This window comes from Diadema antillarum, unplaced genomic scaffold (genome assembly GCF_040938485.1).
Source record: "Diadema antillarum isolate AM-2024a unplaced genomic scaffold, OU_Dant_1.0 scf00000180, whole genome shotgun sequence".
Classification (NCBI taxonomy): domain Eukaryota; kingdom Metazoa; phylum Echinodermata; class Echinoidea; order Diadematoida; family Diadematidae; genus Diadema; species Diadema antillarum.
Genome location: NW_027271069.1, coordinates 1,724,957 through 1,785,221, shown reverse-complemented (window position 1 = coordinate 1,785,221; position 60,265 = coordinate 1,724,957). Strand labels below are relative to the sequence as shown.

Genomic DNA, 60,265 nt, shown 5'->3' with positions numbered 1-60,265 from the left:
TGGAAAAAGGGACCACCTCACTTCCTGTTGTCAAATCTCTGAAATGAAAACAATGCCCCAAAGTTTTCAATGTTAACCCAGATGAACATGGTAGATGAATTTTACCACGGTTTTTTTTTTTTCGGAGTGAAAGTGTTTGAGTATAGGCCTATGATGTCGAGGGAGACTCTGAGATATGTACAGTGCTGCCTTATTCTGAAAGCAGTGTTATAACAACTTCACACTGCTTGTCTTTAATCTTCAGCATTTGAAGATTCAGGATTGCTCTCGGTAACCAGACCAGCTGTGTTAGGACTCTGAATGATGGCCTCCTTAATGGTGGCTATAAATTAACTCCACTAGAGGTCTTTTTAACATATATATTATGTGGTGACATTACATTCACTTCACGTAGGAAGTTTGCAGATGATCTTGCCTTTACGTCCTTGGATGACATGAGCCGAGTACTGACCCATCTCAAGACAATAGTGGAGAACCTCATCTTCTGGAGACTTTGCCCCAACCTTTATTAGATTATCAACAGATCCATGCCTTCCATCTTAGTAACCATCTTGCCAACGCCATGTTCAAGGCAGCCCTCTGTGGCAAGCCTTCCAAGCATAGGCTAAGGAAGTCCACCCTCCTTCACTGGCACTCGTTCACTCTCCCTCACACTAGAAGGAAAGGATGGCAAGTGTCACCAGTGCCGTCAACGCATACCTTGACCTTCCAAACACGGTAGCATGGGGGGGGGGGGGGCATTTCATGAAGCATTTTGTCTGACAAATTTGTCTGACAAATTTGCTCTCTGCCAATCAGATGCAAGGATTTAATAGCTTATAACAGTTTGTAAAAAAGAAAAGATCTGACAAAACACTTCATGAAATGCCCCCTTGAACAACCTGCCATCAATGCGCCTGAAATCCCACAAGCCTATAGATTTCCCTACTGTAACTTGAAAGCTTTGACCCCAAAACAGGTTGGTGCAGATGCTGGTCTGATGTCATCCCTGATACCAACCAAGTTACCTACAACATTATCTCTGGCCTGGCAACAAAGCCACAGGGCTTCAACGGGTGGTGATCAAGCAAGTCTTCATGTCTTCATCCTGTTTCTATGGCAAATAATCGCCCTATGACCCCTGAGGAAGTGCTGAACATCACCAGATGTGGTTGTAATTAAAACAATTGCAGGACTAATATGCATATTTAGCCTGAGAATTCTGCAAACTTGGGGCTGATGTTGCCTGCTGCTAAACATACAATTAAATTAAGGGTTCTTTAAAGACAATAAAAATGACAGTTTTAGTTTTAAGACAAGACTGAATGAGATCATGATGTCAAAGTGTATACATGTATTATCAACACTGTGAACTGTGAGAGGGAACTGTGTGAGAACTGAAAGAGGTATCTCACATTGCTCCTTGATTGATGTTAAATGAACAGTTTGTACGGTATTACATTAGGACAGTTTCGTTTATGCCTTCAACAGTTTTTGTTGTTTTAATTCAAGAAGAAAATCAGGTTTCCTCGATAATATCAAGGCGGCACTTCTAAATTAAATCATATCAAAGTGATGGAGGTTATGATCCATTTCGAACTCGCCTCAGAACTGCTCCCTCCCCCCCCCCCAACTCCTTGCTGGAAAAAAAAAAATCTACAATGTAAAGGGTTTTTAGTTGTGCCATTAATGTCCGATGTGTTTTTGTCTGCAACCATGTATCTCTGCACTTACTGTATAGGATTTTTCTGTACTTTGTTAATATGGTTTTAGGGGAATGCATATTACAAGCTTTGCTTTCTGGCTTCCCCTCCATTGTCAACATTATTTGATAAATACCATGTATCTAGGCTCCTTGATATATTGTGTTAGTATTACATATTTATATTCCACCGGCATGTAGAATATGATGGTATATTCATTCCTTGCGAGACGTTAGTGAACTTATATTGTTGAGACTCTTGTTGAGACAAAATGAAATATATAACAAATTGTGTTCAACATCGTAAGGTTTATAAATATTAAATGCTCATAATGTAGGCCCCCTATATATTGTAAGTGACACCCAAAATATTGCACATACAACACTTTATGATAGCGTAGGTACGGGACTGGAAATACAGTAAATTTGTTCTATATTTCCATGCATATGTTTTGCCATTCATATAGTACATAAGCATAGGAATGGCGGCCATTTTGAATAAAAAATGAGCTTTAAATGCTAAATGAACCTATATGAAATGAAAATTCGCTTGCAAATGCAGATGGAGTAACTCTAGGAACAATAATGTACAAAGTTTGGTGGAATAATTGGTCATATAATGCACATTATTGTGTTTATCACGGCCGAATTAGCATATCTGGCGGCCATTTTGGATTTTTGCATTTTGCCGAAAATGCTCAAGGTTACGCGAGTGGCATCAATCGGATTTGGAATCAGCACCCTCGAATTGACAAGAAACCATCAAAAAACATTGTATATATCAAAAAACAAGGTTGGGTGCCTTCTAGCCTGGACTATATGTAATTATGATATTTTAGGGGCAGGGATAATCAAGCATTGGTTCAACTTGACTGGCTTAAGTCGTCATGCTCTGTTTCGAATTTACCAAAATGAATTCTTTAATGAATCAAAGTATAATCATCAGTAGGCCCTACAGGTAAAATACTGTTTTTGTTGTTTTTTCTTCTTCCTTTCTCTCGTCGTGGCAAAAACCGATTACTTAATCTAAGACAAGAGAGGGCGCTGCAACATATTGCATGTTTCAGTCAATGAGACCGTTTAGACCCCCCAGTTCAGTCACGTTCTGCACTCTTTACAACATTCGAAACTGAGACATGGAAAATGCCGTCTGATTAGAATCAATAATTATATTGTCAAGCTTTGACCATCAATCTACTTGTCGACGTGTGAAGGAAAATGATATGACTCGCGATTTCATACGGAGGTTCCGAGTTCAAGGGTTAGTCCTACCGAGTACTCATTAAAATTTAATACTTCTTTGGACGGAATTTTCAGGTGCACGTCACAAGTTCACCACCGACGAATCATACTAGGGCTACTACAGCCCACCCGTGCGTTCGGTAATATTGGCAAATAAGGTCCATGAGTTCGACACTAGGCAAACAAGGCCAACGAGTCCGACGCTAGGTACACAAATTCCACACTAGAAGCTATAAATAAATAAATAAATAGATAAATAAATAAATGGATAAATAAATAAATGAATAAATAAATAAATAAATGAATAAATAAATAAATAGATAAATAAAGAAATAGATAAATAGATAAACAATAATGAGACCGACCCACTTTAATCAACTTGAGATATTCGAGGCTGACGATGCTGGAAAAAGACTAAGAAAATAAACCAAATGAATAAAATATGGAAATTATTTTCATATTGTTTTTTTTTACGCAAATAGTGCTCTATCATTGAAAAACCCTCTTTGATGATGTCCTTTACTTTGAAAGAGAAAACAAAATCACACCCTGTCTAAACATTTTATACTGTTCACATCAGTCACTTAAATGGCAAATTCTTTCGGTATGACTGCACAAAATACTGTAGTCCTACATTAAATAACTGTGCTTAGTGTCTTTAGAATTTTTCCAATTATGACGTCTTTGTTTATTAAGATATTGACCTGTGACCTTCTCAGAATATCAAATAAAACATCCCTTGTGCCATATCGATATCAACTTATTTGAAAGTTTGAATAAAAGATCTAATGTGGGCATTACAGAGAATTTATTCATGGTTGTACCATAAAGCTCGTATACTAGTTTTATGGTCAAGCGCGCCGGAACACTTCTGTTTTTTTTTTTTTTTTTTGCTTTTTTTTTTTTTGGGGGGGGGGCCAAATCTCGACGGGGGCACATGAATTATGTGACGATGTGAGATCCTCGGCACGGGAGCGAAGCAAGCGAGCGAGGGGGGGGGGGTGGGGTGGAAAGTGGGATCCCCCCCCCCCCCCCACTGTATTGGGAGCTTTTGTGAAACAGAGTACAAAAGTCGCGTTTATAGAGCATTTACAAGCAAATTTCTAGGGAATTAACATATTGAAAAAATCAGTTGGAAGGACTATGATCATAACATACGGGAGTACATGATAATGTAATGGTGTGAGATCCTCGGCGAGGGAGCGAAGCGACCGAGCGGGGGGAGGGGACGCCCCCTCCCACGGTAGGGACTTCTTGTAAAAACAGAGTATAAAGGTCGCGTTTAAAGAGCATTTATAAGCAAATTTCTAGGGAATTAACAATATTGAAAAAAAATCAGTTGGAAGGACTATGATTATAACATACGGGAGTACATAATAATGTGATGGTGTGAGATCCTCGGCGAGGGAGCGAAGCGACCGAGCGGGGGAGGATGTGGGAGGGGGAATACCCCCTCCCACGGTCCGCAGGGACTTTTTGTATAAACAGAGTATAAAAGTCGTTTTTATAGAGCATTTTAAATTAAATTTCTGAGGAATTAAACATAGTAAAAGAAATCACTGCGAAGGACTATGATAACAACTTATGAAAACTTTTCATTTTACTAAGTACGGGCAGAACGAGCGAGCCACTTTCGCTTTGCCATTTATATGAAATGTACTCATTAAAAGCTTAAACGTGATCGCATCGTTCGAACAATAAAAAAAAATATTCTTATCAAAAGCAAAGAAGAACATGAAAAATGTAAGGTTTACTAAAAGGATGGTTCAGCGGGCACACTTGAGGACACGAGGCTACCATCTATACACTAAATTTACTCATAAGTAACGTGTTGTTACTATTAGTGTATAGATACAATAATGTATGTTGTTAGTGTATTATAATTTTCGCCCCGTTAGGGGCGAAAATTTTGCATTTTCAGTTATGAAATTACAGCATTTAGACAAGGAATATGCCTTTATTGTTCATTTTGGTCTTTAAATAAGTGATTAATTATTTCTTACGGGGGGCACTGGGGGGGGGGGGGGGCAAAAACTCGTTTTGCCTTTTGGCCCCCCCCCCCAAAAAAAAAAAATGTTGGGGGGGGGGGGGCAAGTGCCACCCCCCCACTTCCGGCGCCCTTGTTTATGGTTGTTTACTGATTTATTGATCAGCTGCAAATTAGTGAATAGAAAGACCAGGATTCGATGACAAGCAAGAAAAAAAAAAATCATTTTAACACCTATAAGCATAACATTATGTTTCTTGAGGAATATTTGATTTGTTTATAACATGGTTTGATTTTATGTCAGTATTGTCTGGGGAAAATTATCATTATCATAATATTACAGCCCCATTTTTTCCTGCAAACACAACAATACAATTGATTAGGGAGTAGGCCTATGATGATAGAAGGAAATGGATAAAAGTTTCAAGCAGCGCGGCATGTCACGAGGGCCTTCACCACACGCTCGAGATCGTGACGGTATTACCTCGCTCGAGTTCGTGGTCCTCAAAATCGCGATCGAGCTAATCCTGACAATATTAAGGAAGCACTAATCGCTAAGGACTGCGTGGACTCTTATTGAACCTTACTTTCTAGGCGTTTCCAAATGGGATATCAAAAATTGTTTATGAAAACCAACGCCAGGACCTTGACGCATAATGCATGCTTGCATGGATATCAAAAAGTGTTTATGAAAATAATGCCAGGACCTTGAGGCATAATGTATGCTTGACCTTTGCATTATTTGATTATCATCTCTCTTCCAGATAATTTTGCGGTAATACAACCAATAAATCATGTTGGCTCTGCATGTATGATAACCATGGGAAGAGGTGTGTTTGTGTGTGTATGTGTGTGTGTGTGTGTGTTTGTGTGTGTGTGCGTGTGTGTGTAGAGAGAGGGGGGGGGGGGTGGCGTGCTCCGTTAAGGAAGATAAATACTGCAGAGTCAAGACATTGTTTGAATTATTGCTCTTTGAATAAGACATTTCCGCTTGTGGTGGCAGAGAAAAAGATGTTTTGAGATATCATATCAGCGTTTTCTAGAGAATCGTTTTCCACTCTAATTGAGCACATATCAGAAAAAACTACAAGAATTTCAATCTGAACGGATTTTGCGGACACATGTCTCATGATTTCCAGAATTCTGTTTCTTCAGTCTGTCTATGAAATTCGGAGCGTTCCAAACGGACTGCCAATTAACAGTTATTAATCGTTTCATGAATTTCACGGGTTAAAAAATTTAGACGCATAATTGAAGAAAATCACAGACCCCACCCAAAATTCGAAAAAAAAAATGACTTTATAAATCTTTTGTCACATTTGCCAAAATATGTTCTCAATAAGATCAGCACGTTGATTAAGTAATATCTTCTCAGAATTAAAAAAAAACACACATAGGTTTTAGATAATAACGCATGTAATAAGCATGTCTAAAATCGGTATTGTGCAGACGTAATACTGAGTAACACATTGATCAAAAGTGTTTAACTACAATGATGTGTATAATATGAATATGCGTAGTTTGAAACGCAGATAGACGCTATACTTAAAGGCATAATTTACCATTTGCAGATGAAACAAAAATCTATTAGTGCTTTAAAATAGTTCTAAAATGCGAGTTAGGGATAGAAAAAAAAAACCACTGTAAAAAAACTGAATTCGTACAATCGATGATAAGTATTGCTAAATACACAAAATGTGAACAATAGTTTTAATAAGAATGCTTCCAGATTATAAACCGTCTCCATCAGTTACGGTTTATTGAGAAAAATACTGATATCTCCTTATATTTGAGGCTTTATTGCGAACAGTTTATAGTATAAGATGTTTTGTGATAAAACAGACCTACACATATGTATCAAGTGTGATATCTTGAACATTTTTGATATCACTGCTCCCAAAGGTAAACTGGATCTTTAACCTCTTTAGAGCACGGACAGCACCAAATAGAGGAAAACAGAATTTTCAATGATGTTTTGAATATACATTGTATACTAATAATCTATGATCACATGCATATTATTTAGGTTACTTTCTTTGTTTTTCAGAAGACCAGATCTTAAAAAACAACCGTAAATTGAGAAAAATGAAAATGCCTGTTATAGCACTGAAACTTTTCATATGATTATAATTAGAAACATTATACGTAAGTGTGTAACCTTACGAGATTCATGGCAACATGCCATTTTAAAACATTTTAAAGTAAGTCCATCATGGTTGACTTAAATATGAATCTAAATCACGGGCACATTAATATATTTTCTTAACCTAATGGCTGTCAAAATCCTTAATTCCTCTTGTTTTCAACACTCATCGATTATACAACATACGATTAATAACGAAATGCAACTTGTTCAGTCCTGCAGGGATCCACGCCCATAGGTAATTATAACTGCATATTGACAGTATGCTGTTCAGTAACTCTTAACATTCTTAAGAAGTTAATAATGATCATGTAAAAATTAACGGTATAAATGATTAACCCAGGTAGATAGTACCAAGTTTTTAGGACTCCACATTGATAGCAATTCAAACGAATTTTTCCACTAAAACAAAGTTAGACAATTTGGGCATTTTAATGTACAAATTCTCCTCCAATAACGTTACTAATGTTTTTCTACACATGTTCAAAAGAAACTATTCTGTATATATTTATACTATACCCGCAAAGGTAAGGTACTTGAACTTTTTTATTTGTGATAAAAACCTAATTGTTTGTACAGGGCCAAAATACTGGAACGGTCTCCCTGTAGAATTTGTAGGTTGTTTGTCATCATCATCCTTTAATGTAAGTTAAAGCAGCATCTATTTTGAAAGATACACCATGCAAGCTCATTGAAATTCTGTTCTATCTTGTGCATGGATGCTTATGCTGTCCTATTTGTTTGTTGTCATACAAAATCAAACTTGAGCCTATAGCTCTTCGCGTTCTCAAATTCCACAACACCATGTTCTTCTTCCATGCAACTCCAAAGACTTCGGGGCGCGGCAACAGCAGCTGAGCTGGCACTGTTGTCTTAGGTCATTGCAACTGGCTGGTAGATCACTTTGTTGTTGTTTTTTTTTATTTGTCTGTAGTCTATATTTTTTCATTCCCCAATCCTTCTACTATCTTTACTGATGACCCAAATGTATAGTTTTCTGAATGTTTGAACTAGATACACTATCCTTCCAACAGTGCTATAATAACAACCGTTGCCTTAATCTGACAGAAGCGTGTGGTTTAACGGTCTTGTTCTCCTACTGAGAAGAATTTGTTATATTTCCTCGAGTATCACTGCCTTTTCTTCTCTTTTCTTTTGCTACCTAAGTTGTATTCTCGCAAATAGACAACAATTAGAGACGAGTAAAAACATACAGGAAACAATGCATGTACAGGATTTTGTAATATCATTACTATTAAACAATTACATTCGCAAAGGCTGTAAACTTCATCTTATTTGCAGACCGGGACGACACCAACGTTTTTTATTCCCACAAGGATATTGTAACACTGGTTGATACATTAAATATGGAATTAAGTAATATTTCGAAATGGTTTAGAAGTAACAAGCTTTCATTGAATATTGATAAAAACATGTTTCATACATTTTCACACGCTCCAATCCCAACCAACCCTTCCTCAAAGTATTTCTGTTGATGATAATAAACATTGCTGAGAACCATTCAACCAAGTTCCTAGGAGTGACCCTTGATAGCAATCTAACTTGGAATATTCATGTCCAGAATATTACAACAGCAATATCTAAAACAATTGGTGTTTTAAGGAGAATAAAATACTAAATTAATGATCAAACTTTTATCATGTTATGTAATACCTTATTTCTACCATAATGTACTGCAATATTGTATGGAGCAACTGTAGCAAAACCAAATTGAACACAATTTTTCTTCTCCAGAAAGAGGCTCTTCGTACTCACACATTAAAATTATTTGGCTCACACTGATCCCATATTTTATCGCCTAAAAACTCTAAAGGCCCATGATATACATTTGCTCCTAACTGCCATATTTACGTGTAAACATAACTATTCGAAATTTATTACCATTTTTCCATAATGCCCTGATTTACTAATGACCATATTCACTCATCCGTCGTTCCATGATTTCATAAGTAATCCAAAGCTTTTACTTGCTCAAAAGTCGGTTAGATATCACGGTCCGGATACATGGAACACTCTTCCTGAGGAGTTGAAACAGTGTGCCTCCTTGTTTTCATTCAAAGCAAACTTAAAGAAGCATATTTTATGACGGTATACTTCAAATACGAATTAAGCACGAATAATTTATATGACTCATGTTGGTCTCCCGATAGCAACATCGCATGTCGTTACCTCTTCCAAACCAATTCTATTATTCTACTCTCTCTAAAAAAAAATCGAGTGAAAATATTCACTCTTGAAGGATGTTCATTTTCACTAATTTTGGAGTGACCTCAGGGATCGCTCGAAGATTTTGGAGTGATCCCTGAGGTCACTCTAAAACGAGTGAAAATGAACATTTTCACTCAAAATTCACTCCAGTTTCACTCTAAATTTACTCTTTTTTTGTATTCACTCCTTCAAGAGTGAATATTTTCACTCGATTTTTTTTAGAGAGTAAATTCCAGCCTATCTGCCCCTGTGCACTTTCAAGCACTTGCACGCACATTCACCACCATCACACATCAAAGGTTATTTTCTCCTGCATGCTATCTTCGCAGCAGAATTTGTATTGTTACGAATCTGTACGTCCCTACTTTTTCCTCGGGCCGGCCATCTTCAAGCAATATTTACAATGTCGGCCCTCTGCATTATCGCTTCTTAAATATAACATTGTTATTGTCATCCCTGCTGCATGGACATGCATACTGTGATATTATATCATTAATTTCCTTTATTTATCGTTGTTTATGCAAGTCAAACGACTCACTTAAATATACTTTGTATGTTTCCCATCTTCATGATTATGTAGTTTAGGTATGTTGATTTGCAGAAAATAAAGTATCTATCAAACAAAAAAACAAAACAAAAAACAAAAAAGTCTCGTGAATATAAATGTTTCATATACTGCAGCGTGGTATGTAAATTAAGTACTCATTGACAGAAACCAACGAAATTTGTTGTTTTGAACATGTGTATCATTTTGTACACATATGATAACTATGCAAACACGGAAATTCAGTATACACGTTGCACAAGCCATGTAGCAAAGAGATATGAATTGAAGTGATAGATTTGCGCCAGCCCGACAACATCCTTTTTGTGAAATATGGCAAGTGGTTTCACCGAGAGTAATTACACGATGGTGTCAAGTAATCGCCCCAGCAAGTACCCCTATCAAGATCGAGGACCTTCTTCTAGGACTGGTCCCGCCAAGCCGCCTCCAGTCACCGCTCACTGATCTAAAGAACGTCGATGAGACTGTCGTAATAGTCTAGTAGGAGAAAGGGGTTCCCATGCACCCCAAACATATATTTTTTTAATCTACTTCATCTAGACCAGTTTTGTGCGTAGATTTCAAAAATGCAATGTTAACAGGTCAAAGCGTGTCCCATAGTGGTCAAAAATCCGTTTCCATGGTAACGCATGGTAAAAATGTCAGTATCTCATAAAAATACCTGTAACCTTTGATAAAATTGTTCAATTATCATGGCTTTGGTATCAAATTAAAGAAAATTAAATTATCTATATGATGATACCAATTGTGTAGGGGGTTATACCAACCTTCATCTTAATTTTGAGGCCAGAATACAATTTTTTCACATTTTTTAGCAAAAATGCAATTTTACCATAAAACTTATCTATCTCTAAATCACATCAAAACATACTCAATTTGTTTGAATATTCTTCAAAATTATACTAAATATGTATGCAATACAATGTGAAAATTTCATAGATATTGCTCAAATAATAAGAAAGTTACAGCCATCCAAAGTTGACATTCAAGCATGTCAAGAATGTGCAGATGGGAGTGTGATGTACGCCCTCTATTGTTGAATAATCTCATTTATACATTTAAGCCATCATAATTTGGTTCCAAAAGCATGAGAATGAAGTTGGGTGTGATAAAGTGGGTCATCTAGACCAGTTTTGTGGGTAGAATTAAAAAAAAAATGCATTAACAGTTCAAAGAGTGTCCAATGGTGGCAAAAAAAAAAAATCTGTTACCAAGGCAACGCATGATGGAAATGTCAGAATCTCCTTAAAATGTAATATTTGATACAATTGTTCACTTATCATGATTTAAATGTCAAATTTAAATGAAGAGTATTAAATTCTTTGAATGATATACCAATCATCACACGGAATTTATACTAATCTTCATATCAATTTTGAGGTCAGGGTAGTAGTTTTTGCAGCACGCTGCTGGGGGGGGGGGGGGAGTAGAAAAAAAAAATCATTGGTTCACATAGGAGTACAGTACAGTACTAGTATACTATTCGGGTATACGGTGCACGTTTTCGATCGAGGGCAATCGAATAGCTTGAATCGAACAATAGGATTTCGTAATACAGGGGCCCTGTTTAAAATTGATTATACACTATTAGTTGATTTCAACTGTAAGTCTATAGGTCAGGGAATTGAGGCTGAAATTTGGGGTCAACTGGCAACTATCGTATAACAAACAAATCTTGTATTTGAAAGTATACATGTATGTCTTAACAAACTTACCAGTAAAATTTACCCAGAAGTTCTGCTTCGGAACATGCCGAAATGACATCATCAACATGGCCACCCCACAAACCAGATAAATGAATGGGAATTTTAGGATACCTCAAGTGTTCATTATACAACTGACATTAAAGGGTGTGTACAGTTCTGGTCGGGGTGAACATTTAGCTTTTAACGTTTGGCGAGATATTCAGAAACCATTCTATAAGATGTCAAAGAGCATGCAGTTCTAAGGGGTATCAAAAGTTTATTAGATGAAAATAGGTTTTGAAATGGCTGAGATATCCAAAGACAAGGTGAAACAAAGAGATCCTAATAAAGTTGTGGCATGTCGCCTTTTATTATTAGCACTTTTTTTTGTGGATATCTCAGCCATTTGAAAACCAATTTTCATCAAATAAACGTTGAATCCTTCTTACAATTCCATGCTCTTTTATATTTCATTAGAGGCTTTTCATTACCTCACTTAGAAGTTCAAAACATGAATCCCTACCTCAACCAGTACTGTACAGTCCCTTTAATCATGAGATAAGTTTCTAGTGTATGTATTTATTTCCTGCCTTTCTTCAAACAAAATTGGGCACATTTGTGACCTCTTTTTCAAAAAATCTGAGCCCAAATTAGGTCATTTCTATGGAAACTTTATGCTAAAAACAATGTTTTTCTCAAACAAAAAAAAAATGCAACACCTTCTCAACGTTTAACACCAATTTAAAGTTACATAAGTATGCAAATTCATAGCTATTTAATTGACTGGAGTTGAGACCTAACCTGTTAGAGACCATAGCTACCATGGTTACACTAAAACTTGCCTGTATATAGCCATTATAACACAGCTGTCCAGAAATCACAATTTTCATTATTAGTGGTGTATTATATTATATATTCAATCCCAGTAGCTGGATTTTTTGTTTTTTTTTTGTTTTGCATTTGGCACAAGCTGACATTTCGTTCAAGTCAATTAGGTACAGAACATAGATTAAGTCAATTTCTCATAAAATGAGACCCTCTACCTCCGCCCCCAATCCCAATAAAAATGGTTAGTTCATGCCTTTTCCTTTCTTGCAGTCCTGTAGGGTGTTTCAACAAACTTTTCATTGGTTTCAGTTTCACTTCACTGGTTTCAGTCTCGCTATCTCACTTTTCTGATTGGTATGTTTCAGTCACGAGGACTTGCTAAGTGAAACTGAAAACGCTAAGTGGCACTGATCTCACTGAAATCAATGTTGGTGAAACGGGTCCTGCATGAACTTCTGTACGATACCAGAGCAAGCTCATTATACTCGATGGACTACTACAACAAATACTGTACTTCTGAAAGAAATGACGCACTGTTAACAGACACCGGATACACATTTTGTCGTAGATCACATTAGTCCTGTCAAAATAGGGTTTCACCCAACACTATATGCAACAGTAGGAATTCCACTGCAGTGCTATACTTGTTATGGGCTCCTAAACACCATACTAAAAGTCCCAAGAAATCCAGTGGGGCAAAGTGGCTAAATTTCCATAATATGCAAATTAGCTCCCATTATGATAAAAATACAGTAATTCCATGAAAACTAGGTTTCTAGTTTTCAGATTGGAACACCGAAAGTGTTGAAACTTATGTTTACAATGTCACTAGTGCGATGCAAACATTAGTCTGGGCCTCATTTGCATAATATGCAAAGGGTTCCGAGCCAACGGAATATTCTGATGCATCAAAGTGCCCGATATGAGCATATCAAGAGTGTTCAAATATGATATTTCAGTTTCTCTTCACCAAAAACAAACTTTACAGCATTAGTAAACTAGCATGAATTATTATTATAAGATTCTGAGAGTTTGTTATCAGACAGATAATGATAGCTTATCCATTAATATTACGTAGAATCAAAGTACGAAATTAAACAAGTGTCAACATCTATAATTTGTCTACGCTAATTTTGTAATGAATGAACTCTATTTGGAGGTTGGTTTGTTCGAATCTTGATGATTAAGCTCTTGCATCCTTGAGGGTTTTGAGATATTGAAGATGGCACAGTCAAAGGAAACCCTGTGGGTAGTGCCCAAAGTTACATTGTACCCCAGTCGAGCATATTATCCCACGACCATTAATTTACAAAACATGCATCAACCAACACGATTTCCGTTGTTCTAAGCATACACGATTTTATTCTAAAGTCGTTTCGCCGTCTAGCAAAGACTTTGTTATTTCCATGAAATACAATTGGCATTGACAGCGGAGACAGTTTTCTACAATGTGTACATGTTTAAAAAGTGGTGCACAGTCAAAGTGGCTCGCATGCAGGGAGGTACCCGAATTTATCCCTATACCCTCACGGCCCGGTACAAAACATATACACACGTGACTACAGCTGTTTGAAGCGAAAAAAAAACACCCTCTGTGCATAACGTCCTATTCATTTCATTTCCATTAAAATTCAGTGGAAGTTCTCGAAGAATTGTTGTTCTACAATATCTTAGTATAAGGTGAAAATGGTTCACATACGAAGACAACCACGTGGAGGGTGCCCAAAATTACCCCACCCAAAGACAGTCTATTATAGACATGCAATAATCATGTACCAGCGCTAATACATGAATATGTTCTATACATGCCTTTAAACAGTCCTTCTGGTCCTCTAGCCCAGAAAATTTTATTTAATGAAATTTGATGGAGTCAACAGACGATGTATTGCTCTGTAATTTTTACTTACACTGACATAGTTAAAGTGGTTATCATTCGAAGGGAGCCTACAATATGGGAAGTGCACACATTAATTGCCTCTATACATGACCTTTGTAATGCAAATATCAACGCAATTATAGTATATACAGTCGTTCCAAAAGTGCATGTCTCAAAAAAAGGTCGTTCCTTGAGTTTTAGGACTATCACTTGAGTTTTGTGATTATGTATAATCATCGTTTGGTGCTACAATCATTGTACATTCTTCTCATTCAACATAATTTTACGCACCTCATTTTCTGTTACAAAGAAAGTGATGTCTATCTGTTCTTGTCGAAAAATGAAATAGAAATTGAATTGAATTCTATTGAATTGGATTCCTACCATATCAAGACACCTTTTTTTCTATAAAAACTGTCGGGGTAGAGATAAAATAACAACATTGATCCATATATCATGCAGTCCAAAGGGTTCACTTGCAGAGACCACCTTGTGGGAGGTGCTCAAACTAATCCTAAAGGCAATGAAAAACATGCAGTATACACTGTACAACCGCGAAAAATGTTCCATGGTTACATGCCTCTGAAAAGCTCTTCCGCCTGTGTAGCACATACGCTTTCGTAAAATGCAATTAAGGTGATATAGGAGACGTTGCTTTACAATATCTATTTTGTCAAGCCCTTGGGAAGTGCCCAGATCACCCCTGCCCTGACCGTCGTGGTCCCAAAACAGATTAACAAAACATACATTATATGTCACAGTAAACTCACTTGTAAGTTGTACATGCATGTAAAGTCGTTGCCGAGTGGTAAATAAAGACACTTTACTTTTCATGATTTTTAAATGGTATAGAGACACTGCTTTACAATCACCATAGTCAAAGGGGTGCACATTCAAAGGCAACCGAGTGGGATTTGTTCAAAACCATCCAACCCCCAGGGCAATATAGGAAACATGCACCAGCATATAGCACAAATATGTTTCAATTTACCAGCATTCACATTGTCGTTACGGTTGTACAGCAATTGCCCTTTTGTTTGTATGAAATGCAATATAATTACAAAAAGTAAAAATGCTCTACATTAACTTTATTGTTAAAAGGGTCAACATTCAAAAGCAATCCCCTGGGAAGTGTCCAAAATAAACACCGCCGCTCAAGCCCCGTAATTACATCACACGTATACTATGAACGCAAATACCGACGTTCTTTCGTGCATGGTTTTAGAAGTAGTTCCAGCAATACAGCTACACACTTTTATATCAATAAATGTCGTGGAAATGATAGGAGAAGCATTGCTTCAAAATATCTATTTAGTGAGAGGATGTACAGTAAATGCCAATCCTGTTGGATGTGCCCCACTTCCTCCCCCCCCCCCCCCCCGATCCGCCACCTTCAGTGCAGAGGCATGAAAATATACCTCATGAAATATTGCAAATTTAGATAAAATTTGGGTGCTTCTGTTTACTTTTAGTTTTCACCATCAATTCATTACATAGAACTAGACTCTAACATTACAGATCTATTGTAATGAATACAAAATTATGTGGAGTCTACAGAACTAAGGTCTACACCAAAACTAGTACTATGTTACAGACAGTATCATTCCATCAAACTAATCTTGTAATCTGTTACTTTCACACTCAGCAAAGTAACTATACAAATAACAATCTATTCATAGATGTTCTCTTTAAATATTACTAAATTCAACTCAATTCAACACAGCACATCAACAAGTTCTGATTTCATGTCATACCTAAATCCTAACACATTTTTAAACATGTGAGACTGAAGTTCACTGAACATAATCTTGTAGTGGAAAAGCTTCAATAGATGAAGTTTTTTTGGTACTTTGCTTTCAGGCAAAAATAAATGTATGTTGCAGAATGGTTTTAAAAACAATAATATGACACAAAATGCAATCAGATACAAGGGTCAGAGGTTTGATTTATGGCAGATTTCTTTGACTGATCCCGGTCTGATCCAAACAATAAAGCTTCTCACCAAAACTTCTGTCCTATCACAAGCAAGCTTGCTTATTTCTCCACAATAGAGGGCGCGCATCATCATCCATCTGGAAATTCTTGACCAATTCTTGACAGGTGTCAATGTCAACTTTGGATGGCCGTAACGTTCTTGTTATTTGAGCAATATCTACGAATTTTTAACATTTTATTACATACATATTTGGTATAATTTTGAAGAATATTCAAACAAATTGAATATTTTTTGGTATGATTTAGAGATAGATTACTATTATGGTAAAAATGCATTTTTGCTAAAAAATGTGAAAAAATTGAATTCTGGCCTCAAAATTAATATGAAGATTGGTATAACCCCCTACATAATCGGTATCATCAAATAGATAATTTAATTTTCTTTAATTTGATACCAAAGTCATAATAATTGAACAGTTTTATCAAAGGTCACATGTATTTTTATGAGATACTGACATTTTCACCATGCGTTACCATGGAAACGGATTTTTGACCACTATGGGACACGCTTTGACCTGTTAACATTGCATTTGTGAAATCTACGCACAAAATTGGTCTAGATGAAGTAGATTAAAAAAATATATGTTTGGGGTGCATGGGAACCCCCCTTTCCGACTGCACTATAAAGCAAAGCGTTTCAAAGTGCTGTTTAAATCGTGCTTAACTTGGCTTTAAAGTGAAATAAATAAGAGTCAGTCACTCAAACGACAAGAATAAATGAACCAATGTTCATATATTTTCCATCGATAGATAAAAACAAAGAGTTCAAAGCCTTTACAATATAAGAATACGAAAATAAAATGATACCGACATTATATCATGGGGATACCAAAATAACGAGATATAGGAATGTAGTACTTCAATAGAGAGACTGTTTATAGTCGGTGTGATTTGGCAATTTCAATTAACGAAAGAAAAATTTTGCTGTTTGTTCTTTTAGAGTAACGATGATTTCTTTAACGTAATAAAAATGCTGTGTATACTACCTTCATAAAGGATCCACAAGTTATTAATAAAGTCTGGAATGTCTGAACATAACCCTTGTACAGACAGAATATTACGTTAATTATCCAAGCTGAAAATAATGTGTGGTAAATATACGAAGGTGAGCGTTCATGCGCGATGCACATGATAGCTCTTTTTTATGGTTACATTATCAGCTCTGTCACACGCACAATGGTTCATTTTGTTTTAAGATTTGATTATCAGAAAACAACGTTGCTTATCTTAGGCGTTGAACACGAAGCGATGTTCATGTGAACCGCATGTGATGATGGAATTTAAGAGCGACGTTGCATTGTGGTATATAGTACCGTGCACTCCGATAAATCTAAATGGGCGTAAACATGGTGATTAAGGACGATTTAGGGGACTCTACCTTTTAATAGTAGAGCGATAGCGTTTCCTTGGCAACCCTGATAACAAATTGTCAGCGGTGATGATAAATTTATGATTGACGTTTGCTTCACAAACATTAATCACACATTACCTGTACCTATGATTATAGGATCCCTCTTAATAGGGGGATAAGAGGAATATCTTGGAAATGAGGGATGTAAGATGAAGAGTTTATTTATTCTTATTTTGTTCTCAGCAGTTCATCAACAAACCTTCATAGTGGATCAAGACTCCCGTCAATTCCCGCCAAGTGCTCTTGTCCTTGGACAAGACGTTTTTACCCACAATGTCCCTCTCGACCGAGTTGTGAAAACGGGTACCTGGCAACGCTATAATAGGGTAATGATAATGGCCATGATATGATGGAGGGCCCTCTGGTAGAAGAGTGGCAACACTGAAGAGGCTACCCTTGAAAAAGAAGACATTATCTTTATATCCAAAATGGTGTTCATCTCCATGTCAAATGTATTTTTTTAATCATTATTTCCAAAATGATGTTTATCTCCTTGTTAAAATCGTGACATATCAATTTATCAGCAGTGGGTTAAGAGAAAAGGGCGGGGCTATTGAGTGCATAGCATCAAAATATCGTAATCTGAGTAACAATTTATTTCTATTTAACTTATAACTTTTTATTTCTTTCAAATAACTTTTATTCATGTTTCAGACGGCAAAGATAACATCAAAATTTTCATTTACATACATTAATTAGAGAGAAATTCATACATAATCAAATAAATCATTTGGAAGATTAAGCAAAGGTCTGCCACAACGTGTTTCGTTTACGTCAAGTCTTTTCCGTAATTCTGATAGAAACATATAATCGCAATCTACGTTCTCCATTATCAACACCTTTGTTATTACGCAGTACTATCAATTTATGAATACACCACAAAGCTATATTCATAAAATTATCTACTTCCTCTTCTTCATTGCTCTTTAAGAAAAATGCAACATTAATGTCAACGAAACATGAAAAACTTTCTGAATTAACCAAGAATTTAACTTACAACCTCGTTAAAACTCTTCTTTCGATTTTATGCTATTCCCTGATTTTCTTCGCCTTTTATGGGGAAAATGATGATAGCATTTGATTTTTGAATAAAATGTTTTCGAATACAATTGAAGTCCGATTTTGCGGCTGTAAGGGAAAAAAAAAGGATTTCATTTTGTTGAGACCGTTGTAATGGGTGTTGTGATAATCCAAGTGCCATGCAAGCTTTAAATGAAAGTGAAGCATTGGCTTAGTGTAGCAACTGAATGGGGATGTTTCACAAGTGTTTTTCTTTTCCCAAAACATTCTTTTCCTGTGACTTGGCGTAGCGACGGAGATGAAAAGGAATAGAAGGTTGATATCATTATGCTCTAGATCCTGACATAGATATTGTCCATCACATCATTAGGGATGAATAAAAAAAAAAGAGCGCTATACCAGCGACCTAAAAAAACAAAGTCATCCTAATTTCATGGTATTATTGCAGTAGTAATAACAGCTATGTAGACGCTTTATAGTTAAGATAAATCACGATATGTTTATAACTTCGATGAATTTCAGGATTTGAAGATGCCTTGCAGCTATTCGTAGATGCAATGACTCATGAACAAACTACTTTAAAAGAATAATATCTATGTCATTATTTGTATGTCTGCACACAAGAAACAAGTCCTTTATATTGTTGGTTTTGTTGGTTTGTTTAGGATCGGCTTTCTGCACTTTCTAGATGTAATACTATTATGTTATAACAAAGCGTTTGCAACATTACCAGGGGAAAAGAATAAATCACATGACATTACGTACTCACTTCAGACCAGATATAGGCCTATATGAACTCGATTCTGAAAGAAAATGAAATCAGATTGATTATATGACAGCTTTAAAGTAGACCTGGGCTTAAAAAGGTGGACCGGGATATTCTGTATAGGGTGCACCTCACGAGACCGAGACCCACCAGTTATACAGCCCATAACTTCGACACTAAGCAAACAAGGCCCATGAGACCAACACAGCAAGCCCCGTGTTGTATCTGTTGAACTTGTGGGCTGTTTTCTATTTTTTTTTTGATGTCGAACTCATGGGCTGTATGACTCGTGGGCTGTACAATTCATGGGCGTTTTTTCAATGCCGAACTCGTGATATGTATGACCCGTGGGTGTCGGTATCGCATGACCCCGTTATAACTTGGCTTTGGGTCTTACATATATGGGAGTGATTATCATAAAGTGGAATATATGGGAGGTATTTCAAGACAGGCGTTCGGCGTGGTAAAACAAGACATAAAACTTACATATCAATGCCTTTTAATAACATTGTTATTGTTACTGTCATGATAGCTATCATGATGCTGAAATTTACCATCACTTTTGCTGTATTACCTCTTTACCATAGTAGGCCTATAATATATCCAATGTTATCTGCCTTATACATGCTATCAAGCCTTGGCATGGTCTAAGGTGATGAATTGAACAGCGCATTTGTTGGGTCCCGTGTCAAGGTTCCGCGAGAGAATCCCGATGCATTTTTAGAAGGTTCCCTTTAGATTTTTTTTCTATTCTATGTGGTTTGTATAGGGTTTATTTCTTTTTGTTCTTTTTTACTCTAATTACAGACGCAACTAATGGGATTTCAGCCACTGTAGCGATAGGAGATCTCTCCGGGACAGGTTGGCGTATCATTCTTACCCAGAGCGATGTGACCCGAGCTGCTTCAAGCCACATGGAGTCTGGAATATGACACTGTATAAAGCTCGGAGTTGATTCCTTACTTTGTATAATATGTTTATAAATGATCGCATTAGTTATGGCCCTTTACTTCAGTTTCGATTGTTCGGTGAGCATTCTCTTTGCGATCTACATTAAAAAGAAAATATTATTTCCTTTTTCAAATGTATTTCGCGAAGAGAAGCAAGTACTGAGGTTGTACCTATTGTCGCATCTCTTGGAAAAAACAAACAAACCAAAAACAAACAACTGCGACTAATGCCTGAAATAATCTTATCTCCTCAATCATACAAAATGCCTAAAAGGGGCAGATCTCACTAAACTATCTCTGAAAGATGGGTATATCGACGGGAACATTTACAAGCACTAATAGCGTATGATAACTCGGCAATTATTTGAACGAAGGTCACTGAAACGGGTTCAGAGAACTAGGTTCTGTCTATCTCTAATCTTTCTTATTGGTCAAATATAGAGACTTGATTCGAGACGAACTTTATATCAGATGTTTATAGTCCAGGCATGGATATCTTACACACATGTCTGTATATTTCATGTATTCAAGTCCTATAACATAACTACATTTGTGTCTAAAATTCACTTATGCTACGTAGTGAGCCTACGTGTATAATGTACGGTGTGACTCTTCATATTCGGTTGTGTTTTCACCCTCTGACCTCCTGCTGTCGACAGAGTGCTCTCAAGTGAATGCCGAGCAAAATATTGGTAATGATTCTAAAAACTGAAGGTTTCGTGATTTTTTCTTCAATTAAAAGTAAAGTTTTGTAAAGTTCATTATTTCCAAATAATAGTGTCTATGTCATATTTAAATTCAGATGGTACAAAAACAATTAAAAGAGACATGTGCCAAACAGGAGAGGCAAGGTGTGCGATAATTACTGCTATTATGGCAAAGTTAGTAGTAGCTATACGTTCACGATACTCATGACTAACGTTGCTACCAACCACATTTTGACAGCTCCTTGACGTGTAGGCCTACGCTATGATGTGTCGAAATTGCTCTCCTCCGGATGATTTTTAGATTTTTACATTTGAACAACTATAAATTAGGTCTACTGAGTACAGAGTTTCAGAATTTGTGATAATTGGGGTGAAGAATAAGAATATTTTCAAAATTTAGAACAAATTGCAATGAACAAGGATGATGGCATGGCAGAGTCACCATAAGAATGCATCAGTTGGGGCTCAAGGAAGCAGAACAAAAGAAGAAGACATGCAGAGTTTATACACATAAGCAGGTGAACTCGCTGGCAAGCGGTATTGTAATGGGATTACACTGCTAAATTTCTGAAATATGTGAACCTCCTATGTCATCATCCTTGTTCAGTGTAACTTGTTTAAGGTTTTTCAAAGTATTGTTTTTCAGCTCAAGAACCACATTCCACCAATCTATACATGGAGTTGTCGATTTATGTACTACATGATGTGAAATTATGAAAATCGTCTGGAATGTCCCTTTAAAGGTCATCTTCAAAAGAGGTTTTGTATACTCAAAATGAGTGCAGAATGGATTTAACGTGAATATTATATGGAGAAAATGCCAGGCAGCAGAATGTATATCCATGACCATGTCACGTGGTGAACATCTGGTCTGTTCCCTCCGCCAGTCTGTGAATAAAGGTAAGTGAACTGACTTTGGACTTTGCGCCCATTGCGCGACCAAACGCGGTTTTACCGGTAAATATAAAGCATGAAGTCCAAAAAATGTCTATAGATAGACACAGTCCTGCGTTCACACCCCTTCTTTGGAAGAATACAGGTGTCACTGAGTAAGAGTTGTTCACCCATTACCAACTGAACCGTCCGAAACCGGAAAGTCCGTTTTTTTTGATAGTTTTTTGCTTTACTATCTTTGTTTTCATATACAATATTCTAATTACGTAATTTGAAAGAGGTCAGACATACAACTCTCTTGGTAAAGTCTTAATAGGTTTTCAAATAAGCATAAGTTATAATAGACAAAAATAAACATGCAGTGATCTATTTTGCATAATTAGAAAGTTGTCGAAATGAGAGTAATATTGCTGTACCTTCCGGGGAACAACAGGCCATTATGTACGGAATCTTCAGTTGCTAAAGGATTAAAGATTCAAGAGCTTCCACAAATCCGGCCGTGGTATAGTAAGGCACAAAATTAATGTAACACCTATTTTTTATCTTGTCTTTGTTCTATTTTGTACATAAAATCTGGTTGAAAAAAACAGATCACACTATATGCAATGGTGTGTATACATTTCTGCCATTAAAATCTTGCCTACTATGATAATTAAGCAGACTCAACTAGCGATATGTTGCTACCTTCTGTTTCCTTTCGATTGCAGTATAGCTTTTTCCATTTATTTGTAAATTCATTGATATTCAATCATTGTTCACAATCATTCCTATATACATATATAAACTATTATGTATATATATATATATATATATATATATATACATAATAGTTTTGTTTGAGACCTATGTTCCAGTTTCTAACCTTTTTTTTTTTTGATGATATGAGAAACCTCTTATGAAATGTGGAAGAGCATGTAATTCCGAGAGGAATTCAACGTTTTTTTGATGAAAATTTGTTTTGAAATGGTTGAGAAACCCAAAACAGAGCTATCCTAATAAAATGTGGGACCCATCTTTTATTACAATTGCTTTGTTTTTCTTTGTTTTTGAATGTCTCAGTCATTCCAAAATCAATTTTCATCTAATAGACTTTGAATTACTTATAGAATGGTATGCTCTGTACTGTTTTACAAGTGATTTCATGCTATCTCGCACAAGTTAAAAGCCCAATCCTCATCTCCACCAATACTATACCATCCTTGGAAAACAATACTACAAAAGAAGCTAAATCAAAAGAAACAAAATAAGACATTCCTGTTAACTCTTTTTAAAGTTTGGCTGTTCTTTTGTCACAACTAGATTTCAATTTCAATTTAAAGTAAATCTACGAAGGTCATGATGTAAAAAGAACACGATGTTATGTAAAGAACAAAAGGAGTTACCTCAGTTGATAACTCAATTCTTACAGATAAGAAAATACACTAGCTTTGGGTTCTGCCAAATGCAAAGGCAAGACATCTAGTCACATGTAAACTAGATTTGTTCACATGTACTCAGCCCCGACTGATCTTACAGAATTCTGTTGTTTGTGTTTTTGCTTCGTTCTTTCTTATTCTGCCCAAGTGTATACACCATCATCAGACTGCCGACATATCGGTATATATACGCAACTGTGTGTCTTTCTTATCGTCTGTGTATACAGCAAATAATAAATCCCGAACTGACCACGTGAACATATAGCTCGCGCTTCTTTCTATCGTTCTATTTCTCTCACGCTTGTCGCGTCAAGGATTGACACGGTTATCAATAAACCCAAGTCTAATGGTGTATGTATAGTCAGGACTGTTCCATTTGTAAGAAGGGGAAATGTTTTAAGAAAAGTTACAGGAACATTTTAATTTACCTTTATCGGTAGGCTATCTGTTGGAAGAAGATATGAAAGCATTAAATCTGGAGTATTATTCAATAATCAATTCAAACATGCCAAAAATGATAAATGTAGAGAGCGAGACAGAGAGAGAGAGAGAGAGAGAGAGAGAGAGAGAGAAGTCTTTATTTGTGTGTGATTTATACTTAATTACATGCTGCAGCCTCAACACAAATGAGTATAACGTGTATGATCTTTCCCTGTGGAGTTACAACATGCACAATGTGTTATATAATTGTTCGCTTTATTATTTTTGAAACATTTTACATATTTCTAACAACATCTTGAATTGTTCCCTTCTAAAATTGTTTGTTGGGCGTTAAAATGTCAATTTTTTAGTCATGATTTCAATATCATCTTTGCCATGGCCATATATGCAGAGCAGTACGCTAATTTTTTTTTCTATGTTGAAGAAAAACCATCTTTGAATTAAAAAGACCCGTAGTGACCCAAAATAAGATCCAAAAGAAGATATATGCAAATTTATTTTGTCTCTTTATTTTGTGTGTCGTCCTGTATTGCGCGTTTATTGTACAAAAACTTTTTTTGTCTCTCCACGAACTACTTTGAATCATGAATATAAGTGCCGGCCTAATGAAGGTAAACACAGCATCTTTAATTTATTTATATATCTTATTACCGGCTCACTTTTATAATTTTCATGTTTGTTACTGTATAATCGATTAATAATTGATAATGATTTGATATGATGTTGGTCTGATAAAAGATCATCATGTTGGCAGGGGATAAGCAACATGAAGCTATGTAAACTGTATTTTAAATGTTATAAGCATTCAAGTAATTCAACTGTGACTAGAATGTTAAGAATACACAAAATCCCCCTTAGCATACGCTAACAAAGAAATATCACAAGTTCAGTATAGGTCTGCATTTAGAGTATGAATTCATGTTATGTTGACCTCTGAAAATGTCTAAGATAATCAAATTACGTTATTATAGATATGTTGAGATAATGCAGTAACAACATGATTATCTTCTCAAGTTCAGAAAACTTATTTGCAATTTGCACTATCGGAAGTAAGCCGGTGAACGTGACACCATATCCAACAATTTCAAGGCGCCTAACTCTGGGGCTGTTCGGTGCTCCGCAGACGTTAGCTTTCGGCTGCTGAATATATGTTTTTGCCAATGTCTCATGCTCACCTATAGAATAATTCTACTGTCCCTCTGTGAAAATTTGTGCAATACCATCGAACAATTTGCAAAATACTGTATACTGTAATAGATATTTCAATCTGTTATTGTCCATCAAGGGAGGTTTGAAGCAAGTTTTTTTTTCTTTCTGCCATGTCTGCAGTGTTCATCAATGTTCATGGAGTGTAAATCGTTTTAGTCTTATCATGTGTCGCTCCTCTACGAGCTGAAAGTTGAGGTCATCATCCCTGCTGAGAGACTTGAACAGAATCTTATCAGAGCGTACTAACACATTTTGCAAAATACTTCAATAACATCGAGCAAATGGATATAGAAAAAGTAAGACATTTTATATTTAACACTTTCTTATCCAGAACTCACGCCATGAAAATCATGGGTTATGGATAAACTGTCTGCTTTAAACATTGAGGTTACACAGGTTCATAGTACTTGTATTCCTCATTTTATGATACTCATTAATTGTAAAAATCCATATCACATAATTATCGATGAAAATCTTAGTCATCCTTTTGATTATGCTGTAAAGTTGTATACAATATTTTGATGATTAACTCACCTCTTGAAGTGCGATGAGGTCGGTATATATATCCGTAATTGCAAATGAAATATGAAGAGACAAACAAATTCAGACTAGATACAGCAGTGTACAAAATACATGCACTTGTAATATAGGCCTATAACCATTCAAACAAGAAAAAAGATCGCTTTTTTGTTTCCTTTTGTGTTGCAGGCAACCAAAATATCAAATTAAAAGATGTCAGTGTGTCTTAAATAGACAAAAAACAACAACAAACAAACAAAAAGGAAGTGTAGAAGTATGATATATATTCGTACTAAAATTTTAAAACTTGAAAATTTGGTAGCCCGATGAGGAAAAACTTTTGACCGTAAACAGAAGGATATAAAACAATTTATTTTGAATCTAAGTTGCCAAATCGGTCCCCCAAAAGATAATCTTAAAAAAAAAATGATGCCAGGCCACCGCAGACCACAGGGCCACCGGAAGATGCTAGTGCCGAGCCGTGTACATGTCATCGACACGACCTATTTTCACAGATAGGAGACCTGACCTGTTCTTTAGAAATGTGACTCTCATTCTAACATGTTTCAGATTTCTCGTCTTTGAGTTTCTGTCTTTTTGACGTCACGCTGCCCCCTTTTAATGCTCTCCTCCTCTTTTTTTCTTATTAAGTTTGGAACTCACGTGTCAATATTGGTGACGTCTCAGTCGCGGATCCAGGGAGGACCGCACCGGGCTCACGCCCCCCTTTATTTTTTATTGATACAAAAGAAATGAAAAGAAAAAAGATGGGTGAGGGGTGCCTGTGCCCCCCTTTAATTTTGTAAGCGCGGCCCCTCTTTACGGAATACCGTCCTGGATCAGCCCCTGCCGGGCTGCATGGATCTCCTGAATGTCCTTACTTCTCAACCTGCAGCTAACAGAAACGCTAAACAGTGTTAACTGCGATGAGAGACTTGAAATATTTAAGGAAATCCGCACCACATAAACCTCAAGGTGTCACTCGATTTAACAATCATGAGGTGACTTCGTAGTTTTATATCGCTCATCAGACATAACATACAGTCCACGGCCTGAATTATTGTGCCAGAGACTACAGACTGCGTGTACAATGCTAATTATACGGTTTACTTAATAGTCAGTCGGCACGCAAAACACAAAATGGGTAATAACTGCCACTGGGTGTGGCAATATAAATGTACCCTTCGGCTACACCCAGTGCATGGAGCCCGACTTCTCTCATTGAATTAAAGAGTATTGCAAATTCAAGCTTAGAAGTATTTTTCTGTGAAAGTTATTATCCCATGTATTCTATTTCATTTAGGCTTGTTTTCATTTGGGGGCCTTGAACGGAGGAAGATAAATGATGTTCATAGTGGTGTTTATCTTTAGTTTTGAACGTTGCATCAAAATTGCATTAAAATTGCATTTAAAACCTCTGTCAACGATCAACATGCACTTTGACACAGGCGGGAACTAGATAAACTTCAGTGTTAATCAGCCAGGTACAAACGCAATTTCATGAATTTGTACCTGTTCTTGTGTGTACCCGTGAAAAAGAGATATGTATCCCCATAAACGAGAAGTCGTGATTATTTGGCACATTTTATTTATACTTTGGTGTTTGGCTGTACGTCAGTTATCACTAACAATGTCAGCATTACTCGTCATCATGCATCAAAATTTACAGAGTCTTACTGCGTCAAATTCCAAGGTGAATCTGGTTCACCCCATTATGGCAATGGAACATTCCAATTTGGTCCCCCTTAGATGTGTATTCTCCAGACCATGCATGACGGTATCTTAAGTTGTCTAACAAGATAAGACGTATTTAAAGAAGAACACATCACGATTTGCCCATAATAGATTATCACCTCCCCACACCGGAACATCCAACGCGAGCGGCGCCAAAAGCGCGAACTCTACACGAACAAACGCGGAAGAACCACCTTTTTTTTCCTTTTCAGCTTGGAATACAATTCCAACGGTGAGTTTCACACGTTCGTTCATGTTCTTGTATTGCTTTGTCCGTGTATTGTGTTATTTGGCGAATGACATTGTACTACCACTATAAACTTAGACTGATCTCCAAATAGAAAAAGAAGAGGATGACTGTAATCCCATACGCAAGGTACACGAAGGGATCGATCCTTTTGAAAGATATTGTTCTCGTTTCTGTTGCTGGTGGAGGTTGAATCAGGAAGACCGTGAAAGCAACTCTCTAGGTACACATCAAGTCCAGACCAATTTATATGTGATTAACCTCAAGTTATGAACGAGTCTCTGGTATTATTAGTTACGACAAAAAGTCGTCTCGAAGCTATAGACCAATTATTTACGCCCTAATCAGTATTTAATGTTTAATAACTACATGTAACTGTTGTCATTTATTTCGTCAGGATACTATTCTTTAATCGCATCGAGTAGAATACCTTCCAATGTGATGTCACCAAGTGTGACTGTTTATGTGTGATAGAGCAATAGGGAAGCACGGTTTCGTCCATTACGTTGTCGTCTTCAGGAGTAGTAAATTCGAGTGATATTCACAATGATCATTGCAAGTGACCCCTTTCAGATTAAAAAAACAAAAAATTTCAATCTGCCCTCTAACTAGATGGAATCTAATATAATTGTGGAACCTCAATATTCTAATGACGAACTGTCAGTGTTTGCAGAAACATTCAAGTAACAAGAGCACCAAATAATTTAATGTAAACCAATGTTTTTTCTTCAGATTTTTTTGTTGACTTACTTTTTAATCATTTTTCTGCCATCACAAGATCCTGTGTAACACTGGGTGATTTCGTTGTAGGTTATGCAGGTACCGGCATGGTCTTTGTTCATTAAATCTGAACAGTTTAATCAGCTCATTAACTCAATTTAGCAATTTCTATCATTTAAATTCCATTCCATTTTGAGGTTTTTTTTTATTTTTCCTGCATGTTTTCATTAAAATATTTTCAGACTTTAACATTTTAGATATACGTAAGTAAGTTATACTAAGTACAGAGTTTCAGAATATTATCAATAGTGACTGGGAAGAGGAATAATGATGTTTTCAACATTTATAACAAATTGCAATGAACAAGGATGATGACATGGCAGCCTGCCACCGTAAGAACTCATGAGTTTGGAAAACAGAGGAAACAGAAAAAACAGGAGAAGGCATGCATACATTCTACACAGGTGAACTTGAATAAAGGAGACCTCCGGATGATTTTCAGATTTTTACATTTGAACAACTATAAATTAGTTATACTGAAGACAGAGTTTCAGAATTTGTGATAATTGGGATGAAGAATAAGAATATTTTCAAAATTTAGAACAAATTGCAATGAACAAGGATGATGACATGGCAGAGTCACAATAAGAATGCATGAGTTGGGGCTCAAGGGAGCAGAACAAAAGAAGAAGGCATGCATAGATAATACACAGGTGAACTCACAAGCAAGCGGTATTGACATGGAATTACACTAACTACATTTCTGAAATATGTAAACCTCCTATGTCATCATCCTTGTTCAGTGTAATTTGTTTAAGGTTTTTCAAAGTATTGTTTCTCTGCTCAAGAACCACAATAAATTCCACAAATCTATAGATGGAGTTGTTGATTATGTACTACATGATGTGAAATTATGAAAATCGTCTGGAATGTCTTTTAAGCAAGTGGTATTGTAATTGGATTACACTGCTACATTTCTGAAATATACTCTGCAAAAAAAGAAAGTAAACATTTTTTCCACGTTCGTATTTTTCGTAGCAGATTTTGATAAAAATCATCGTGTCATATTAGACACGTGCCACACGTACTAAAGGTTATTTAATTGGCTATCAACATGTTAGGTCTATACAGGGGGAAATTTTACGCATGAGTGAAAACATTCGTTTTTGTCTTCCAAGACACAAAAGTAAGAACTGTAGAAATTGATATATTAAAATTAATATGTAAATGCCCTCCAACATAACAAGGATAACAAAAGACCGATTTAATGCAATGAGATAAATGAATGAAATAGCAGAAATAAGTTTTCATTCTATTGTTTCTCGTTATGTTTGCAAACAAAACATAGTTGGGAAACTGAAGGGTAACTCAAAGTTAAATAATGACATGCGGAAGAAGCCGCAAAGGGGATCAAATGGACAGAATTTCTTTATTTCCTTCTCAAATTAAGGAATTTAAGAATTCATTAGTCAAATTCAAGAACCAAATATTTCAAATGTTCTTCATTTGGAATAACATTTCAAGTTTTTACCATGTTTGGTACCATTGATTCGTCTCTTATGTCTTTTGAATATGAATTTAACATCAGATTCTGCATTTTCCTCCATTATTTTTTGCTTTTCTATCTTTTAAGGACAGAGACATTATAGAGATCGTAGGTTGATTTTGCAAATTTATTTGCATTTCTTATTGTGTTGAATATATGTCTTGTTTCTTTGTTATATGAGAGAGCACATACGCTTGAATAACAACTTGTCTATTTTTGAAATTTTTACGTTTGTGCCTTGGAAGTGAAAAATGAATGTGTTCACTCATTTGTAAAGTTTCCCTTTTTATTCACCTACTAGGTTGATCACCAATTTAATTATCTTAAACATGGTATATCAAGCATTGATATTAGCCAAATAATCTATGAGAAAGGTGAACTTCCATGAAAAAGCGTTTACTGTCTTTTTTTTTTGCTGAGTGTATGTGAGGCTCCTATATCGTCAACACTGTTCAGTGTAATTTGTTTAAGATTTTCAAATTATCGGTTTCTCTGCTCAAGGGCCACAATAACTTCCACATGTCTATACATGGACCTGTGTATTGCATGATGTGAAATTATGAAAATCGTCTGGAATGCCCTTTTAACAAATTTTTGTGATATAATTACAACTATGCCTTGTATGGGTCATGCAGTTACCTTGATGAAAACGAAATATTAATTAATCTCAATGGACTATGATCATGAGTGGTTACATGAACACAAATTAGTAGAATTTGTCAAGCATCAAGGGCTTCTCAAACATCATTTTCATGTATTCTCGTACGCATAATACTCACTCTCCTAAATATAACCTTCTTTGAATTACGTCGATATACAGACCAACCATGTCGAACTACTACGCAGGCGATCCCACAGTCATGTGGATCGTGGTGCTCGCTTTCATCATCTCCTTTATCCTGGCCATGGGCCTGGGAGCCAACGACGTCGCCAACTCGTTCGGTACGTCCGTTGGCGCCAAGGTGCTCACCCTGTACAAGGCCTGCATCATTGCCGCCATTTTCGAGACCGGCGGCGCCATACTGCTGGGCTACCGGGTATCGGACACTATACGGAAAGGTCTGTTTAATCCCGAGCTGTACTACGGACGAGAAGAGCTGCTTATGGTGGGGAACCTTTGTGCTCTGGCAGGTAAGAGTTCCATCCTTCAGTAGACTTTGCGCACCTGAGCCTTGGAATAGTCCATCCATGCAAAGTTATCAATTAAGGAGGCAATAACCATTGTAGAAGTCGTTTAAAAACCCATTTTTTCCAAATATTGAAATATTGGCATGTCATGTCTTGCTGATATCCCACTGCTCGTCTTTCTTTACTAATCTTTCTATCTTTTCAACTCTCGCTGTTACAATAAATGCGCATAACTTTACACAGTTATTTGGAGTGCACGTCGAGGGACTGACATCAACAAATCATACATCCCATTCATTATACAACCTAAAATCCATAGACACTTTTAAAGTGAACAAGGCCCAGGAGCTCGATACCAAATAAAATAGGCCCACATGGAGCTATACGGTCCACCAGTGCGACACGAGACCAATGAGTCCAACACCACTGACAAACAAGGCCCACGAGTCCGACACTGGAAATATGCCTAAGAGACAAACATTACACCAAGGAATTTTGATATACATATTGTACACAGTGTCGGTCTCGTGGGCCTATTTTGTCTCGTGTTGGATGCGTGGGTCGTGTATGCCTATTAAATGTCGGAGCGTGAGCCTTATTTGCCTGCTGTCAAGTTCATGGGCCTTATTTGCCTAGTGTCGAACTGGTGGACCTTTTTTACGTAGTCTCGAGCTTTATACGTTGGAAGACTCCGCTATTTGCTTTGTGAGAGATGTTATCAGTGATTGAATATTTGAATACTGGCTGTAATTGTACTTTCCAAAATTGAATCAATAATAACAACGATAATGAGTCATTGTTCATTTATATAAAATAAAAATCCAGCAGCTCGAAGGTTGACACGGTTATTTTACAGCGCACTCACAGTGTTCACAACTAAAATCAAAGTATACCTAACACTTTCAATAGCATGATAAGTGTGGAAATGAAATACAGCGCAAAATCATAAAGGATACACGTCAGACCTAAGCTTTAATCCTGAAATATGTAAGTATCGCGCAACAGGAAATAATAATAATAATAATAATAATAATAATAATAATAATAGTAATATTAATAATAATAATAATGATGATAATAATGATGATAACAATAATAGCAGTAATAATGATACTACATTCATAAGGCGCTTTACCTTATGCTGGTGTTTGTAAGCGCAGTCTCTAAATGAGATTTAGAATTGTTATGTACAATGCAACGAAAGTGGAGAAAAACGGCATGGTAGTGTTAGAGTAAGGGTCGGGGAAACAGGTCCAATGAACAAACGCACGGAAATTGAAAGCAAAACCATTATCTTTCCTTCTATCTTAGCTCTATACGAAAAAGTCACCTCTACCATTTTCTTTCCGATGTGTATTATGCATACACGGGGGCTGCACGCAATTCAAACCACCCATGTGCTGTAGCCCCACTGTATATTATTCTTTGCTGTATTGCTGATACGTTTTGCTGTACATGTGTAAAGGCAATTGGAGAAATAATGATTGGTGATAACTCATGTTGATGTAAATGTATGGCACGAACAATGTATGTATATACATGGTCATATACAATGATAAAACAGGTCTGGAACCAAAAATCAAATCAAATTGATATAGTATCGATCAAACATTATAGGCAGGATTATAGATGATAAGCAAAATGTTTCTTTTTTCCTTGGTCTACTTACAAAGCGTGTAAATAGGGACAAATGTCTGTTTAGATGTGTGGTATAGAATATAGTTCACTTTTTAATACTATTATCATTATCATCTCTATCATTTATACTAATTCGCATTATTATCATTTCAATCATTATCATAGTCACATATCGCTTCTCTCTATCCATCTCACATAACTGTTGAACATTCTTGTCACTTATCTCGGATCTCTCTTCATGGGATTTTTCTTTTGATGCCATTTTCTGTTATTGTTATAAGTTGACTGTAGGTTTGTGAAAGTTCTTTTCTTTTCCAAAGTAATGACGACTGTCAAAGAACGAGTTCGGAAGAAATTTCTGTTGGTCCCGACAGAATAGTCGAGTTACTGCATGCACCATCAGCGAATCTAAATCGAGCAACTTTCATTAACCCTTGTGCCACGTTTATTTCCTGATCATTGGTTCACTGGTACATTAAGAGTTAAAGGGCCATAAACATGCACTCCCACTCCTCCAATATCATTTCATTTGTAGGGAGCCTATACCTCAGTGACGTCACGGCGAGATACCTGCTGGGAGCTGACTACTGATCTCCCAAAGTCAGCGCGTGCCGTATACGGCACTACCGAAAGTGAGCGCGCAGACCGCATGGGAGCGCGTGCACACGAACAGTGTGCCGCAGCGCTGGCGTGAACACAAGCAGAGCAATGTGGATGAGCAGCATATCCGCTGTTAACTTTCGTTGGTGAGCTAGCTATCTAGCCTGGGTTGGGGCAGGCGGTGCTCGTAGACGGCCAAGTGCGCACCGTGTATTGCCATCTCTCTCTCTCTCTCCCCCTTTTTTTGTCTTCATCGCTGTTTTTGATTGTTTGTTTGTCTGTTTGTTTGTTTGTTTTTTGCTAGAGGCATGAGAGAAAGTGAGGCGTGAGAAAACGAATAATGGGAGGGTGAGAGTTAGTCGGGTCGATGAGAATAAGACTCGTTGTGTATGCTGCCTAAACAAAACCATGCTAGTTGAATTAAAAAAGAAGATATTAATGTTTGTCAAAATGTGACCCTGCATCATAAAACGAACACAAGTCGCCAGACATCAAATTTGAGTTAAGATCATATTCTGAAAGAGTAGACTTTAAGCTTTAGAATGATATATTATACAAATCAAATAGACTCTCCTGACATTTCTATAATGCCTAATATTTGGGGAAAAAACACACACTCAGGAAAAGTGTGAACTGAGAAAAGAGGCTCTGAAGTACAGTGTCTATTCAAGTGCTGTGCGATGAATGGGATAAAAAACAGGTTGTAAACCACTGAAGTAACGACAATGACGGGATTATTGGATTAAAATTAAATTAAGTGTACCTTATTAACACATTCTGTCCATGATTGGTGCCAACATTTAAAGTAGTAGCATTATTCTTTCAAAAGTTATGAGAGTTGAAAGTGAAGAGTGTGTACAAGGTTTTTAAGAAATGAAAAAGGGACTCTAAAGAAACACCTAATTACATTTTCCTACCAAAAAAAAAAAATGTTTGAGATCAACTGCTATGGAACACACTTTCCTGCTCGTTCTATGATTCCAAATTTTAGCATAATGTAGAAGAAGACTTGCTCTTCAGAAAATGTGAAAAAGTCAAGACCCGCTTTAGGCTGACCCATTTCACCTTTTTCCAGTTCTCACACAAAATCAGTGTGTGCGACTTTTTGTTCGTTTTGTGATGCGCGGTCACAAATATAGGTACCAGTAAAGTTGTACACCACAAATCTTTTCGTGTGTAAATAATATTACGAAATCATCAGTAGGCCATCTCGGCTGCAGTTATTTTTGATCTGTCTATATAAAAATTGTCTTTTAGAAGTATCTTTGCGAGTCACTCTCCCGCCTTTCTTGTTGTTGTTCGATGTTGTTCCTCTAAGAGGGCAGGAAAAAAAAAAACTGATTGAAGTAGACCTGTCACGTCCTGATACATTCTTTGTTTCTGCTTTACGTTGGGCTGACCAGGGTCCTGCATTTGGCTTTTTACCGCCACGGCCCTCTCCGTACCTGTGTCTGCCACACACAGCATTGTGGGCGCATCGCTTGGCTTCCACATGGTCATATTTGGCGGCGAAGGAGTGGGATGGGACGTTGTCATTACAATTGGTAAGTACCTTTTCTTCATATTTTTTTTTTACTATTCTTTCATTTGATAGTGTGTGTGTGTGTGTGTGTGTGAGTGTGTGTGTATGATAAAATGCCCTGCATTTCGTTGGTAATGTCAAAGATACATACTAATGGTGTGTATATTTATGCATATGTGTGTGTGTTAAGGGTGTGCACGTGGGTGTTGGCATGGTTGAGGAGGGGAGATAGAAAGATATGCATTCGTGTGTATTTCCGTAAGAGTGGAGATTGAATATTACGTTAGTGCACGAAAATAGTTAACAGGTGTTAAAGAAAGATGTTCTTGATTCATCATCAAATACAATCAGTGTGTCACAAACGTGTGTTTTATGGTACGCTTAGTGGATGAATGTGATTAGGTTAAATGCGGCGAGATTAAGTTGCAAGGACTGAATCCGACGTTTACAATAGACGAAAATATAGTAATAGTCTCAAAGATCTAAGATTCAAAATCGACCAGATTGCAATCGAGTGTACGTTAACAGTAATTCTCTTCTGTCAAATTTCATCAAAGTTTTCAAAGTATATCAGTGGCCCATTGTATACCTTTTCTTTCTTTTTGATAATAGTTGGTCTGACATACCATCGGCTCCATTATTCCATAAAGATAATGATATACGTTTTCACAGGGTGTTATGCTATTGGTGACAGTCTAGGCTTGATATAAGATAGAGACTACCAGAAACTTCAATGCGGAAAGAAAAAAAAAACATCCAAATGACAGAAAAGCGGTCACCTTGTGTCCAGGGAAGTTGAGGGTGACAAGATTATCCTTCAACGATTAATTAAACTTGGCTATAGTCCGAGAGCAATGCTTACCACCCACCCACCCACTAAACACTTATTTTGCTCCAGATCTGTCATTGAACGTGACGCAGTGGCTGTTCACCTCAAACGACGTGTCTGTATACGAAGTTATTATCTCTATAATATGATTGCGTTAGGCAAGAGCAAATACGCCTCGGGCGAGAGCTAAACGAGTCCAAGACACTTGACCTGCAGGGAACTTTGGAGAACGGGCATTTCTAACTCGTTGGTAGCTGATAAGAACAACCTCATGTCTGTCACATGCTCAGCAAGAGCTTACCTTATGGTTGCTGCGAGCGTTGAGGCCAGTAAGAGAGAACATTTTTTTTTCTTTTTCTTTTTCTTTTGTGTCATGAGCTAATGTGCAATCTTATCTGCTTCAGGTGATGAAATTCAACGTAGTGAATTCTGGGTCTGAGACAAATTGTGATTTACTGCTTGTGACTTGCTCTCACTCTAATTTTGGAACGGTCTAATGAGACATAATGTGTGTTCATGTGTGTATGTGTGTGTGTGTGTGTGTGTGTGTGTGTGTGTGTGGGTGGGTGTACATGTGTGTGTATGTGTGTGTGTGTGTGTTTGTGTGTTTGTATCCGAAAGAAAACTGCAAAGAAAATAGGCGTCAGGATCTCGACTTATCGTTTAATACATAGTTTCAAATCTTTGGCGATGTCTTAAATTTCGGAAAAAGCGAGGAAATCTCAGAAATCAGGCAAAGTTATCATTTTTTTTTTTCAGGAGCAAGCGAGCTTGGATGTTCATATATAATGAATATAATTTATATAATTACATGTATATAACATTTATGTTACATGTAATATTGTGCACCAAGTAGAATCTTTACGGTGTACATCAATTCGAAGCAAATGATGGCAGGTACTTGATAATTCCAGATAATACATGCAATATAGGTAAATAAAAGATAAGTTAATTATTCGCAAATCACATCAACATCAGGCTAAATATGTGTCGGTAGTAAATTGATGCGACAGTTTGACCATATTTCATTAGGTCTTTGAGTGCCTTAACTACCCCCCCCCCAAAAAAAAAAATCGTATTTAACAATTAAAAAGTTGCAATTGCAAACAATTTCCTAGACATGAATTATGTCGTGAACTTGTCGAAGGAGTCATTTTGATGTATGAATTTATTGTCTCCTCTCATTTTCCTCTCAGTGGTTTCCTGGTTTGTGTCCCCATTATTCTCTGGCATTGTCTCGTCGTGTGTCTATGGTGTTTTGTACCTAACCGTTTTGAAGCCGGTGAGTTTCTGTCGTTGAAAATAAAGAAAATAGATAAGCTGATCTAAACTAAGGCTAAATGGCAGCGGTTTGTTGGTGACTACGGTAAAAAATGTTCATTGCTCGAAATAGAATTTTCTTTAAAAAATAACAACCCGCAAAGGGATATTGATAGATAAAATATGGCTGCATGGTGTTTATAGACTTTGTGTATTAATACCTCACATGTCCTGCGTCTCTTTTGTCATACCGGAAGAAGAAGATGATAGTCTTATTGACCAGGCGTAACGTCGAATTGGTCCCAGCACACGATGCCGCCCAAATGTTCTCAGTTTGAGCTTACTCTAATAATCTGCCCATGTCCTTTCGTAAACGTAACACAATTTCAAGTTCTGTTGGTACAAAAATGATTTATGGCGACATAAATCATTGATTAGCTTGACATGCAGTAAAACATATGATATAAAAACTGATAAGGCATGTGTAATATATTGTCACTGCTATAACAGGAAGACCCGATGAAGGTTGGCGTGTACACAACACCGTTTTGGTACTTTGCTGTCATCTTCGTCAACTTCTTCTCCATCTTCTTTGGATCATCGTTACGTAAGTTCCTGCCTATCAAATATTCTTGTATTCACAAATCTTTACCTGAAATTTGATTAAATTGTTGAAAAGATGAGGTTTATTGTTACTAAAATTGGCAGCCCAGAGGCTGAAGTACATTCAGTTCACAAAGTATATGTATATAGTGAAAAATCACAGTGCTTTACAAATAATAAGGTTTTTACAATAAACATATTGAGGACTGTACATAAAATCATAATCAATTTAAATCAACAAAAACATACATGTACAGTACAACAACAGAAGAAAACTACTCAATACTAGCACTTTTCTTTACAACTTTGGATTCTAAATATAAAAAAAAAACTTAATATGAGCCCAAAAATGCATATACAGGGGCTTAACAAGGAGGAGACGTTATTGCACAGTAAAATATAACTTTTTATCAACCATTCAGCTAAAATTACCAAAATTTTGCAAAAAAAATCAATAAGATTAGACTGCATTGCAAAAGTTGACTCACATGATGCTACAGCAAGTACCGAGACATCTTTCACCGTGACATAATGACGATGGTGCAACATCTCAGTGCCTTCAAAATCATATGCCACACACGCACACGCACACACACACCCACACACACCCACACACACACCAACACACACACACAAACACACACACATGCGGACAGATTTTGCAATGCAGTCTAATAACGTTTGTCTACATGACAACCACCAGGCTGGTAGTACGTTGTGTAGGAATTGCACAGATGAAGGCTCACAATAAATCTCTACTGCAGTTACTAAAGCTTAGTGACGTAGGTGACGTGATGTTCTTATTGTTTTGTCTCCCTAATTCCTCATTCCTTCTACCACTGATATTACAAAACTATAATAAATCCATCATCTACGTACATGTACACCAAAGGAATAAATGCTTGTACAAGCAATGCTTTTGATTAATCTTTTCGTGTTGAATAAAAATATATTTCGGTCTCGTATCACGCTTTATGACGATTCATCAATATTTTCGATATCTTTTATTTTGCTGATTTTGTTCAAAGTTTTCTTTCGTCGCGCAAATAAGTTGATGGTAATAACTTTGTTATCAAATGGGATGGAAGACACTCATAAAAAAGGCACACTTACAATCCGTTCCACATTAGACAACTTTTTTTTTCTCTCTCTCCACAACCGTACAACGCCAACTTTCTTTTAATAACCACAATATGTCATCCAATATGAACTTAGGCTTCAACGTCCCTCGTAGAATGTAGAGTGTTCGCATCTGTATCAAAATGATCTAAACATGGAAAGAGCAATCCGATACTAATTGTGCTGTGTCCATGATACACGGCCGCCCTCACCACGTTTTCAAAGTTGGGGGGAGGCAGTTTATATTATTATATTATTATTATTTATTATTATATTATTATTATATTAGCTGATAAGCAAAAAGAAAATAAAAATTAAAAGACCTTCAGCGAAACTTCTGGTACCACTTCCGGGTTTTATCAGTTAACAACCCCCTCCCCCCCCCCCCCTCCCCCAAAAGGAAAAGCCTTCAACGAAATTTTCTGATTCCACTTCCGGGTTTCTTCAGCTGACAAACAAACAAACAAAACCAGAAAGGCCTTACCAGCGCTCCCCCTTAAGAAGAAGAAAAGAAAAGAAAAAACTTTGGTACAACTTACAACTTGCAATCGGCTTAACCACATGCTATATTTTGTTTCGGGTGCCCAAAATTTGGAGCCCCAAAGTGGTTACGTTATTGTTCAAAAAAAAAGTGGGGAGGGGGCAAGCCCCCTTGCCCCCTCCCCCTTGTTTTGCCGCCCCTGTAACGTAATGACGCACTTCTTTTCTTTTTTTTTCACTCTCTCTCTTCTCAGTCTTTGGTTTCGACCAGCTGTGGGTCGTTTTTGTGATAGCCATTGGTGGCGGGCTTATCATGGCTGGCTTCGGGTACTTCTTCGTGGTCCCATACACTCAGAGGAAAATCTACGGTGAGTACGCCTGCTTAACCTTTACTGTGAAAGGGGGTTATACATTTTTGGCACTCATCCAAATAATTATTAGATTGCAAGCTGATTATTCCAGAGCATGCATTAGTCACATTGTGAGTCTTTAACTGAAGGAGGAATTTCATCAAAATGTTATTTTGCTTTGCATAAAAACAGAAGTTCAGAAAAGTTAATCGGTTTTTTTTTTGGGGGGGGGGGGGGGCATGCAGACAAACAGAACAGCTATGGACTGATGCAGTTCAGAGACTGAAGACAAATTGGAAACTCTGTGTGACGTAGATGCTGAGCAGCACTCATTATTTTACTGATTATTTTTGTATCGAACACAAAATTTCACAAAATTTCAGTTTTTCAAGAGAAAATCGTTTTCAGATTTGTCTTTCTTTTTAGAGTTAGATACGTTTTCGCATGTTATCTCATCGGATAAGACCCTCTGTGCCAAAATATTTAAGAAAAAGGAAAATTGGTGAAATTTATTGGTTTGCAAAACTAATGAAGAACTGCTGAATATCTACGTCACACTCCGTTCATAATAAAAATAATTATAATAATACTGGTGTAATGCGCTTAATTCAGTGTTTCTAAGCGGAAAGGGAAAAGACGAAGGAATTTGTCATACTCTTTAAATTTGTATTAGTCTGTAAACTTTATCACTTTAAAACTGGTTGTTTTCTTGCCCCTCCCCCCTGATAAAAAATAACCGATTTACTATTTTTTCTGATAGCAGATGAAACACACACACAAATTATGCAATCCTCTTGTCTGTTTCTTTCATTTTCAGAAATCCGAAGGGATATGAGGCTTAAGGCCGCAGAAGAAGGAAGCGGAGAAAAGCAACTAGAGGAAACAGAAATTGAGGAAAGTAAGTATATACACAAGCTAGCGACGGAAAGACATTCGCAAGTAATGCCCATGACTAACTTTGCCGAGAGCTCCCTAGAGCAAGAAGACTATTGTGGCGGGGAAATATAGAGTCAGAAACAACGGATCGTAGAGTAGGTGAAGATAAACTTACACACCAGAGAATAAAAGAATGAGAATGAGAGAGAGAGAGAGAGAGAGAGAGAAGCAGAGAGAGTAATATATCATATGTATAGCGAATACATCAGTGTCATTGGTTTTGAAAAGTATAGGCCTGATGTTCTTCTCGAGGTTATTATAGAGACACGAATGCCAAATTAACCTTTGGATAGCTGCATATAACAATGGCAGGCATTATCAAATTAATCCCTCAAGCAGCTGTCCTTGAAGAATATATATCTCTTTATCTTTACCTTTATCTTCTCAGCCTCCCTCGACAAACCTAATGGTGAAGCCAACGGAATAACAGAGGGCGCAGCTAACGGTCATGTCAAGACAGAAAAAGTCGATCCAGACCATCCGGACGCCATCTTGGTTCCCGACACTCCAGTCAACGGTAAATGACAGGAAATGAGCTGCTCTTTTGAGTCAGCCCTCCAGTTGGTGTGATGAAGGGTGAAACACTTGAAACTTGTAAAAAAGCCTGATGATTACAAACATGAATATGCTACGTTTCAGTCCTTTCGAAGTTGAATATTTTGAGCATGTATCATTAATTCTCTCTGCCGTTAGCAAGTGACGAAAAAGTCTGTATTTTTTTCGGTGATAACGAACCAAGTTCAACCATATAGTGTTGAATGGTTTGTAGGCATGATTTGCAGATTTACCTTGTATAGGTCCTAAATGACAGCGGTAGAACAAATGGAATTCCAGTTACAAAATGTTACGCTGTTTTTATTCCAACAATATTTATAAGCCAGTATTACAGTACCTCCAATTCTTTTATTTTTTCATTTGGTAATGGACAGGCAATCCTCCCCATTACGACAACATCGACCTAAACGAAACCCAAGGCGGCGATGGTGACAGCTCTGATGAGGCGTCCAAGTGGATGGTCAAAAAGGGATCTAAGGAGTGGGATTCGGTCGTGGATACCCCCGAGGTTCGCACCATCTGCGCTCCGTTACAGGTGGTCTCAGCCTGCTTCGCTGCTTTTTCACACGGGGGCAACGATGTTAGGTGAGGCAGAGTGCTTAAAAAAGCTTTATTTACCATATTGCAGATGTCGAAAAAAAAAAACAGCTTTATGCTTCAAAATCGTTTTGAAATGTGAGTTAGGGATAGAGACACCCAATGTAAAAATATGAATCAATAAAATCAATGTTAATTATTGCTAAGTATACAAAATGTGAACACTAGTAAATAACAAAATTGTTTCTAGAATAAACCGTCTGCACTTCTGGTTTATTGAGAAAAGTAGTGTTATCTCCATATATTCTAGTCTTTATTACAAAATCTTGTATGGTAGCGTGTTTTGTGATACAACTGACCATCACATATGCATGAAATGTGATAACTCGAACATTAAAAACATAAATCACTGCTCCAATGGTAAACAGTTCCTCTAATGTATAACTTATCACAAATCCAACCCACTACTTTCCCCCACCCTCAAGCTGCTGACTACGATCCCCCTCATGAAAGGCTGTGGAATTATGGACTCTGATTGGCTGAAAGTGAATGAGCAATTTAATATGCGATAGATACCATTGCAAGATAGTGTGTTCAGTGCAGTTCCTAAGAAAAACCTCTATTAGAAACGGGAACCAATACCTTCATGTGAAGTTATTCGTATTCAAATGCTTGGTATGTTCGAAGTAATCCCTGCAAGTTTGTTCCAAATCAGCCCGGAGTAAGGAAATCCTTCTCTAACATCCAAATATATCACGAAGGAATGCATTTTGCTAGCGCACATTTTGAAATTGAACCATGTTTGTATCAATAATGGGAAGACGAGAGAAAACTTTAAAGAGAAAACTTAAAAATGCTGAAATTTTGTTCGTGAATGGAGAGTTGTCCACAAGTTTCGAGCCGAGTTAGTTTGTTACCCTCCACGGTTAATTCATTCAAGGAGCTTTAGCTTTCTTATTCTTTGTGCGATTAAGCTCAAATTTGTAACGAATACATAAATCATATAAATGCCACGCATTTGAATAAGAGAAACTTCATCTGAAAATATAAGTTCCTTTTAAAACAGTCATCAAGAGAAAGAGCTGAACTGTACCCAACGAACATGTCTGGATAAATAACTGAAGTGTAATGAAAACTCTCATCTCATCAAGAAGCACATGACGAACATTACTCGCATTCACTCAAACACAAAAATAAAATTCTTCAACTCTACGTCATCCAATAAGAAACCAAAATTCTGCATTCTAAATTAGAGATAGAACTAAATCAACGCCTTGGTTTTAACTTTATTTTTGGCTTTAATTCATTGTATGTTGATGATTTACGCTGTCCTTTTTTTTTCATTATGTTTCTCTCTGTTTCTCTGTTCGTATGTCTGTCTGTCTGTCTGTCCGTCCGTCTGTTTGTCTTACTCATTAACTCGCATGCAGTAATGCCATCGGACCGCTGATCAGCTTGTGGATCATATTCACCACGGGATCGGTATCTCAGGATGCCCTTACGCCAGTATGGATTCTGTTCTACGGTGGGGCAGGAATCTCGGTTGGACTCTTTCTCCTGGGCAGTCGCGTCATCAAAACCGTTGGCGAAGACCTCACACCGATGACACCCTCAAAGTAAGTATACACCAGTCACGAATGATAGCAGGGCATGCAAGACATTCAATTGACATGATGTCCTGTCCTTTCGAGCCAGACGTAGAAGACACTTGTCCCGCTTTGGTAAAATACCTCGAAAACCATCAATGTATTTTCTAAAGGTCGTTCAGAACACAGAATTCGTACATATTGTATTATGGTATGACGTTTGTAACAAGAAAACGAAATTTCATCGGACACTATACCTCGGGTACAAAACGCTATAGATTCAATAAAATCGTTGTTCCTTTACAGGACAGCTTGAAACTACAAAGAAAAGCAATAAATATTTTAATGGGTCAGAGTTAGGATTTGGTTCAGGATTAGGATTAGGGTTAGGATAAGCGAAAGGGTTCGGGGTAATTGTCGGGGGATAATTGCCCTATAACCCCTTTTTTTTTTCCTTTCAGGAATAACAGTGAATTTCATGAATTCGTTTTTGCTTCTGCTCCTTCAGCGGTTTCTGCATCGAGTTGGGTTCAGCCATCACCGTCCTCCTAGCCTCAAACTTCGGCATCCCCGTCTCCACCACGCACTGCCAAGTCGGCTCCGTCTGCAGCATCGGCTGGCTGCGGACTCGCAAGGCCGTCGACTGGCCGCTCTTCTCCGGTATCTTCCTGGCGTGGGTAGTCACCCTGCCGGCGACAATCATGCTCAGCGCTGCCCTCATGGGTCTACTCCAACACACCGTACCGGGCGGATGCGACATTCAGCCCATCGTCCCCAACATTACCACTACGACTGTGGCGGCGGCCGCAGCTGCAATGGGCGTAGAACTTTAACTGCGGTAACACAGCCGTCACAATCCATCATCGGTATTACAACAAACACACGACCACACGTTGTCGGTGCTACAAATGAAAGGCAACTGTAAATCACCCTAAGGGAAAGGTAGAAATATGGTTGCAGCTATTCAGGTAACTTGTGGACTTGTTGGTCCTTTCCTAGTACATCTTCGTCAGATGTCGCGATGCGTTTCAAACACGTGCAATGATGCTCATGAAACCTAAGCATTATGTTTTGTCACACTTGCCAGACACCGTGATATACCAAGTGCTCTGGATGATCAAACTCTTTAGACGTAGAGAACCAAACGAAAGGGGCTCTACAAGTCAAAGCAAAGAAGTACCTTCTTGGTTAAAGTAAGACGTCCACTGTAAATTCGCCGCAATGAAACTATGTAAAGCTGCAAACAAAAGAGAAAACAGGGTATCAGTTTTACTCGCACCAACAAAGATATACAAAGGAGAATCATAGCAAAAGCTGATGAAGAAAGAGAAAGAGAAAGAGAGAGAGAGATGAAGAGGGTGAGGGAGAGAGACAGAAGGATAGAGGGAGAGAGAAAATGGGATATATTTTTGCGTGACGGGAATAATTCATTTCTCTTTAATATGCTGCATTGTTTATTGACCGTTAGGCAATATTTTGTACGTGTTTTACGCTGCCTCTACTCAGTGCGTATCAAACACCATCCCACCATTATTTCACAGTCATGTAACTTTTCAGTGTGTGATACCGGGCTTTCAGACTTTGTAATGACTGGTACACATTTGTGAAAGATCCATTTAATCATATCTAATGACATAGTGATAGCAGATAAAAAAACTTTTGCAGAGACCAAACGTTGTACAAAGGTAAGCAATTTGTGTAGATAAATATATATATTTGTACAGATAAGATATTTTATATTATTTGCGTAAGCTGATTTTACTGCGAGCGACACAGAAGATATAAATTTTGAACTGCCTCAGACAGAGTGTATAAATGATTTTCATGATGTCCACCGCAGTTGATAATGTACATATGTATTATTTTCAATGACAATAAAGCGCCAAAAGAAGTAAGGAATGTTTCATGCGTCTGATTTTCTTTATTGCTTTTTGTACGGAAGATTTTTCTTCCACTTTGTTCACTGCGGATGTATCTCTTCCAGTGGACAACGTTTGATAGTGTTGCAAAGTCCACATAAATTATTCAATGAATATTGATATCGGTTTGATTGTGATCTAGGCTGGTCTTATTTCTGATTCATTCCCTTCTTTTTTGTCCTTGTACAGTAAGGAATTAAAAGCGAAGTAGGCATCAGATATAAAGGATATAATCCATACAAACCTGGTCAATATCCCAACTTTTTTTTGGGGGGGGGGGGGGGGGGAGGGGGGAGGGGGTGGAGCTCGTCATCTTGACCAGCATCCTCACAAATAATAGATAAAAAAGATAATGTTCGTCTCTATATAAGTACTTTGTACGTATGTATGAATGTGAGTGCTTGCGAATGTGTGTATGTATGTGTGTGTGTGTGTGTCTGTGTGTGTGTGTGTGTGTGTATTTATGTATGCGAGACAATTTCCCTCATCTGGTGGAAAATCTAATTGTGCAATATACGTAATGCAAAGTTATGATTAACCGCAAGTAATCACTTGAAGAATTTTCTAACACTAACACAACTCAATTCATACTTCAGGATTTTCCCCTATGATACATCAAGGAGCCAACGACTAATCGTTTCGACTTAGAGAGTTAGAATAATACAACAACCTACAAATATCAAAGTGTTGAATAATCTCGACAATAAGTGTATAAACGCATTAAGTATAACGTTTTATTGAATTCTATACCCCATTTTTTGAATCATCTGGCATGAGCAAGTTTGGCGACTTGTTGAAATTTCAGGCATAATGATACACATACGTATACTACACATTTGAACCATCGGCCAGTCATTACGTCACGTGTTCTTCATGTGACTGCCCATTTTATTGTTGCTCCTTCTCAAAACAAATCATGGCCACATGATAAGGGTCGGGGTCAGAAAGAGAGCATGAAGTTTCATTGAAGATCCTGATAAATGCAAGGCTGTTAGATATGTATACATGTAGGCAAGACGCGGATATCTCGTGCAAGCTGATATACCAAGAGGATCACGGATGGCATATTTTCGTCATTATGACTGCCAGTGTCATTGTGCTTGTGTTGTGTTGTGTGCTATGGTGCGTAAGTGTATGTGTGTGTGTGTGTGTGTGTGTGTGTGTGTGTGTGTGTGTGTGTGTCTTAGTCAGCATTCTGCAAGTAGATTCTGTTTTAGATAAACAGGAACTTACCAGATCAAACTTTGACCATGCAGCATAGACAAAGGTCTTCAAGACATACAAAGTGAAGTAAAAAACGTTATCAAACGTTGCTCGGACGGAATACACGAGGTCGGCCCCTCTCGTGGCTAATCAGCCTAGAGTGCTAACCTGACAATAGCTCCTTCCGTCATAAAGTATCAGGTCCCTTTCTTGTGATGTCTTTGAAAAGTGAAACAAATTCAAGCCATTTTTCCAACAAATTACAACGCACGTACTGCATACCTACGGCAGTACAAATTCATATATAGCTTGTGTACCATGTTGCACAATTCTCCAAATGAGTCAATTTTTCACACAATGAACATTAAGGTAATCATTTCTTTTTTTGTTCGACATGCGTATCTTCTGAATTGAGGTATACAACTATTATCTATCCAGTCACAAATAATGTCAATAAAAATAAAAAAGACATTAACAAGTTGTTTATATTGGGATGACATAGTCAAAATCATGACAGTTTTTTTCTTTTCCTTTATTCTTATTAAGTATCTGCTGCAGATTAAATCTGACCCAATGAATTTCAACTGTCGCGTTTATCCGATGAACCAATAGAGGACGTTAATCGGCTCGTGTGCGGAATAAAACGACTGCCTGCCTATTGTCCAAGCCAACTTGTTCAAGAAAAGGAAAAACAAAGAGTGAGATTGTGATGTCACAAAAGAAAGTGTCATCTCTCTACACACACGGCGCATGTTTGACTTTCGGCTCTACGTTCCACATTCCATAACGATGAATCTCATCCTCTCGCTAAGTGTGACTGAAATGTATCGTCAATTGTGGACGCTTCGACGCACTCCGAGAGCAAAACCTTGCTTTCTCCAACATTGCTCTTAAAATGTCTTGATGTTTAGGTAGCATGATACAGTTTTTATTTTTTTATGATGATTAAGAAGGTTTCGTTTTGTTGGGCTATGACCAGTGAGAAAAAAAAAGTTCGCTGGCTCACAAACATGAACGCTGATACCTTCCGTGCTTCATTTTCTGCAAGCCACGCCGTACCACGGGAGAGTCCGAAGGACTGAGAGATGCAAGGCTAAATTCAACACCATACACCAAGACATCAGAAGGGTCTCCAAACTTGTGAATCCAAGAATAGATATGGCGACAACGTGCTTTTTGGCTTCATCACTGTTTCTGCTGGTCGTGTCTGGTTATCTTGCCGCAGGTGCGCCACAACTTCCTTCTACGACATCATGTAGGTATATTGTGTATGAACGTGTGTGTATATATGTGTGTAAAATATACATTTTAGGCATGTGTGTGCGTCTGAATATGAATATGAATACATTATATTTATACACTTTTAAATGTTTTAAACTGTTCTGACTTAGCTTTATCTGCACAGTAAGGTGACCAAGTTCGTACATTTATTGGTACGTGGGAGTAGCCTTTACAGATAGAAATACGAATTTAGTCATTGCATTCCTCGCTGATAAAGAACTATGTACAGCACCAAGCAAATGGCAAGCAGCCGGAAAAAAAAGGGGGGGGGAGGGGGGGGGGGGGATAAGTATGAAAAATGCCCAAATTTGTAACAGCATGACAAGTACATGTAATAATCAGTTTAAAGTTAAGTTCAGTTTAGCTTCAGTTTACAAACAAACAGACGTAACAGTCATGACAATCAAACTTGATAAAAATTTAGTCGCCCAAAGCTATGCTCAGGCTGGACCTTTCGATACCGGCAGTCCGATAAAATAGATTAACATATATCAAGGATCTGCTCATGCCGAAAACATGAGAGACAGTAAGATACGAAGAGATTATGTTCTTACTACTTTGATAAAATACCATCATAGAGGTTACACGAATATAACCCATGGATGTAATCCAATCTCACGCGGGCGCACATGTGTACACAAAGCTGATTACAAGAAAAACAAATGGCGAAGGTATGTAACTTTGCAAAGTAAGTAACATTTATTTTTCCAGGGGATAGATAATTCCGATGTAGACAATTATCCAGCTGAAACGCGAAGCTCCAATATAACACCACAACAATTTTTCCACCCTTTGAGACAAAAATGGGAGGAATTGATAATCACTTTTTGCAGGTCCTTTCCAAATGTTGACTTCTTGCATATGAAATGTATATGTACGAATATTCACTGAAAACCTGGAAATCCGCACATGCAGTCAGTAGGCCTACATATATTTGAAAAGTTTGATAGCAAACGGTATACTCCATTCTTATCGAATTGATATATTTGCTATCAAACCTGCAAAGAATCAAAGAGAACAAGAAAAAAATTCCTATATTTTGGACTACAACTTCACGGATATTTCTTGTCATGCAAGAAGTAAGGTATCAGTGAGAAGATATTGTTTTGCTCTATTTAAAGGCAATGGACTTCATTTTCATTTCATTTTCATTTCATTTATTTCATTCTCCTTTTTCCAACAGAACACAACACAGTATGAATTAGGTTATTATCACAATCGTATACACACAACTTGGAAATGATATCAAATGATACAATAATAAAGTTACATATATATGCATGTATACGCAAAATAATACAAGTCTATGTTTCAGTTGAAAAAAAAAAAGGAGAACTGAGAGGTCCACTAAAAAGCAAGCTTGTAGATTGTGAACCACTCAAGAAACTCTAACGAAATACTTATTTGTATATGCTTAACACAAGTATAATTTAAACAAGACGGAACAAAACAGGAGACACACAATAACATGACACGACTAGACAGAAAGGTGGAAAATGGAAGGAAGGAAGGAAGAAAGAGAATGCCTACGCGCTAATCAAAGAAACGAAAGAGGGAATTGAAGAGGGAATTGAAGAGAATATGCTTTGAACAGCCGGTGGTTGCATACAGCCGTGTAAAGAATATGATGGCTATTTATGAATTAATGAGTTCAGATATTAATTGATTGATGGTTGGATGATGAACCCTGTGGTTGTTGGGACTTGGTTAATAAAAACGAACATCAGAGAGGGTTTAACAGAAAGGATTTCAACTTACGCTTAAAGGAATACAAAAAAGGAGAATTTTTTATTTCACAACTTAATGAATTCCAGAATCTAGGGCCTGTGTATATAAATGTATTCTGAGCCAATAATGTTCTCAGAAGGGGTAGATGAAACTCAATAGATTGTCTGGTGGGATAATTATGGAAAAATTGGTTCCTTGTAAACATTGAATTGAATATACAGGGAAGTATATTTGTGTTGAAATTAAACATAAATTGTCCAAGTTGAAAAAAATACAAATCTTTAATTTTTAAAATCTTATATTTAGTGAATAATGGATCTGTATGGGAACGTGGCGGGACGCCACAAATAACACGAAGTGCCCTTTTTTGTAATAACAGTAATCTATCTAATAAGTTTGATGAGCGTTACCCCATGCTAAAAGACCGTAATTAAGATAAGGTAAAATTAAAGAGAAATATAACGTCAGCAAAGAAGACAAGGAATATGAAACTTAAGTCTATTAATGATAACAATATTATGTGAAATTATTGTACTAATGTTAATAATATGTGGCCTCCATGAAAATTTATTGTCTACTGTAATCCCAAGGAATTTTATATGAGATACGCGTTCTAATTGAGTGTCATCAAAAATAATCTCTTTACGTAAAACTTCTATAGAATTACTAAATAACATATACTTAGTTTTCAAAAGATTAAGAGATAATTTGTTAGCTCTTATCTACTGGGTCACAGTTTTCAATTCGGAATTAACAATGTGCACGAGTTCATCCGGATTTTGATGTGAAAAGAAAATATTTGAATCATCAGCAAAAAGTATAAATGACAACACGTCGGGTGATCCGCAAAAATCATTGATATAAATGATAAAAAGTAAAGGTCCTAATAAGCTACCCTGTGGGACGCCACACTTAATGAGTTCGAGACTTGAAACGTTCTCGTTCAGAGATACGTATTGTTTGTGGTTTTGCAGGTAGCTCCTGAACCACTCCAAGGCCTTCCCCCTTATTCCATAATGAGACAACTTGTAATGTAAAATTTCATGATTTATTGTATCGAAGGCCTTGGAGAAGTCCAGGAATATACCAATAAGATGAGAATGATTATCAATAGTATGCGCTGCGTGGTCGATAAACTTCAAAAGGACATGAATGGTACTGTGTTTTTGACGGAACCCAAATTGAGAATTTGTAAAAACATTATGAAAAGTTAAAAAAATAATTGTTCTTTTAAATATCAATTTTTCCAAAACTTTAGATAAAGATGAAAGCAAGGAAATGGGCCTGTAATTACTCATATCAGAACCATCGCCTTTTTTTGAACAAAGGGAAAACCTTAGCTATTTTCATAAAATCAGGAAAAACACCACATGATATAGATCTATTAAAATATGTGAAAGTGGATCAGCGATTGAAAATATAATTCCCTTTAGAATAACATTACTTATGTCATTGTAAAATTACTTACTCATCGTAAAATTACTTACGTAAAATTACTTAAAATAAATTATGTCATCGACATAAAGGAAACCTCCGGATGATATTCAGAATTTTACATTAGAACAACTATAAATTAGTTATACTGAGTACAGAATTTCAGAATTTATAGTGATTGGGATGAGGAGTAAGCAAATCACAGTGAACAAGGATGATGACATGACAGCCTCTCCATAAGAATGCAGGAGTTGGGGCTCATGGAAGCAAAACAAAAGAAGAAGGCATGCATAGATTCTACACGGGGAATTTGTTAAGCAAGCGGCATCGCTATTGAATTACACTGCTATATTTCTGAAATATGTGAGGTTCCTATGTCATCAACACTGTTCAGTGCAATTTGTTTAAGATTTTTCAGAGTATTGGTTTCTCTTTTCAAGGACCACAAGAAATTACACAAATCTATACAAGGAGCTGTCGATTTATGCACTACATGATGTGAAATGTTGACAATCGTCTTGAAGTTGTCTGTAATGTTGGAGAAAAATGCGCTTATTCCGTTTCACAATCAAATTCTTCGTATATAATCACAAATGGAATTTGTGAAACTGTAATACAAGCAATGGGTTCACAAGTTAAGGGGTTCAACTGAAAATAAAGCTAGTTGTTATCAATCCGGGTACAAAGAGTCTTGGTAGGTCTTAAAAAGTTTACCCCCTATCGCCTATGCCTGTCTGAGTTTATTCGCCTGTAAATTTGGACAAAGGCCAAAGCAAATAAGACTCAAAATGGTATCACGCAATTCATCTCATCTTTTCTTATCATCAGGTAGAAAGTTCAAGGAGAAATCTTCCACACCTACTTCCTTGCTAATTCATATCACATATCCCAGTCACATATATGAGCTTTGGTTAGATCTTCTTGTCATCGTAACTGTAAAATTGATTAAGTTTTCATATTTTCGTGTGGTGAGTTGGCATGTTTACGTGCGTCTGTGTGTGTGTTTGTGTGTGTAATGTGTGTGTGTGTGTGTGTTTGTGTGCGTGTGTGCGTGAGTGTGTGTGTGTGTGTGTGTGCGTGTGTGTGTGTGTGCGTGTGAGTGTAGGTGTGTGTATATGTGATTGTGTGTGATGTACAGGATTTGCAAAGAAAATACAAAACAAAAATAACGTGACGAGAAATAAAGACATCACATGCAGGCGAAAGATTACAAATCTTTTGAGGCATATTTTACAATCTAATTTTTCCTAGAGGGGTTGTTAGTTCTAATGCTACAGAAGTAAAAAGAAACAGTACGTTGGTCTAACACATTGGAAGGGTTTAAGGGGAAAAAAAAACCGTTGGTACTAATTAATTCTTGTTCTTTGAAGTCAAGTGGTGTAGCCACATCTGTTATCGGTATGTTGTTCACTGATCGTTAATGGGCGTGATGTAAATTTAGATAAGACTTCAATGTTGGTATATCAGACAGAGAAGAAGAAAAGGGAAGAGATTTTAGGAAATCTTCGCTGTTCCCACAAGTGTTTGTTATTGTTCCAAGTCTGACGTAGTCCGCCAGTGATATAACGTAACGGAGAACAAAGAACGAGTGTTGTCACTACATTACTATTTTTCTCTTATATACAATGTTTACAGTGATCTGTCCAAACAATCAGAACGTAGATTTCATTTTGCAAAGCCCGTCTTTCCTTGAATGCCTGTGTGTTGTTTTCATAGGTCTTTGTTATTTTGATAGACAGAAAGGTTCAATAGTCGCGAGGGTGACAAGGTATTGCTTTCAAAGATCAATTTGATCGAACAGAACAGATTACATACTTGTACTGCATGGAGTAAGACTCAATGTACCTGTAATCGTTATTTACACTCGGTCCTAATAGCACTCTCAACACAGCATTAGGTTCATGTGGCATGAACGCGATAAGGATAGATTAGACCCATTATTCATTATTTCGATATACACTATCTCTGCATTGAGTAAAGATGATTGGTATGCACATGCGTGTTAGAGAAGCCTGTCGTCTTCTCCCATCTACGTGCAAGTTCTGGATTAATTGATGTTTTTAAGTCAATGTTTTGATCGTTGATGTTTGGGCAGGCGCACATAACAAAACCTAGAAAGGACTTTGATACTTTGAATGGGACCAAATAATATCTGTAATACATGTATGTATTATATTTAGTAATAATATATTTATGTATACATATGGAGGAATGTATGTATGCGTGTGTGTATGCACTTATGTAGGTATGTATGTATGTATGCATTACGTTTATGTACATTTTGAAGTACTTTGAAGCATTTTGTCCCTTCTTGTATTCTGGCGGGCTTTCTCCATCTGAGCAGTGATCACATGACAGTTTCCCTAGAGAGTGTATTTTTTTTTTTTATATCAGTACAGTTAGAAAAAAAATACCGACAACACTTACAAAAATGTGAGGTAGGAATGGAAACAACCAATGTAAAAATTGAATCAGTACAACGAATATTAAGTATTGTTAAATACACAAAATGTGAACAATAGTAATGATAAACATGTTTCTCGACTAAACTGCGCGTCTACAGTTATGGTTAAGTGAGAAAAATAGTCATATCTCCTTTTATTTTAGGCTTTATTGCGAAATTTTTACTTGGTAGGATGCTTTGTGATACAAATTACCTAAACATTATGCATCAAATGTGATATCTCGAACATTTTTCAATCACTGCTTCCAATGGTGAACTGTACCTTTAATGGTATCTTTTTTATGTGACTGTTTGTAATTTTAAACTTGATCACTTCAGAAGAAAGCGTCGGTGTTGTATAGATTCAATGCATAACATTCTGACATTATGCAATATATCTGCAGTGTTGTCGACAAAAGCACAATGGACAAAGGTCTCTATATACGGGAACTTCCTGAAAAAAAAATTCCATTTGCTCTATTCGTACCACTACCTCCATGAGCTCCGTGAAAACTGTATCGACGAAACGTATCTGAATGCAATGTATGTACATGTGCAAAAAAGGAGCAACATTTGTTATAGGTTATTTCTATCCACCCAAACATGAACAATTTGTAGATTTACCAGTATTCTTCTAGAAGGTACGTGGGTAAAATTAATGAAAGATCTATCAGCATGATCAGATCGACAAAATTCAACAAACTGTATTTAATATACGTAATATACTTTTGAAAGAATGATTGGATGGATTTGCATTACAGCCAAACCTACGGCTGACCTAAATTGTGTGACCTCCATTGGCATTTCCATTCGTTTGGAATTGACACTGTAAAGTAAACAAAGCAAAGATCTGTAACAGCGTACCCTTCCATTTACCAACGTTGTCATGGATAAAGAAGGAAGGTTTATCATTACCATTACCGCTCATCACTCTTTTCATCTCCCCCTTCTCCTGTCTGCCCTTAGCATGTTTGTTTACAGCAAACATAACAAAGCAAGACTAAACAAAACCAATCACACAAACTAATGCATATCAGTGTCTGTAAATGGTTACACTGTAGGTGTCTATTTGGTAAAAACTGAGAGTTACACCTAAGCCCTTTCTCTATATCGCCGCAGATGGCGTTCGACTATTTGGCTCTGAGTCGAATGACACCAAAAAAGGCTTGCTGCAAATCAGGACGGGGAAGTCTGGCTCGTGGCTCTTCCTCGACGCCGACTCGCTCGGACTGACGGGAGCAAAGCTGGCTTGTCGACAGCTGGGCTTCCCGTACCTCTGCTCGAAGACCGCCAAGGTGGTGCCTGGGATTACAGAGGATGACATCTTCTCTCTGGACGTCCACTGTCTGGGCGAGGAAGCATCTCTCGACAGCTGTCCTACCAGCAGCCGACGCGTGCAGCCCTCTCGCATTCAGTCTGTTGCCAGTTTTAGCCTTCTCTCCATTACGTGTGCAAACGAAGATGGTAAAATATTGCTTAAATCACCTTTTTATCTCTCACGTCACTTTTATTTATTTTTCTCCCCCTGCCCTGATGTTTCAAGAGTTTGAGAATGGAGAGGAACAGAGTAACTTTATTACTATGCACAGAAGTTTTGAGGATTTTGATATTACAGGATAATCGAATTAATTTACGATATAAAGGGCCTACTTCGTCGTCAAGGTCATCATGGTAGACTGAAAATCCACGGAGTCTTCTGAAACAGATGTTTGGTTCGTGTATAAAAGATTTGAAAAATGAATAAGGTTTACTTGATATATATCTATGACTCTCATGCATTTTCAATTCAACCCCCACAAAACTTTTTTTTCGGCATTTCTTTTTCTTTGAGGCCACCGAAGTACCATGGCTGGGGCTCCTGATTTCCCTATAAGGAGGTCTCAAGTTAAAACTTTGCCGACACGTGGTAAAGAAAACCACGGTCATTAGTAGCAGTTATAGTTGAATCACTGATATCACTGATATCATTGTCTTAATGGTACTCTATCAATTTGTTTCCTTTATATCCATGTTACAAAACATAATTGTTATAATCATTTATTGATTTTGATAGGTTCTTTCTTATTCTTCCTACATTGGGGAATGTGGGGGCTGTGGCATAGTGGATAAGACTCCCGACTCCCGATTGGAGGACCCGAGTTCGAGTCCCGTCCAGTGTTTATGTCCATGGGCAAGATGTTTTACCCACTACTCGTATGTTCCTCTCGACCCAGGTGTATAAATGGGTACATGGCAAAGCTTGGGTTATAATAATGGCAGGGCCCTCTGTCAGAGCAGTGGCAACACTGAAGAGGCTACCCTGGGTAAATAAGACCTTATTATTATTATGTTATTATCATATACTATAATCTTAATTAGACAGGGGTCTACTTTCGTAGCACAGTATAGTTCATAAATAACACCTGAGCCATATAATGTACCTTTGTTGTAAAGTTATCCTCGCTGTTAAATGAAAGATTATCATGCTATTATGTGACTTTCTCCTATATTTCCTTCTTTTTTTGATGTACACGTGCCGGAAGCAGATATCAGCTTGCGCCTTGTTAACGGCTCATCGCAGCATCAAGGTACGGTGGAATATAAATGCTCCTCTCACGAGTGGCTCAACGTCTGTTTTGATGACTGGTACCCGGCTGCAGCAGATACCCTCTGCGCCACGTTGGGCTTTAGAGGGACCGTGGACGACGTCGGCATCACCCTACCTACCGCCCCGTTGTCCGACATCGGCTTCATCTGCTCAGCGCGCCAGCACGAAGATCATCTTTTCGACTGCCTGATGACTGAGGCTGAATGTGTTTCTGGCCATGCGGCATCCATTTCGTGTGGCTTAGGTAAAAGTAAAAAAAGCAAAATCTAATATTATACCGCTGTTTTTCCTGGAGATGCTTTCTCGCATTTCATCGATGTGTTATGGCAAAACTATCTAAGCTTAACCAAGGGAACTACGCGCTTCGCAGACGAGACTCTGGGCTCCTCACCAAGAGGTCACAGATTCAAACTCCCGCCAACGATGATTTATGCGTTATGCATTATTATTCAAGAAAGATGTGCTAAAATTCATCTAAAGAAAGTGTAAATTGAGTATCTGAATATAAGGACGACCCAAGTCCATGGAAGACCATTTCGAGTAAACTTAAAAAAAACTTCATATCTTTTTTATTTGTCCAATAATATTCTAGTTAACTGTGATGGGAAGGCAACATTGTATATACAAATTAGAACATATATTATTATGACAATTAACATTTACATTAATTGTGGAGAGGCCATTTTGTGTGATGGACTTGGGTCGTTCTTTGAATCATATGGACTTTGGTCGTTCTTTGATTCATATACATGATATTCTGCTATAGAGATGAGAGAAGGATGAGAGAGGGCGCTATAATATGAATGTAAGAATGACCCAAGTCCTTCATTCTTACATTAATATAAGATTTAACTCATTCATTTCAGGCACTTGCGGGGGTAATTAGGATTTATTATTTATACACAAGATGAGTCCATGCATAAGCTACAATAACATTTACCATGTCAAACTGAATTTGGCCAAAAATTGGACTTGGGTCGTTCTTATATTCAGGTCTTCAATTGCCACTAAGCATCGCTAATAATGTCAAATTTGGTATGATCTGTAAATTAAAAAAAAAAAATGAAAGTCGGTAGCAGTATGAAAATTTGGTTTCCCCCCCCCTCCATTTTGTGTTAGGCTATCGTCAACAAAGAATTTTAGTCGTGATCTACCTACGTTTCGTGGTAGCTACAAGCTTAAATGCTCATCTTCAACCGCTCATCTCCACCTATTACCAAGACCTCCTTTTTTACAAAATAGTGATCCGATGATCTTTACCTTTTACTGAACCAAATCCGAAAAGCCATTAACTTGACTAATATGGAATTTTGTCTACGCTTACTGTAAAATACATTTTGTTCAATAAGTCCATCTATTTAAATCCTTTTTAAAAACTTGGAAACTGTCGTATCATACGTTCTATTACCCCTATAATTTTATGTATATTATCTCTATTATCGTTATCATCATCATTATCGTAATTAGTTGTAGTCGTACTTATTGTAACATTTGCCAGTGTTTTATTTTTGATTCCAGCAATTGAAGTTTATGGCGAAGAAACGACCCTCTGTGATGCCTCCCAGACATGCCGCGGCAGCTGCGGCAACTCAACCCGAAGCGGGTGCAGATGCGACGAGGACTGTACATTCTTCAACGACTGCTGCTTTGACTTCGTCACTGAATGTGGTTCTGATGACATCCCCGAAGACCACTCCGTAAGACCTTGCGGCTCATCTTTAGATATGTCCATCTATTCCTGCGAAAAGCCCCTGGGAGGACTCACCCAGATCTATTCCGGTTCGGAGGGATATTATCTTATCAGACAATGTCCTCCAACGACTGAGTTGAGTCTTCGAGAACAGTGTACAGGGTCGGGTGGCAATGATGATGTCGTCAGAAATTTGCCAGTATACGACAGAGATGGAAACTCGTACTTCAACGTGTTCTGCGCGGTGTGTCATGGAAAATCTCTTAGCGACCTAACCCCATGGCGTATTGAAGCAGAACCTGCGGATAATTTCCTCTCAAGCGAAATGATGATATATTACTTAGTGCTTCCGCCATGGGACGACTCCAAGAGGACCAGGCCATGTTTTAGGGACGGGTCCGTAGTAGAGACCTGTCCCAATTCCCTTGCAAACTCGTCACTTGCGGATGCTTGCCAAGCGTACCAGGCACCACTGAGAGACTCGACAGGAACGTTCGCTTACCGTAACCCGCACTGCTTTCAGTGCCAGGACGACTGGAACGGTCAGCTTCCAATAGAGTACTGCACCGGATGCGAGTGTCAGGGAGCCTCGTGCTTCCTCAGGTGCGCTGGAACCAGATCCGGCCGCCTCACCTCCGTCACTTTGCTCTTTGATTTTATGGAGTCTGACAGAACAGAGTGCACAGGTATCGGCGAAGTCTACGATATGTTTTTGAAGACATGCCGCGTTTTAGTATGTCCACCCGGGACGACGTATGATCATGGAAGGTGCGTTTATTCCTCGCAGAACACGACAGTCCATTCCACCGTCATGGATTGCTTGTCCTCTGCCATTGCATCAAGTTTGCCCCAAGTATCACAAATCACCATCGAGAAAAACGTGACGTCAGACACTTATTCAGCAAATATTTTCGCTGAAGACGTCTACAGAGCTGAATCTATAGACCTCACCCTTGCTTCAGTGTTTGCAGCTTCTAGCCAACACGTTCGCCCGTTTTGCAACCTCAGTCGAGTATCGCTGATGGCACCACACATGCATACCAATGAAACGCCTTCAGCGTGTAGTGATATTGTGAGCAGGCCTTTAGCTGATGAGAGTCTGCGAATCATTGACACGTGGTATGCTAATTCATCGGGATGGAACAGAACGCAACTAGTTTTCAACGATTACCGCTTTGTCAGAAACTCCACTGAATACTCAAGCAACCCACCATCCGAGGATTGCTGGTTTGAGTTATTCAACATTTTGCTATGTAACCTACAGATCTATTCAAATGAGCAGTTCGTCATCGACGAGGAGAACTTGGCGCATCATGTTCCCTCGGGCGTGTCACTCGCTCCTGAAGAGTACTTCTTGCTCCGTAACGGAAGCATTGTTACTTGTCCGGATTCCCTAAATATGGCTGCCAACATCCAGAGCATCATTTATATGACTGGAGCGAGTGCATCTGTCATATTCCTCATGGCGACCTTGGTAACGTATGCCACCTTCCCGAAGCTCAGGAACGTAGCGGGCAAGTGCTTGATGAATGTGACCGTTGCTCTCCTCGGAGCGAATCTGATCTTCGTGCTCAACCCGCTGTTCAGCCTCGAACGCACCCTGTGCACTATCGTGGCGGCCCTCGCTCACTTCTTTTGGCTCAGCGTCTTCTGCTGGATGAACGTGGTCGGAATCAACATGGCGCGCACTTTCGGCTGGACAGGTTCCAGCTCTCTGAAATCCGACAGAGGTTGTTCCAAGGGAACGCTCATCTCCTACGCCCTCTACGGTTGGGGGATACCATTTCTCATCGTTGCTGCCTGTACCGCCATCCACATCTGCCAGTGCGCCGGAATGCGGTTTCAATACGGGAGTTCCCTAGTCTGTTGGATCGACGGAGAGGAGAGGGCGTTATTGTACGGGGTCACCGTCCCCATCTATGTCGCCATTTTCTTGAACGTGCTTCTACTTGCATACACTGCGATCTCGCTCATTAGACACAGGAGAGAGGGAAGATCGTTGAGGGCGCACCAGACACAAATATTTTCGGAGAATGTGGTAATAGTAGCAAAGGTGAGGCGAATAACCTGTTCCTCTTTTATTTCCTCAGTTTCTGTATCCAATCACAAGACTTATCCAGCGTTGGGAACTGCTTTTCATTTTCCAGATTTTGTCTGCCAAGGGCGATGCAGATAACTATTTCATCATAATCGTATTCAGTTTACGTCTATGTAATGTATGCCACTGATTTTTTCTAACTAGCTTTAGGCTTTTATACATCTTCATGTTTGTTTTTTTTTTTGAGGGGGGCGTGGGCGTGTACTGTCGCTATATGCTCTTTGGAATGAAGTTTATATGTCTCTGCACCCTCGTTTTCTCATAATTCAATACTTTCTGTAAATCTCCTTTGTTCTCTAGATTGTAAAGTATAAATATGATAGTTGTAACATCACATAAGTATGGCAAGTGGCAAGTTTTGAGTGCCTCTGTCCTTGATGCCTATCTATTTATCTACCACACTGATTTTTTTTTTTCGTTTGAAAGTCATCGTAAGTTCATTAAGTTACTTATCATAAGGTCAAAATAGTTTTTTTTATATCAAAATCAATGTGTGACTATGTTGCATTATAAAGAAAATAGAGTTTGAATGTAAAACCACATTATGTATTCATCTTATCAACTTGAGATATTTGAGATTTATGTTCTTTAGAAAAGGATTTAAACAATATGTGATAGTTTTGGTAAAATCTTCGAGGATATCTCTTTGATATGCCACTAGTGTAGAGTGATTGAAGAGACTTAATTTTTGTTTCCTTGATGACGAACTTTCTAAAAAAAAAAACCAACAACTTCCAAAATGGAGTTTATCTACTTTTCCATCCAAACTTGATTCAAATAGTATAATTTGTTATGTAAAGTCTTTTTGAGAGAGCATTATTCACACGATGTGCCATGCACATTATTTTGCTCGTTCGGCTACATGTCCTTATTGTATTCTTTGAACATTTCCCCGCCCTTTTTCTCCCAAGCTGTCCGTGGTTCTCGGA

At 37.6% G+C, this 60,265-nt stretch overlaps 1 pseudogene; it reads left to right on the top strand.

The window, feature by feature from the left end:
• The first annotated feature begins 30,637 nt into the window (after positions 1–30,637).
• LOC139723010 (sodium-dependent phosphate transporter 2-like) lies at positions 30,638–43,786 on the top strand (annotated as a pseudogene).
• Positions 43,787–60,265: the final 16,479 nt, after the last annotated feature.